The sequence below is a fragment of the Bombina bombina genome, chromosome 8, assembly GCF_027579735.1.
Source record: "Bombina bombina isolate aBomBom1 chromosome 8, aBomBom1.pri, whole genome shotgun sequence".
Lineage (NCBI taxonomy): Eukaryota > Metazoa > Chordata > Amphibia > Anura > Bombinatoridae > Bombina > Bombina bombina.
Genome location: NC_069506.1, coordinates 189,988,595 through 190,060,683, shown reverse-complemented (window position 1 = coordinate 190,060,683; position 72,089 = coordinate 189,988,595). Strand labels below are relative to the sequence as shown.

The 72,089-nt window shown below is 36.6% G+C and overlaps 2 protein-coding genes across 2 annotated transcripts; both read left to right on the top strand.

Moving 5' to 3' along the window:
* Positions 1 to 2,919: 2,919 nt before the first annotated feature.
* LOC128638095 (octapeptide-repeat protein T2-like) lies at positions 2,920 to 4,090 on the top strand (the record flags this gene model as incomplete). The annotated part of the gene is made up of 1 exon (XM_053689956.1): positions 2,920 to 4,090. A coding segment is annotated over one exon (726 nt), but the record flags the coding sequence as incomplete, so codon positions are not given.
* A 34,589-nt stretch (positions 4,091 to 38,679) lies between these two features.
* LOC128638680 (G1/S-specific cyclin-D1-like) lies at positions 38,680 to 66,959 on the top strand. Its single transcript, XM_053690793.1, has 6 exons — positions 38,680 to 38,831; positions 58,367 to 58,591; positions 60,461 to 60,676; positions 61,349 to 61,508; positions 63,071 to 63,219; positions 65,662 to 66,959. Exons 1-6 carry the CDS (start codon positions 38,715 to 38,717, stop codon positions 65,809 to 65,811), a joined length of 1,017 nt encoding a protein of 338 aa, XP_053546768.1. The 5' UTR covers positions 38,680 to 38,714; the 3' UTR covers positions 65,812 to 66,959.
* The last annotated feature ends 5,130 nt before the right edge of the window (positions 66,960 to 72,089 follow it).

Sequence of the window (72,089 nt, the reverse complement as noted above, 5' to 3'; positions counted from 1 at the left end):
AGTACCAAATGTAAAACTTTGGAATAGTCTGTCAATGTCATATACACATATGTGTTTAACTTTTACCTATGTGTTTAACTTTTACCTATGTGTTTAACTTTACCCCTAATACACTAAGAACTGTTTTTTCATAATTAACTTCCGTTTGCAAGTACCAAATGTAAGATTTTATAATATTTATCAAAAAGAGAACAAATACCGACATATGTGTTTAACCTTTAACTATGTGTTTAATCATACTATCATCCCCCAAACAATACTGACTCTTGATCAGATAAGTATGCCCCAATATGCAACCACCAAACATGAAATATCTAGAATGTCTGTCTATTTTCTGTATCATATACACATATGGGAAAAATTCTTTACCTATGTGTTTAACTTTAACTCTAAGACAATGAGAACCCCCAGTTCTCTCTTTTTGTCCCTAATTTACTTCTGTTTGTAACTATCAAATGTAAAACACTCTGTAAAAACTTTATATTCCCTGTACAATACTGACATATGTCTTTTACCTCTACCTATGTGTTTAATCAAATTGAGGACTCCAAAAAATACTAACTCTTGAACAGACTTTACTCATAATTTAAGTCGATTTCACTTGACACCATGGATGTGACCATATTACACGTATGGTTGTTCCTTTCCGGAGCAATATGTACTTTTAGTATACTAGTTGTTAAACTAAAATTAACAACGGGAAATTTCCAAAAAACTACAAGAGACAATAAGATACCTCCTTAAAAGTTTAAGGGATATAACTCAAATTCCACCTTAACTGGGATCACACACCCCTTTGAACTAACCAATAAGGATGCAGGATAGCCCTATAAAGGAATACCTGCCAGCAATGAGAACACATCTTGAAAAAGCCCCAAGTGAGGGGAGAAACCGGTTGATGACTGTGTCTCATTTCCTACAAGAAGAACTACTGCTAAGCTGAACTCCTTTAAGGCTTGTGAACTTGATACAGCCGCCGAAAGGATCGCTATTGTGTTGAAAAAGCACACAGGACAACTACCAACGCCTGGCTCACTACCCCCAAGGCCTGTGAATTTGAATACAGCCCTCTGAGGGAGCGCACCAGTCTACAAATTGAATATACTGCCAGATGATCTAGTACCTGCACTAAGCACCACAGAATAAGAGTGCCTTGAAGTTACTATCTACCATCATCTAAAGGATTGCTATTACCCCAGAGATCGTTTACATTCTGTTCCTCCCGAAATCAGCTGGACATTTTCAGAAAGGGTGATGTAAGTGAACTACTCTAGGAGTACACACCCACCTCAGGAGGAGGTACAGGACGAACAATATTCAATCTGTGCTCCACAGATTAGCGCAAGGTACCTCACTCGCCCATTAGCTTGATCCAATGCTATTAGTATGATCATCTAGTCACGAGTGTTTTTGTTCACTATAGTGCACTTTCAGGTTAATACTGTTTTAACCCTAGATTATTACTGTTTTAACCCCTGGTTTTTACGCTGGACGTCCAGTTATTAAGTCTGTTTGTATTGCTATTTGTTTTTATTTATACTGTTTGAATATCTCTGCCCTCTTTATACTTATATTTATTTGAGTATAGTTTTCTTCTATCCTCAATCATAGTATATATATATATATATAGATTTGTGGTTAATCTTTCCCCTTTCTGTATGTTTTTTCAAACTAATTTAAAGGGCCCCATTAATTACTTTTTAGTATATATGTACTGATTTTATTAACACTGATTTTATAATCTTGATTGTATTGTAATTTTACATTATTAAATATATTTTCTAAGATATATATTAGGCTATTACCATTTATTGACTTTTATAACGATTATATTTCTGCTAAGGTAGACCCTTTTAGGTTACCCGTATATTGTATTTGTGTACTACCCTGCTTTCAGCGCCAGTATTTCCGCTTACATTATTCTACTATCCTCCTCAGGGTTCTTAGAGAGAGACCCTTCTATACTTGGCATTAGGGTTGATATAAGCGCCAATTCTCACCTATCCTCCTTGATGAAGGCCATAACAGCTGAAACACGTAGATTACCCCTTGGCATTTTGTTGGCCTAAATTGGTCTATTTTGGATCTGCTGCTGTTTCAATCCAACTGCAGACAGAGATAGAGTTATCCTGAGGCCTAAAAGTGGTATTCTCCAAAAGCGGAACTCCTGACACCCACATAGTGGGGAACTACACAGATTGCCATCATCTACATAGTTCAACACCACTTACCCTCATTGGAGCTCTCTGAGGACTTTTTGGGACCACCGGAGTGAGATCCCTCAAAGATCTATACTTGTTATTTCAGCAGTCTCCCTGTTGGACACATATTAGGTGAGTGATACTCCCACAATCACAAAAACATTCACAGGCACCTGCCTTTTTTGGACGATAAAAATGAATCTTACTTTGCACACAGTGATGCTTTTTTCTAAAGCTATTGATCCTGCAAAGAAGACCGCTGTCTGAGCTTAACTGGATAATAAAATTAAGATCTTGACTTATACCTTAAAAAGACCATATTGCTCCCACGGAGCCCACACATCTAAGACACGTAGCACAGTTAAGATTTTCCTTGCTGCATTCGAGACCTACCTATGCTAGCACACAGTCTAATTGCTAGCACATAGTTCCTTCGCAACATTGCACTTTATCCTACGCTCTTGAGTAACTCAAGCTCATTTTGTTATATTGTATACAATAACCGGTTATTGATTTTAGATGCTTTATTTCAATGTATTTCTTGACTATTTATCTGTATCAATTATGACTTTGCATTGAATTTCTGTTTTTGACAACACTCATTTATTGCTGTATTATCCCCTATTAGTAAAAATATTTTAATATATCTATTTTCTCAAATTTTTCATTTTAATCTGCCACATATCTCAATAGCTTCAGATTCCTATCAGGGATTTGATTTAGCGCTCTCCTATACTATTTATTGATTCAGTCTGTGAGAGAGTCTGAACGAGAGAGGGAGAGAGTTAGAGAGGCTCAGTCTGTGAGTGAACCTGAACAGGAGAGGGAGAGAGTTAGAGAGGCTCAGTCTGTGAGAGATTCTGAACAGGAGAGGGAGAGAGTTAGAGAGGCTCAGTCTGTAAATGAGCCTGAACAGAAGAGGGAGAGAGTTAAAAAGGTTCAGTCTGTAATTGAGCCTGAAAATGAGAGGGAGAGAGTTAGAGAGGCTCAGTCTGTGAGGGATGCTGAACAGGAGAGGGAGAGAGTTAAAGAGGCTCAGTCTGTGAGAGAGGCTGAACAGGAGAGGGAGAGAGTTAAAGAGGCTCAGTCGGCGAGAGAGACTGAACAGGAGAGGGAGAGAGTTAAAGAGGCTCAGTCGGTGAGAGAGACTGAACAGGAGAGGGAGAGAGTTAGAGAGGCTCAGTCTGTAAATGAGCCTGAACAGAAGAGGGAGAGAGTTAAAAAGGTTCAGTCTGTAATTGAGCCTGAAAATGAGAGGGAGAGAGTTAGAGAGGCTCAGTCTGTGAGGGATGCTGAACAGGAGAGGGAGAGAGTTAAAGAGGCTCAGTCTGTGAGAGAGGCTGAACAGGAGAGGGAGAGAGTTAAAGAGGCTCAGTCGGTGAGAGAGACTGAACAGGAGAGGGAGAGAGTTAAAGAGGCTCAGTCTGTGAGAGAGCCTGAATAGAAGAGGAAGAGAGTTAGAGAGGCCCAGTCTGTGAGAGAGGCTGAACAGGAGAGGGAGAGAGTTAAAGAGGCTCAGTCTGTGAGAGAAGCTGAACAGGAGAGGGAGAGAGTTAAAGAGGCTCAGTCTGTGAGAGAGGCTGAACAGGAGAGGGAGAGAGTTAAAGAGGCTCAGTCGGTGAAAGAGGCTTAACAGGAGAGGGAAAGAGTTAAAGAGCCTCAGTCAGTGAGAGAGGATGAACAGGAGAGGAAGAGAGTTAGAGAGGCTCAGTCTGTGAAAGTGGCTGAACAGGAGAGGGAGAGAGTTAAAGAGGCTCAGTCTGTGAGAGATTCTGAACAGGAGAGGAGGAGAGTTAGAGAGGCTCAGTCTGTGAAAAAGGCTGAACAGGAGAGGGAGAGAGTTAAAGAGGCTCAGTCGGTGAAAGAGGCTGAACAGGAGAGGGAGAGAGTTAAAGAGGCTCAGCCTGTGAGAGTGGCTGAACAGGAGAGGGAGAGAGTTAAAGAGGCTCAGTCGGTGAGAGAGCCTAAACAGGAGAGGAAGAGAGTTAGAGAGGCTCAGTCTGTGAGAGAGTCTGAACAGGAGATGGAGACACATACCCATATTCATACATACACAAACTCACTAAAACACACACTCATATATATATATACATACATTGCAATGTTTGTATTTGGCCTTCCTTCCTGAGTTATAGGAAATCTAACACCTAGATTACGAGTTTTGCGTTAGAGGCTGTGCGGTGCTAACGAGCAGTTTATGCTCACCGCTCACTTACAGACAGCGCTGGTATTAAGGGTTTTTACAACCCAGACAAGAAGTGAGCGTTGAGCAAAATTTTGCTCCTTACCGCACTCCAATACCAGCCCTGTTACGTTAGCGGTGAGCTGGTGTAACGTGCTCGTGCACAATTTCCCCATAGGAATCAACGGGGAGAGCCGGCTGAAAAAAAGTCTAACACCTGCCAAAAAGCAGCGTAAAGCTCCTTAACGCAGACCCATTAATTCCTATGGGGAAATACACCTAACACCCTAACATGAACCCCGAGTCTAAACACCCCTAATCTTACACTTATTAACCCCTAATCTGCCCACCCCTGACATCGCCGCAACCTACATTATATTATTAACCCCTAATCTGCCACTCCGGACACCGCCGCCACCTACATTATACTTATGAACCCCTAATCTGCTGCCCCCAACATCGCCGACACCTACATTATATTTCTTAACCCCTAATCTGCTGCCCCCAATGTCGCCGCCACCTACCTACATTTATTAACCCCTAATCTGCTGCCCCCAACGTCGCCGCCACTATAATAAACATATTAACCCCTAAACCGCCGCACTCCCGTCTCACAAACATTAGTTAAATATTATTAACCCCTAATCTGCCTGCCCTAACATCGACACCACCTACTTACATTTATTAATTTAGTGGGGGTTTTTTTTGTACTTTAGCTAATTTTATTTAATTGTATTTAATTGTATTTAATGTAGGGAATTAATTTAAATATAGTGTAGTGTTAGGTGTTATTGTAACTTAGGTTAGGTTTTATTTTACAGGTACTTTTGTATTTATTTTAGCTAGGTAGTTTATTAAATAGTTAATAACTATTTAGTAACTATTCTACCTAGTTAAAATAAATACAAACTTGCCTGTAAAATAAAAATAAACCCTAAACTAGATACAATGTAACTATTAGTTATATTGTAGCTAGCTTAGGGTTTATTTTATAGGTAAGTATTTAGTTTTAAATAGTAATAATTTAGTTAATTATAGTAATTTTATTTAGATTTATTTAAATTATATTTAAGTTAGGGGGGGTTAGGGTTAGACTTAGATTTAGGGGTTAATAACTTTAGTATAGTGGCAGCGACATTGGGGGCAGCAGATTAGGGGTTAATAATATTTAACTAATGTTTGTGAGGCGGGAGTGCGGCGGTTTAGGGGTTAATATATTTATTATAGTGGCGGCGATGTCCAGTTCGGCAGATTAGGGGTTAAAAATGTTATTCTAGTGTTTGCGATGTGGGAGGGCCTCGGTTTAGGGGTTAATAGGTAGTTTATGGGTGTTAGTGTAATTTTTAGCACTTTAGTTAAGAGTTTTATGCTACTGTAGTGTAAAACTTTTAACTACTGACTTTAAAATGCGGTACCAGTCTTGACAGGAGAGGGTGTACTGCTCACTTTAAGGCAGACTCGTAATACCGGCGCTATGCAAGTCCCATTGAAAAAAGAGGATACGCAATTTACGTAAGTGGATTTGCAGTATTTCCAAGTCTGGCCAAAAAGTGAGTGGTACACCTGTACCTTGAAGACTCGTAATACCAGTGGGAGTTAAAAAGCAGCGTTGGGACCGGTCAACGCTGATTTTTAAGCCTAACGCACAACTCATAATCTAGCCGTAAGGATTTATGTATTTATTTATTTTTTATTAAAGTATGATACAATAATTTATGTAAAGAATCAAAAAAATGTTTTCCCCATTATGCAATGTATTTATTAACAAATTCAATCTTTTCAATCCAATACAATTAAATTATTTTTGCTGCTTGCTAAGAGCATCAGTTATCTCATTTACAAGGCCAAAGCAACTTCACATATCCTATTTAAAGTGATGGTAAAGTTTTGTTATTATCTATCAAATACTTTAATATGTATTTACTTATGTATTAAAATAAATATACTTTTTTTTTTAAAAAAGTGTGCAAAGATGACCAAGTTGCAGCCTTGCAAATCTGTTCCACAGAAGCTTCATTTTTGAAGGCCCAGGAAGAAGAAATAGCCCTTGTGGAATGAGCTGTGATTTTCTCAGGAGGTTGCTGTCCAGCAGTCTCATATGCCAAGCGAATAACGCTCTTCAGCCAAAGGGAAAGTGAAGTAGCCATAGCTTTCTGACCCTTGCATTTCCCAGAAAAGCAAACAAACAATGACGACAGTCCTTAGTTGCCTGCAAATAAAATGTTAGCACTCGCACAACATCCAGATTATGCAACAAGCGTTCTTTGTGAGAAGGATTAGGACACAAAGAAGATACAATGATTTCCTGATTAATATTCTTGACCGAAACAACCTTGGGCAGGAAACCAAACTTAGTACGAAGAACCACCTTATCAGAGTGAAATATAAGATAAGGGGAATCACACTGTAAAGCAGAGAGTTCTGAGACTCTCCGAGCAGATGAAATAGCAACAAAAAACAAAACTTTCCAAGATAACATCTTAATATCTAAAGAATGCATAGGCTCAAACAGGGACTTTAAGAACAAGGTTAAGACTCCATGGAGGAGTAACAGGTTTAACACAGGCCGAATTCTAACCAAGGCCTGACAAAACTATTGCATGTCTGGCACATCCACCAAGGGCTTATGTAACAAAATAGATAATGCCGAAATCTGACCCTTAAGAGTGCTTGCCGACAAACCCTTCTCCAGACCATCCTGGAGAAAGGACAAAATCCTAGGAATCCTTACTCTGCTCCAAGAGTATCATTTGGATTCACAACAATACAAGTATTTAGCCAGATCTTATGGTAAATCCTGTGAGTCACAGGCTTACAAGCCTGAATCAAGGTCTCAATGACCGACTCTGAAAGTCCACGCTTAGATAAAACTAAGCGTTTAATTAATCTCCAAGCAGTCAGCTTCAGAGAAACGAGATTTGGATGAAGGAAGGGACCCTGAAGTAGAAGGTCCTTCCTAAGAGGCAGTCTCCAATGTGGAAAGAATGACATCTCCACTAGGTCTGCATACCAAATCCTGCGAGGCCATGCCGGGGCTATGAGAATTACAGACGCCCTCTCCTGATTGATTTGAGCAATGACTCTTGGAAGGAGAGCGAAAAGAGGGAACAGGTATGCTAGACTGAAGTTCCAAGGAACTGCCAGAGCATCGATCAGAAATGCCTGCAGATCTCTTGACCTTGGGCCATATCTCGGGAAGTTTGACATTCTGACGAGAAGCCATGAGATCCAACTCCGGATGCCCCCACTTGAGAATCAAGCTGGAAAACACATTTGAATGAAGTTCCTACTCCCCGGGATGAAAAGTCTGTCTGGAACTCCGAGTTTCCCCCTGGTGGTTGATGTAGGCCACCAAGGTTATGTTGTTCAACTGGAATCTGATAAACTAAGCTAAGGCTAACTGAGGCCAGGCCAGAAGAGCACTGAAGATTGCTCTCAGCTCCAAGATGTTTTTGGGCAGGACTGACTCCTCCTGGGTCCATAAGCCCTGAGCCTTCAACGAGCCCCATACTGCTCCCCAACCTAGAAGGCTGGCATCCGTGGTCACAATCACCCAGGAGGGTCTGCGGAAGCAAGTACCCTGGGACAGATGATTCTGAAAAAGCCACCATGGAAGAGAGTCTATTGACGCCTGATCTAGATATATATGCGGAGGCAGGTCCGTATAGTCCCCGTTCCATTGTCTGAGCATACATAACTGCAGAGGTCTGAGATGGAACCGAGCTACTGATGGCTGTGGAGAGGACTGAAGGGCAAGACAAGAGTCAAAAATCTTTCTTTTTCTAACCTCCGTCAGAAAAATCTTCATTAACAGGATCCCCAAAAATACGACCCTTGTAGCTGGAACCAGAGAACTTTTTTCCCGATTCACCTTCCATCCATGGGATCGAAGAAAAGACAACAAGATCTCTGTATGAGATTATGCTTGTTGAAAAGATGACGCCTGAACCAGAATGTCGTCCAGATAAGGACAAGATCGAAGCACAGCTAAAAGAGCCCCCAGAACAATTGAAAAAATTCTGGGAGCTGTGGCAAGGCCGAATGGAAGGGCCACGAACTGGAAATGATTGTCCAAAAAAGCGAATCTCAGAAACATGTGATGGTCCCTGTGAATGGGAACATGAAGGTATGCATCCTTTAGGTCGATGGTTGTCATGAACTGACACTCTTGTACTAAGGGAATAATGGAGCGTATAGTCTCCATCTTGAAGGATAGCACTCTGAGAAACTTGTTTAAACATTTTAAATCTAGGATTGGTCAAAAAGTTGCCTCCTTTTTGGGAACTACAAACAGATTTGAGTAAAATCCGAAACCCCTTTCCTGAAAGGGAAATGGAACTATTACCCCCAGGGTGGCAAGGTCCTTGACACAATGTAAGAATGCCTTGCTTTTTATCTGGTCTACAGATAATCTGGAGAGGAGAAACCTGCCTCTGAAAGGAAAAGATTTGAAGTCTATTTTGTATTCCTGGGAGACAATGTCCACTGCCCAGGGATCCGGTACATCTCTTATCCAAGCCTGAGAAAAAAAAAAGAGTGTGCCCCCTACAAGATCCGCTCCCGGATCGGGGGCCAACCCTTCATGCTGACTTGGAATCATCTGAAGGCTTTTTAGATTGCTTTCCCTTATTCCAGGACTGGTTCGGCTTCCAGAAAGGCTTGGCTTGATCTTGCTTGGAGGAAGGGGAGGAAGACGTGCCTTTAAAGTTACAAAAGGAACGAAAATTACTATGACGTCCCTTCTGCTTATTCTTTTTATCTTGAGGAAGAAAAGAACCCTTCCCTCCAGTAATATCTGAGATAATTTCTGCCAAACCAGGTCCATACAAGGTCTTACCCTTGTAAGGAACACCCATGAGCTTAGATTTAGATGAAACATCTGCAGACCAGGACTTCAACCACAAGGCCCTGTGGGCTAGGACAGCAAAACCAGAAATTTTGGCTCCCAGTTTAATAACCTGTAAGGAAGCATCTGTAAAGAAGGAATTGGCTAACTTGAGAGCCTTAATCCTGTCCTGGATCTCATCAAGAAGGGTATCCATCTGAAGAGATTCAGACAACACATCAAACCAGTAAGCCGCAGCGCTGGTAACAGTGGCGATACATACCGCAGGTTGCCATTGTAGACCCTGATGGACATACATCTTTTTTAGTAAAGCCTCCAATTTTTTATCCATTGGATCTTTAAAAGAACAACTATCCTCTATGGGAATAGTAGTCCTCTTGGCCAAAGTGGAGCTCACTCCTTCTACCTTAGGAACCGTCTGCCACAACTCCTTAATAGAATCCGCTATAGGAAACATCTTCTTAAAAATAGGAGATGGAGAAAAGGGAATACCAGGTCTCTCCCATTCTCGAGCAATAATCTCTGCAGCACGGTCAGGAACCGGAAAAACCTCCACCATGGAGGGAACATCAAAGTATTTGTTCAATTTACTAGACTTTTTAGGATTGACTACGATAGTTGTGTCATAGTCGTCCAAAGTAGCCAAAACCTCCTTAAGTAATAAGCGAAGGTGTTCTAGCTTAAATCTGAAGTACCACTTCAGCATCAGAAGAAGGAATTACACTGTCTGAGTCTGAGATTTCCCCCTCAGATGCTACCGATATGTCTTCTTCCTCAGGCTTATGGGAAGGGACACTCTGGATAGCCAGAACTTGATCAGAAATCTTACTAACTGTTTCCGTAAATTTCCTTTTATGCCTTCCCTGCAACATGGGGAAAGCTGACAAGGCCTCAGATACTGCAAGGGATACCTGGGAAGCAATGTCTTGTAGAGAAAATCCTACAGGATTGCAAGAGGAAACACAGGGTATGTGGAGACTGAAAAAGTTGGTACGCTTGAGGAGAAAGCTGCGGCATATCTGCAACAGGAGACACCTGAACAGCATTTGCCTGGGATAATGGTGGCTCATGGTCAAATATTTTATCTCTATAATTTAAAGTTCTCTCAATGCATGAGGAACAAAAAAGGAACTGGGGTTCCACCTGAGCATCAAAACATAACTGACAAGCAGCAACTTCGCCTGGGATAATGGTTTGAAAAGCCTCTTGATCCATCTTATGTAATAAATAAGGATAAAGTGTAAAAATTATTTATTTGAAAATAAAAAATAAATGTGTACTGTGTGTTAGCGCAACAAACCAAATAGACCTCAGTCTACCTACCTAGCTTTACTAAGGTGGCTACCTGTCCTGCAGCTCATTTTCAAATACAGAGTAGTTACAGAGCCCTGACTGCCAAAAAATGGCTTACAACAGTAATCTCCATGACCAAAAGTTAAAGTATAAAAACTACTATAACACACTGAGCCACCATAAATCACCTCAAAGTCTCAATGCCCAAACTGCCTAAAAGAAACCCCAAACATGAAGGTTTAATAAAATCCCATATTAAATAAGACAGCTTTTAGTTGTAACAAGTGCAAAAAAATAAAATAAAATGGCACTTACCTGAAAGTGCTGTCCGGCAGCAGGACACCTCAGCTGGTTTGAGGGTGCAGCACCTCACATGGACCTGTGAAGAGAAAAAAACTGAGTAAACCTACTCAGGTTTTCTAGTTAGGGCAGCAGATTCTTGAGAAAACGCAGTGAGGATTGTACCTCACAAGTTCTCAAGTGCTCAAAAGCCACCACTGCCCTACTGAGGAGATTGATGTGGATTAGGCTAGACCCCAGAAAAGAACAGAGTAAGCTCACTCTGCTAAAAAATCTTGATTGAAGAAAACTTCTCATCAGACACCTAAACTTCACCTCCTACTTGCACTACAGGCAGAGAGAATGACTGGGGGGATTGTGGGTAGGGGAGTGATATTTAACAGCTTTGCTGTGGTGCTCTTTGCCTCCTCCTGCTGGCCAGGAGTGATATTCCCAACAGTAATTGATGATGATCCGTGGACTCACAGTGTCATTAGAAAGAAATTAGACCGTTAGGTGGCTGTGACTCTATGTCATCCGCCCACTGAGTCAATAGCGCATGCGCGACTTTATTTTTCATCGGCTGGAAGCATTGAGTTGTAAAGTGGGGAGAGGATGAGACCGCTCTCTAGTCAAATGCGATATCAGACCAGGAAGTGGAAGATGGGAGGAGCGAGTAATGGTAAGAGACAATTTTTATAACATTGCAATCTCTTAGTAAAGTAAAGTAAAAATGTAGCGACTAATCTATAATACGTATAGACTTGCTAGAAAGTGTAAGTAAAGTGCTTAACTTTACCATCACTTTAAGTAGCCTTACACCTTATCCAGTATACAATTCAAGTATAGGTCTTCACCCAGGTGATCGGTGATCCTTCATTCCACTGTTTCCCTCTCCACACATGCCTACCGTGACGATCAGCCCCATCTTTTAGGGTCCCCCACCAGTCAGAGAGGAGAGCAGCTACCACACGTGCCCGCTGCACTCCTGCATGTGCCGACACCGATATGACACATCGGCACGGTCTGGGCGTGGTAATAATCATATAAAAATCAAAAGGCAGAACACTTTATTGTTTTATTGTTGGATTGTGTTTGCCCACCTCCCCAGATCTCGGGAGAGTTAGAAAGGCTCAGTCTGTGAGAGAGCCTGAACAGGAGAGGGAGAGAATTGGAGAGGCTCAGTCTGTGAGAGAGCCTGAACAGGAGAGGGAGAGAGTTAAAGAGGCTCAGTCTGTGGGACTGATATTCAAAAGCTTTTTAGAATTTATATTCTAATGTAAGAGTATTTCCTTCACATCAATAACCCTGCATAGTGAGAAAAACATCTTTCAAACTAAAATTTGTGTTTCTAAATTTTTTTTGGACCCCTCCATACTGACGAGAAATTTTAGATCATCTCACTTAAAGGGACATGAAACCCCAAAAACTGTTTTCCTGATTTAGGTAGAACATACAATTTTAACCAACTTTCCAGCTTACTTCTATTTGCTACATTCTCTTGGTATCATTTGTTGAAGGAGCAGCAATGCACTACTGGTTTCTAACTGAACACATGGGTGAGCCAATGACAGTCGGTATAATTATATGCAGCCACCAATCAGCAGCTAGAACCTAGGTTCTTTGCTGCTCCTGAGCTTACCTAGATAAACCTTTCAGCAAAGAATAACAAGAGAGGGAAGCTAATTAAAACATAGAAGTAAATTGGAATGTCATAACATCACATGCTCTTTCTTTTAAGCCATTGGCTCCTTTTAAGCGGCTAGATTTTGAATATCATTCCCTGTGAGAGTAGATGAGCAAGAGATGGAAAGAGTGAGTTAAATAGGTTCAGTGTTTGGGAGACAGGAGAGGATAATTGGCAGAGTGGGCTGTGAGAGAGGCAGTACAGAAGGAAAGAGTCAGTGAATGTAGGAGCTTGTTTAAATGTGTCACTTTGGCACAGCAAAGGAGTCAAGATAACAGTCAAGGAGTTCAAGCAGTGCAAAACTGGACTGCAATATTTTGCTAACACAATTACAGTTTTAAATGCTCTAACATATATTTTTGTATGCAGATATTTTGCAGTGAAGAGATTTCTGATGCACATATAAAATATCTTTCATGTCGCTAACCAGTTAAAGGGACATAAAACCCCAAAAATGTCTTTCATGATTCAGATAGAACTTACAATTTTAAACAACTTTCCGTTGTACTTCTATTTTCAAATGTTCTTTGTTTTATTGTTATCCTTTGTTAAAAAAGCAGAAAGATCAGTAGCGTGCCAGTGTCTGCAGCACTATATGGCAGCAGTTTTGAAACAATGTTATACATTAGCAGGAGCACAAGATGGCAGCACTACTTCCTGTCATGTGGTGCTCCAGACGTGCACACTGCATGTTAATTTGGAAACATTTTTTTAAATTGCATTTGCTATGTGAATCATGAAAGATAAATTTTGTGTTTCATGTTTCTTTAAAGGGACAGTCTACACCAGAATTTTTATTGTTTTAAAAGATAGATAATCCCTTTATTACCCATTCCCCAGTTTTTCATAACCAACACAGTTATAATAATATACTTTTAACCTCTGATTATCTTGTATCTAAGCCTCTGCAAACTGCCCCTTTATTTCAGTTCTTTTGACAGACTTGCAGTTTAGCCAATCAGTGCCTGCTCCCAGATAACTTCACGTGCACGAGTACAGTGTTTTCTATATGAAATACGTGAACTAACACCCTCTAATGGTGAAAAACTGTTAAAATGCATTCTGAAGAGGTGGCCTTCAAGGTCTAAGAAATTAGCATATGAACCTCCTAGGTTAAGCTTTCAACTAAGAATACCAAGAGAACAAAGCAAAATTGGTGATAAAAGTAAATTGGAAAATTGTTTAAAATTACATGCGCTATCTGAATCATGAAAGTTTATTTTGGCCTAGACTGTCCCTTTAAGTCCCGAACCAGTTAAGACTGAGTGGCTCTGATTCTAAAAATCAGTTATCACAGTACTGACCAAAAATATCACTGAGGAAACTGGAATCTAGGCCTTAGGAACATGAAACCCAAAAAAAGTCTTTCATGATTGAGATAGAGAATACAGTTTTAAACAACTTTCAAATTTACTTCTATTTTTTCATTTGCGTTGATTTGTGTATTGTGTACTGTAATTTTTTTTCAATTTATTTTTTAAATAAAGTGATAAGTAAAAAAAATATCTGGGTGATATAGGAGTAGATACACAAATATGCATGCAGTGTTATAAGGAAAAAACAGTGGTACAACAATGTTGCATTTCATCTAGACTTGTATAAACTTCTGTATGTTATTACATACATAAGCGATCGATCAATCTAAGCTATAGTTATTAGATCTGTCAGGCTAAACTTGATACTACGTATAAATAAAGCTTTGTTTAAAGTAAACAGTTTCCCACACTTTACAAAACACATTTCATTTAAGGGAACACAGGTGTCCTATAGATTCACTGAAAACTATGAATACTATGATAATTTTTTCTTGGTAAAAAATAATTCTATTGTAGTTGAAAAACAGATTGGGTAGGAGGAGTAAATGCGGGAGGGAGAGTCAGAGAAAGAGCTGTCGAAAAAAAAGGTTTACGTCTCATCATTGTTTTTGGAACAGTAAGGAACCAAGAATCACCCCATCAGTATGCCTCCCACTTGTCAGTCATTATTTCAGGCCACTGAACTTGGCACACATACAAGTAGGGAGCAGCAGATCGCAAGAACATTGAGGCGTAGATTCCTAGTCTCATGAGGTACGCCAAAGAGCTTTGTTTTCAATTCTTCCAGTCCCTGCCTCTGATGGGCCATGGGTCTTGTCACGATCCTCAGTACACACAGACTGCGCCCTGAAAGGACAGTTTAGGCAGCTGCTGAAGTGTGAAAGCTATTCAATGTCCATGGGTGCACACGTGTCTGGGGGTGCAGAGCGCAATACAATGAGAGTCTCCCTGCAGCCACAAATTAAAGAAGTTGCTCAGTGTTTCTTTACTTATATTGACAACACAGAAAGGTTTACCTTTCTGGATTCAGGTAAAAGGGTAGTACTGTGTATTATAAAAAAAAATCCTTTTGTAAGAAAATAACAAAAGTGATATACAGGTGACTTTTAATAGCTAACTTATAGTAGATACAATTGCAAGCTTTCAGGACACTGAGGTCCCTTCATCAGACATTCTGATCATTGTAACATGCTCAAAGTTACATTTTAATGTGACTGGGTTAGTGCATGTATTACAAGTTGAAAGTAAAAAGTTAAGGCGAGAGCGAAAGTCCAATGTGTGCTAACTTCAGAACTTCAGATATCGCTACCACATTTACTTCTTCTTCTATAGATTACAGTGAAGCGCGCTGCTAAAAAAACAACACTTATCGCTTGTGCAATAACCCTACACCGCATTAGATCAATTGTGTAAAAGTGGAAGGTAATTATGAATATTTTACATTCCAATGTCCTTTACATGGAAGAGAATTTTCTTTTTCTTTTTAAATATGTATTTATATATATATATATATATATATATATATATATATATATATATATATATATATATATATGTTTTTTTGTAAAATATATCTATACCTATATGAATATGTACATATATAGATATATGCATGCAGAGAGAGAGAAACACATTGCAACAGTAATAGTGCAAGGTATATAAACTATTATTTACTGAATTAAACAATGAGATCATTTTCCTACACATTTTACCAGGATCTAAAGAAGGACAAAAATCATGTTGGAATATTCAGAAGCTGTATTAAACTGTTGTGACCTAATTGATACTTTACTTGCATCTGATTGGTTGTCAGATTAAAGGAATTTAAAACCCCAAATTTTTCTTTTCATGATTCACCTCCTAGGGCATCTATTTTAACCAACTTTCAGTTTACTTCTATTATCTATTTCACTTCCTTCTAGGCTCAGGAGCAGCAATACACTACTGGGAGCTAGCTGCTGATTGGTGGCTGCATGTACTTATATCCCTCTGTCATTTGCTCATGTGATGTATTCAGCTAGCTCCTAGTGTTGCATTGTTGCTCCTTCAACAAAGAAGAACAAGAGAACTAAGTAAATTTGATAATAGACGTAAAATGGAAAGTTGTTTAAAATTGTTTTTTATCTCTGAATCATCAAAGAAAGAAATTTAGGTTTCATGTCCCTTTAAATAGTGCATATCAGGTAAAAGTGGAATAAGAAGGTGAAATAGTTTGCAATAGATGTGATCATAGTTGCATAAATATTAAAAAGTTTAAAGAGAAACTAATAGTGCAGGTAATACCTAGATATCTATTGCTCACTTACTGAGAGGGACAACTCCCACAGGAAAAAAATAAATGTTTAAAGAGAGTCATGAAACCCAAACTTTTATTTCTATGATTCAGATAGCATATGTTTTTAAACAACTTTATAGATTACTTCTATTATATAATTGTCTTTATTCTCTTGATACCCTTTGTTGAAATCATGCCTAGATAGGCTCATGAGCAGCAATCCACTAGCTGCTGATTGGTGGCTGCACATATATGCCTCTTGCCATTGGCTCATGCATTCAGCTAGTTCCCACTAGGACATTGCTGATCCTCCTTCAACAAAGGATACAAAGAGAATGAAGCAAATTTGAAAATGAAAACTGAACTAAAATTGTAAAATCATGAAAGAAAAATGTGGGATTTCATGTTTGTTTAAGCACAGCAGTGGCCTAGGTTAATTAATGCTCACAAGGTTCCATTTAAAGGGACAGTAAACACATTGAGATTGTGACTAGCCTTGTTGACTGCAGACACAGGCTCCTCTAAATAAAGCAAATGGTGGGTGGGGTTTGACTAATGAAAAACAATTACAGAAAACAAGATGTTAATTTGTTTTAAAAAAGTTAGACTTGGCTGATATGTTATTTCATAGCAACACAGCGCTAATGTCTTGCAATTACAATTGATTTACTGTCCCTTTAAGTCAAACGTTGTGAGAGGTGTACAAATTCATGAAATCCTGTACATAAAATGAGATATATAACTATATTAGTAAATAAATATTAATATGTCAATATTTGAACATAAAATGTATCTGAATATAAATTATGTACATGGGGGGGGGGGTGACTGACATGTTTCCCAGGGGTTAATAACGTTTAGTTTATGTGATGCTACGAATACGTGAGGAAACATATTTATGTGTAAATGTTTTGTATGATAGGTTTGTTTAAAAGCAAATTAGTGATATTTATAATGTATAGATTTTGTGTCATGAGATGATCATAATTGACATGTTTGTATGTTCTATATAGGTCATATAACGTTTGTATTTGTAAAATAGTCACATGAATATTTTGTATGGGAAAGTAGTCTCACTGGATAGAAGGAAAGTTGTCTCAGAGATACAAATGAGGTTTGGCCATGCACATCCTGGCTGCGTGGTCTTATTTTTTACTAACACTGACGCCAATTATGTGGAATTCTTAAAGGGACATGAAACCCAAATTATTAATTTTTTTTTTTTTCATGATTCAGACAGAGCGTGTGATTTTAAACAACTTTCCAATTTACTTCTATTATCTAATTTGTTTTGTTCTCTTGGTATCCTTTGCTGTAAAGGATACCTAGGTTGGCTCAGGAGCTGCCGATTGGTGGCAGCACATATAAGCCTTGTGTTATTCGCCCACCCAGTAGGTTAACTAGCTCCCAGTAATGCATTGCTGTGCATTTGTTGTGGTTTTTTCTTAGTTTGTTCTGCTTTGATGACATTTTATTGATACTTGTATCACAACAGAGCTTGTTTTATGCGCTGAGTGGCAAATGAGGATAAGATCAATAATTATAATGGAAAGTTAATTAAAATCTTGTAATTCAAGATTTGACCAGGGAGAGATTCCTTTTTTTTTAAAAAAAATATTTTTGCGTTGTGATGTTGTGAAAAAAATTTTATGTGAAAAAATAGGTTCACAAATAAGCACTGTCAAATATATATATATTTAAAAAACTATTTTATTCAGATAAAACAAGGAACATATTTAAGATGTCTCTGAAATTACTTTAAACCGGTGTATTGTTTTAGAAAAAGATAGTACATAATTGGGATCCCTTTCCAGAAGAGGTAAAGACGGATATCTAGCTTATGCATAGAGTAAAAGATCAAAACTTGAAATAAGATAAAATCAATTTTATTTTTTCAAACTTAAATGTTAAAGAAAGTTGTAGATTTTGAATAGGCTTCCTGTCTACATTATAGGCACAAACACTGGAAATAACATTAATGGTGTCTGGTTAATGTTTGAAATAACGCAGGACATTTAAATAAACCAGGGTTTTACTTTAAAGGTATATGAAACCAGGGTCAGACTCAGCATAAAAAACAGCCTTGGAAACATTCCATAGAATGCACACACCCTATTTTCGCAAGAGGATTAGTGGGATACTTCCCCAACATTTTTTCAGAATTAAATTATATTAAAAATACAGATTGTTGTTATAGGTACCCTACAACCCAATTTCATCCATGACTCCCACAGTGTGAAAATGACTACTGTGACACACTCAAAACAGTGTGACTTCACTAGATAGTGTGACTTGACAAGACACTAAAAACTATTCAGAGAAAGGCTACATAAATTGTACATGGTCTAGTAAATAAAACTTACAAGGAAATACTTTGTGACTGGAAAACTCAGTGAAGGAAAGAGAGGTAATATAGTTACATCACCTGACCAGCAACACCAACCTCTTAAATTATAGCAGGCCAGACCCAGAAACCCAGAAACGAATTTTAACACATTTGTTCGTTTGTTTTGAATTTCAAATGTTTGTACAACATTCTAACATTCGTTTTAAGTAATAGTATTTCTAATGCTTTGTTTAAATGTAATATTCAATTCAAATTTTTCTAATAATTCAATTTGAATTATGCAATATTTGAATTCGAAAACTTTGTATCTATATATTTGTAATAGTATTTCTAATGCTTTCTTTAAATTTAATATTTGAATTATGCAATATTCAAAATAGAAACATTTGAATTGATATATTTGTATCTATTATGTATCTATTTACTAAATTCCCAACCACATGAACTATTGAACTCCTGAATAGTATAAAATCGAATGTTACATTCAAAATTTCAAATGTGGACATTCCATCTAATTATGAACATTCGAAATCGAAAGTGACATTCTAAAACTGTAAAAAGCATTTGATTATAGAATATTTAAGAATATTCGTTCTTCTCAACATTCAATTATGTAAATCAGATTTCTACAATAACATTTGTTCTAACATTCAAATTTGAATATAATCACATTCGTCCATCCCTAGCTGCGGCCCACCAGGAAATCTCCTGGTATTCTGATAGGCCAGTCCTGCCTTGTGATTCAGACAGAGTATTCAGTTTAAAAAAAAAAATTCAAATTTACTCCTGTTATCAAATTTTCTTTTTTTCTCATGGTATTCTTTGTTGAAGATTTACCTACTATAGGAAGGTGTCTGGAGCACTACATGACAGGAAATAGTGATACCATCTAGCGCTCTTGCAAATGGATAGCATTCTTGGAAAACTGCTTACATATAGTGCTCCAGACACGTGCATGCTCCTGAGTTTAATTCACTGCTTTTCAACAAATGATACCAAACGAACAAAGAGAGGTTAATAACAGAGGTAAATTAAAAACATGTTTTAATTGCATTCTCTATCTCAATCATGAAATAAAAAATGTTTGGTTTCATGTCCCTTTATAGTTCATCTGCTTTTGTTTGCTGAACGATTGATTTAGAAAAACAGTAGTAAATCTTAGACGTGCACATTAGTAAAGTTCAGGAGTAACTGAATGGCAAAGGTGGCGTCCGCGAGCTGCATTCAGAAATTTTCGGAGCCGTATTTTTCCTGTGAAAGTGAAACACAAGAACATTTGTGCAAAGCCAGATCTTAGTGTGTTGCACTTTTCAATAATAAATCCGACTTTGAAAATTGCCAGCTCCATTGCTACTGACTCAATGGAAACAAGTCCTTAGTTAGGAGCAAGCTAGTGATTGGGTGGCTTAGCTGGTGATGCTTCTTGTCATTGGCTCACCAGATGTTCTCAGTTAGCTCCCAGTAGTGCATTTCTGCTCTGGAGCTGACATATGAATGAAAAAAAAGCTTTAGGGCTTTCCAATTAATGTTAAAAGTGAAAGTGCAGCACTGAGCTTGACAATATACCACACAGCCATTGGTTGCATACTCAAGTGACACATTATCTGTCCCTATTTGGTCTCAGCAGAGAAGCAAACCTAGATTACAACATGGTGGCATTACTTTATACAGACAGAAACTTTACACTTAGTTTTCCAATATTTAAACAACTAGTCCAATAGTTTCACACTAGTAAGAAATTGCAGTGGACAAGTAAGAAATTAGCCGTTTTTTTACTATATTCCATGTTGAGTGGACTACTAACTTGCTAACGTTTTACCTAGTTTGTATCTTTTCTTCCCTGAGTACTGACTAGTAAACGTTAATGCTATATTTCCAGCCACAGAAGCACACACACATATATATATATATATATATATATATATATATATATATATATATACACTGTATGTATATACTGTGTATATATATATATATATGTGTGTGTGTGTGTGTATATATATATATATGTGTGTGTGTATATATATATATATATATGTGTGTGTGTGTGTGTGTATATATATGCGCACAAATTTCACCTATAATTAATAGTACATTTACTAGCAACCGTATTAAATTTGCTTGCAGGACTATGCTTCTGGGTTTCCACTGTACGAACTCTTCAGCACAAGGCTCTTAACACTGTTTACACAGACTGGGTTTAGCATAATTGTTTCTTTCTTAGGCATCATTTCATTATATATGTTTCATCTATTTGAAAAGTTTTATTTGCTCTACTTCATAAAGATTAGAGTGGCCTTTTGATTATTGTCTCATTGTCGTCTTTTTCATTAAGAAATCCTTTTCTTAAGGATTAGAATGAAAACCCACTGAACTCAGTGGATCAAGAAGCATTACACACAACAGCACACTTGTACGCTCTTCTTTTTTTCTTATTCTTCCACTATAAGAAGTCTGAAATACTTAACAAAGTTGGTCTGGCAAAGTTGACTTGAAATCCCAGTGCATATATCAATTGGCAAGAGGAGATTTGCATGTTTTAGTGGAAGAATGAAACATTAACTAGCATAACCCCTGACCCCCTCTCCCTCTTCCAGACGCATGTTCACACACATCACACGCATGACTGCTCCTGAACAGCAGCTCTGTGTTGTAAAAGGAGTTGTAATGAGGGTTAAACAATATTGCCACCTGCTGTTTTTGGACTAGGCCCATACTGTGGCACACCAGCAGAGGTGATGGGGTCACTGGTAATATGCAGCTGCCCACCGTACATTGAGAAAAAACAATCACTTCACAAGTAAAAGTCTACAGGCCGCCTACTGCAGAAAAGACAACTTTCTGATCATGATGAGAAATATGTAGGCGTCTCATCCTCATGAGGAAGAGAAAGTGCTGAAAAACACACAGATGTCCCATTGCTTTGATATTTTAAAGATCTAGAGAAAAAACTCTGCACTAGTCATTAATTTATTTGTTGGTCATATAAATGTGTGAGCATTCAGTTTGTATGTTCATATATTACATGTTTATGATTGTTTTAAATAAATGTGTTACATCATGAAGAAAGCATATAGACCCTGATAATAATTCTCACAAACAGCGTATTACCTGTAATCACACCTCTCAACATTTGGAGTTGTCAAAGAGGGTCATTATATTATTGATGTTTGTCATTTTAATTCTAACTATTCCTAAGTCAGAATGAAATGTTTGCTGGTCAGTGACAGCCCACCTGGTAGAGGCAACAGGCCAGTTTTTTATTAGGTTGAAAAACATACAGGTTTTTGATGAACAGCAATAGTTCTAGTAGCAAAATGACATCAACTGGCAGAATAGTCAGGTTTAGGCCAATATATGCCAGTTGACTAGAGGTAGCCAAACGTATATGGCAGAAAAGGGCAGAGACAGCCATCAGTCTAGGCAAAAAGTACCAGTAAGTCTTGGCTTGGAGGCTGCCATAGGTATAGAGAAAATGTAGCCATATGTATAGGGCAGATGTAGCCATATGTGTAAAGCATAAGTTGCTATGGGTTAAGACCAGAGATAGCGCTAAATGGAACATGTCAGGGAGTTGGCAAAGTAAAGATAATGTTCTAGAGGTCAAGTACAGACAAAATCGTGGGACTAGACTCATATCCAAATATGTTTTCAGGCCAGTAGTCAGTACGGACAGGCTCTAACTAAGGCCAGTGGACAAGTATATTATCAGGCCAATACTCAGGTGTATACCAGTTAGCAGACCATAGGTAAGATCTAGATACGTTTGTTTACAGAGATCAGTACATGTAGTAAAGTTATCAACTAAATTGTCACAGGTCAGATTTAAGCAAGCTTGCAGGCCATAAGTCAAATGTAGGCAGGTTATCAGGTCAATAATTAGGCGTAGACAGATCAGAGGGTCAGGCATATGCAGGCTAGGAGGCCAAAGGTTACATGTAGGTAAGATAGCAAGTCAGTAGTCAGGTATAGGCAGCTGAGCAGGCCAGAGGTCATGTGTAGCAATTAGCAGGCCAGTGTTCAGGATCAGGACAAGCCAGCCTGCAGACAGGGGATTACAAGATATGATAGCAGCAACATAACCAGTCCCTGAGGGAATGTATGATCCTGCAGCACCTAACCCAAACTATATACAGCCCGTTGGCTGTAAAGTAATATATAATCCATGTGAGTGCCTATCTCTTCTTGGACAAGGGATTATGTATTAATGAATATTGCAGTCTGTATTGTTAAACCAGTCTTTTGTTGTTTTTTTGAGATGCACAGCAAACTTCAAATTCCCCCCATACTAGGCTGCTATTTAGCTTTTAGTAAATAAGTGGATGAGAAGAGCTACAGGAATCGTTATTAACTATGCTGAACATAAAATGCAGTTAAAACACTGAATAGGGAGCTTGACTTTCTGAGCCCATCACACCCTGAACAAATTAAAATAGCAGCAATGGTTTTTTGGTTTTTTTTTTTACAAATTAAAATCTTGTTTGTTGTAATTGTTTTTCACTAACTAAACTCCACCTATCACTTGCCTTATTTGGAGGAACCAATCCAAATTTGAATCTGCAAACAACAAGGCTATGTTCATAATGTTAGTATAAACTACAATGTTTTGCAATTGTTATCAGTTAAAGCCAACAATGGAAAATATGTAGCAGGATTAGCCTTGAGAAGTCTGCAGGTGTGCATTTTAAGTTTCAGAGCTAAATTACATGAAATTGGGCAAAATAAATAATGAAATTATATAGCTAAATGTATTTACTATGCATTATTAAACATTTATATTAAACATTAAAGATGTTTACATAGCTATGGAATTTCCATTATTTTCCTGGGTGGGTAGAGATAAGGTTTGTCAGTAAGATAGATTTAATAAATAATGAGCTTTATATTTGTCTTATCCAGGCAGTTATCTTAAGATCGTATCAATCATTCAAGTATGAGGCGTATATAAAGGGACATGAAACACAATTTTTTTTATTTCATGATTTAGAAAGAGCATGCCATTTTAAACAACTTTCCAAATTTTTTATTACCTAATTTGGTTAATTCTCTTGATATCCTTTGTTGAAAAGCATATCTAGATAGGCTCAGTAGTTGCTGATTGGAGGCTGCACATAGATGCCTCGTGTGATTGGCTAACCCTTGTGCATAGCTATTTCTTCAACAAAGGATATCTAAAGAATGAAGCCAATTAGAAAATAGAAGGAAATTGGAATGTTGTTTAAAATTATATTCTTTATCCGAATCATGAATGAACAAAAATTTAGTTTCATGTTACTTTAAAGGGACAAGTCCAAGTGTATTGTAATATGTATTATACATTTTTATTTTTTTATTTTTTATTTTTTTATTTTATTTTTTAAACATTGATTTTACCATATTTACCAACAGAGCTGTGGGTTGTCTGTAGCAACCAGTGAGCAATAGTTTGATTATTTTCCTTGGGAAGAATTGTTAACAAACATGTACTAATTATTTTAGTATCAGTATAACAAATGAAACTTTTTTTCATACAAAAAAAATTTCTGTCCTTTCCTTAGGAAATAGATTTTTTTTTTTACTTTAATGTGCCTTTAACAGAAATACAAAATCAATACTGACATCTTTCTAATTGTTCATATAACATTTTTCATCTTTATACATTGTCCGATGTCCACATTATCTCAAAATTATGTACAAGGTACTTGAATTTGCGAAAGACTAAGCTGCCTTAGTATGAGGAGGGGATATGCTTAAGTGCACAATACAATGTGTAAAAATTAGACATGTGCGGTTCGTTTCGGATTTATTCGGAAATTCGGAAAATTCGGTAAATTCAGAGATTCGGATCGATTCGGATTTCCAAATTAAAATACTTCCGAATCTACCGAATGAATCCGAAATAGCTGCCGTATCTCCGAATAAATCCGAATTAGCTCGGTAAAATTCGGCATTTCCCCATAGAAAACAATGGGAGTTTCGGCTGAAAAAAAACTAACACCGCAGCCCCATTGTTTCCTATGGGGAAACACTAAGTCTGCACCTAACACCCTAACATGTACCCCGAGTCTCTAAACACCCCTAATCTGACACTTATTAACCCCTAATCTGCCACCCCCGCTATCGCTGACACCTGCATTATTTTATTAACCCCTAATCTGCCGACCGAATATCGCCGCCGCCTACATTATAGCTATTAACCCCTAATCTGCTGTCCCTAACACCGCCGACCCCTACATTATAGTTATTAACCCCTAATCTGCCCCCCCAACGTCACCGCAATCTAACTACAAGTATTAACCCCTAATCTGCCGACCCGATATCGCCGCAGCCTACATTATAGCTATTAACCCCTAATCTGGTGTCCCTAACACCGCCGACCCCTACATTATAGTTATTAACCCCTAATCTGCCCCCCCCCAACGTCGCCGCAATCTAACTACAAGTATTAACCCCTAATCTGCCGACCGCAAATCGCCGCCACTATAATAAATGTATTAACCCCTAAACCGCCGCACTCCCGCCTCGCAAACACTATAATACATTTTATTAACCCCTAATCTGCCCTCCCTAACATCGCCGCCACCTACCTATAATTATTAACCCCTAATCTCCCGCCCCCAACGTCGCCGCTACTATAATAAGGTTATTAACCCCTAAACCTAAGTCTAACCCTAACACTAACACCCCCTAACTTAAATATAATTTAAATAAAACGAAATAAGTTTACTATAGTTAAATAAATGAATCCTATTTAAAACTAAAGACTTACCTGTAAAATAAACCCTAAGATAGCTGCAATATAACTAATAGTTACATTGTAATAAACCTAACACTACCCCCCTGAAGATCTCCCTACCTTGAGTCGTGTTCACCAAGCCGGGCCGAAGTCTTCATCCGATGGGGCAGAAGAGGACATCCAGACCGGCAGAAGTCTTCATCCAAGCGGGGCAAGAAGAGGTCTTCCATCCATCAGAAAAGTACAAAAAAACAAACAAACACTAAATTACCAAAAATAATAAAATATTACAATAATTTTAAACTAATTACACCTAATCTAAGCCCCCTACTAGCTATTAATATAGCTACAATATAACTAATAGTTACATTGTAGCTATTTTAGGATTTATATTTATTTTACAGGCAACTTTGTATTTATTTTAATTAGGTACAATAGCTATTAAATAGTTAAGAACTATTTAATAACTACCTAGCTAAAATAAATACAAATTTACCTGTAAAATAAATCCTAACCGAAGTTACAATTACACCTAACACTACACTGTCATTAAATTAATTAAATAAATGAATCCTATATAAAACTAAAGACTTACCTGTAAAATAAACCCTAATATAGCTACAATATAACTAATAGTTACATTGTAGCTATTTTAGCATTTATATTTATTTTACAGGCAACTTTGTATTTATTTTAACTAGGTACAATAGCTATTAAATAGATATTTACTGTTTAATAGCTACCTAGTTAAAATAATTACAAAATTACCTGTAAAATAAATCCTAACCTAAGTTACAATTAAACCTAACACTACACTATCATTAAATAAATTAACTACAAGTACCTACAATTAAATACAATGAAATAAACTAAACTAAAGTACAAAAAAACAAACACTAAATTACAAAAAATAAAAAAAATTACAAGAATTTTAAACTAATTACACCTAATCTAAGCCCCCTAATAAAATAACAAAGCCCCCCAAAATAAAAAAATGCCCTACCCTATACTAAATTACAAAAGTAATCAGCTCTATTACCTTACCAGCCCTTAAAAGGGCCTTTTGCGGGGGCATGCCCCAAAGAAAACAGCTCTTTTGCCTGTAAAAAAAAAACACAATACCCCCCCCCCACATTACAACCCACCACCCACATACCCCTACTCTAACCCAAACCCCCCTTAAATAAACCTAACACTACCCCCCTGAAGATCTCCCTACCTTGAGTCATGTTCACCAAGCCGGGCCGAAGTCTTCATCCGATGGGGCAGAAGAGGACATCCAGACCGGCAGAAGTCTTCATCCAAGCGGGGCAAGAAGAGGTCTTCCATCCATCAGAAAAGTACAAAAAAACAAACAAACACTAAATTACCAAAAATAATAAAATATTACAATAATTTTAAACTAATTACACCTAATCTAAGCCCCCTACTAGCTATTAATATAGCTACAATATAACTAATAGTTATTCAAGTTCAATCCAATTGGCTGATCCAATCAGCCAATCAGATTGACCTCACATTCTATTGGCTGTTCCGATTAGCCAATAGAATGCGAGGTCAATCTGATTGGCTGATTGGATCAGCCAATCGGATTGAACTTGAATCTGATTGGCTGATTGAATCAGCCAATCAGATTTTTCCTACCTTAATTCCGATTGGCTGATAGAATCCTATCAGCCAATCGGAATTCAAGGGACACCATCTTGGATGACGTCACTTAAAGGTACAGTCACTTAGTCGTCGGATCAAGAAAGAAGAGGATGCTCTACGTGGGATGTCTTCAGGATGCTGCTGCTCCGCTCCGGATGGATGAACAGAGAAGATGCCGTCTGGATCAAGACTTCTGATGGATGGAAGACCTCTTCTTGCCCCGCTTGGATGAAGACTTCTGCTGGTCTGGATGTCCTCTTCTGCCCGATTGGATGAAGACTTCGGCCCGCTGGGTGAAGACACGGTAGGGAGATCTTCAGGGGGGTAGTGTTAGGTTTATTTAAGGGGGGTTTGGGTTAGAGTAGGGGTATGTGGGTGGTGGGTTGTAATGTGGGGGGGGGGTATTGTGTTTTTTTTTACAGGCAAAAGAGCTGTTTTCTATGGGGCATGCCCCCGCAAAAGGCCCTTTTAAGGGCTGGTAAGGTAATAGAGCTGATTACTTTTGTAATTTAGTATAGGGTAGGGCATTTTTTTTATTTTGGGGGGCTTTGTTATTTTATTAGGGGGCTTAGATTAGGTGTAATTAGTTTTTGTAATTTAGTGTTTGTTTTTTTGTACTTTAGTTTAGTTTATTTCATTGTATTTAATTGTAGGTACTTGTAGTTAATTTATTTAATGATAGTGTAGTGTTAGGTTTAATTGTAACTAAGGTTAGGATTTATTTTACAGGTAATTTTGTAATTATTTTAACTAGGTAGCTATTAATTAGTCAATAACTATTTAATAGCTATTGTACCTAGTTAAAATAAATACAAAGTTGCCTGTAAAATAAATATAAATGCTAAAATAGCTACAATGTAACTATTAGTTATATTGCAGCTATATTAGGGTTTATTTTACAGGTAAGTATTTAGTTTTAAATATGATTCATTTATTTAATTAATTTAATGATAGTGTAGTGTTAGGTGTAATTGTAACTTAGGTTAGGATTTATTTTACAGGTAAATTTGTATTTATTTTAGCTAGGTAGTTATTAAATAGTTATTAACTATTTAATAACTATTGTACCTAGTTAAAATAAATACAAAGTTGCCTGTAAAATAAAAATAAATCCTAAAATAGCTACAATGTAACTATTAGTTATATTGCAGCTATCTTAGGGTTTATTTTACAGGTAAGTCTTTAGTTTTAAATAGGATTCATTTATTTAACTATAGTAAACTTATTTCGTTTTATTTAAATTATATTTAAGTTAGGGGGTGTTAGTGTTAGGGTTAGACTTAGGTTTAGGGGTTAATAACCTTATTATAGTAGCGGCGACGTTGGGGGCGGGAGATTAGGGGTTAATAATTGTAGGTAGGTGGCGGCGATGTTAGGGAGGGCAGATTAGGGGTTAATAAAATGTATTATAGTGTTTGCGAGGCGGGAGTGCGGCGGTTTAGGGGTTAATACATTTATTATAGTGGCGGCGATTTGCGGTCGGCAGATTAGGGGTTAATACTTGTAGTTAGATTGCGGCGACGTTGGGGGGGCAGATTAGGGGTTAATAACTATAATGTAGGGGTCGGCGGTGTTAGGGACACCAGATTAGGGGTTAATAGCTATAATGTAGGCGGCGGCGATATCGGGTCGGCAGATTAGGGGTTAATACTTGTAGTTAGATTGCGGCGACGTTGGGGGGGCAGATTAGGGGTTAATAACTATAATGTAGGGGTCGGCGGTGTTAGGGACAGCAGATTAGGGGTTAATAGCTATAATGTAGGTTGCGGCGATATCCAATCGGCAGATTAGGGGTTAAATAATGTTATTATAGGGTTTGCGATGTGGGGGGGCCTCGGTTTAGTGGTTCATAGGTAGTTTATGGGTGTTAGTGACTTAGTGTACTAAAACATACCGAATTTCGGAACCGAATAGAACCGAATTCAGCCGAATCCGAATAAATCCGAAACAAATTTATTCGGATCCGAATAAATCCGAAACGAATTTATTCAAATTTTGCTGAATCCGATTCAATCCGAAACGAAATTCGAAAAGTCTGAATCGATCCGAACCGAAAACGAACCGAATTTTTTAGCCGTGCACATGTCTAGTAAAAATCTTACAAAACTAATAATCAAACCATTCAAAAATCATAAAAAAAATCATTACCAAAAGTTTTATTTTTTTAAAAACTTAAAATTTGTAGGTCAATCACAAAGGAATAAATCATATTAAATATGCACAACATAAATCATTTAAGTACACTGGATAAGCAAAAATCACTTCGAAATTTGTACTCACAAGTACAAAATACAACGCATAATTATTTTTTCGTATAATGGGCTGAACATGGGCGTTCCATTAGCGTATATGAAATTGTTTCTTTAATCCCAGCAGATTATCACACTATGGCCTATATTTAACAAAGTCTGGCGGACCTGATCCGCCAGTGCGGATCAGGTCCGCCAGATCTCGCTGAATACGGAGAGCAATACGCTCTCCGTATTCAGCATTGCACCAGCAGCTCACAAGAGACTTGCGGCCCAGGGGGGTGTCAATCAACCAGATCGTACTCAAACGGGTTGAATTCCGGCGATGTCTGTCCGCCTGCTCAAAACAGGCGGACAGGTTATGGAGCAGCGGTCTTTGTGACCGCTGCTTCATAACTGCTGTTTCTGGCGAGTCTGCAGGCTCGCCAGAAACACGGGCATCAAGCTCCATTTGGAGCTTGATAGATAGGCCCCTTAAAGGGTCAGTAAACCTTAAAAATAATGTTATATAATTCTGCACATAGTGCAGAATTATATAACATTATATTAGCCAAACTTTGTAAATCATAATATTTCCTTTTTATTTTGTAAAAATACCGCTGTTTTACAGACCCGCTCTCTGTACTCTGCTGAGCGGGTCTGTTGTTTTTACTGAGCGCATCAGGCCAGCTGTATAGTCACAGCCCGGCCCGACCGCGCCATTAGACACAGTGCAGCTCGCTCCTGCTGTCAGACAGAGCGGTTTAAGGTTTACTGTCCCTTTAAGATCTCTATTTTTTTTCTCGCAAACTAAAAGGTGGTGAGCTTTTCTCAAAACACTCAAAATACTTATAATGCTAATAGAAAAACACATGCATACGAAAATATAGGTGATTGTAAGAAGCAGTTTAATATGATTTATATTGGCTGGAAGATTTAATTTTTAAAGTGCGTTCCCTTCTCATTGCTAACTTTGCTCCACGGAGCAAAGTATCCCATTCCAGCGAGCTCCATTACTTTCAAAAGGAGACTCAACACTCACAGGGACTGTCCTTTTTTTTACATGGGTCGGAGAAAAAAGCGACGTCTGATCTGGCGAAGTTTAGATAATCAGGCCCTATGTATGCTAGAGTTTGTTAGACCCAGCTATATAATACACAGCCATGGCTATAACCCTTGAGTGATATTATTCACATCAAGAGGAGTTTAATGCATCATTTTATGTCTGGCAAGTGACTGCATAGATCCCATGAGTGAGACCAAGGTGACAGATACCTACCTGAATTTTGATTGGGTCACCTTCTGGTCTGGTGTTGCAGGTCGCTTTTCAGTCCCCTGACTGACTGCATTGTTATTAATAATGGCTGCTCATGTTATTAAACTGACTGACGTCTCTTTTAAAGGGACATTCTAGCCAAAACTAGAATGCACATGGGTGCATTTTAGTTTTGAATATAAGCATTTTTATAATATATATGTATTGCAGAAATGCTTCTAGTAAAAGCTACAGCTGTTTCAAGAGTGTATTTAAGTATGCTCCATGTACCAGCATTTTAAACACAGCACTTGCTGAGAGAGCCTAAGGTACATGTTATCCAGGGGCGGCTCTAGAGTTTGAGAGACCTTAGGCGAGACTTAAACATGAGGTCCCACTGATGCCAATAATGAAAAAAAATGCAAGCAATAGAAATGAACTGTATAAATTGCATATAATATGACAAGACTTAAATCCTATAAACTCAGAATTCCCAGTTTCTAGAATTTTATATATCTCATAACTAATTATTTGTTAATCAAATATCTACAAGCATAGGGTATAGATAAAATGTGTGCAGCTGCACTTGTGTGAGTATGAAATAAATCTGTCAACAAAGGTTTTAAAGAAAAATAAATGGATCCATTTGCAACATATTATGCACCTCTTTTGAGTTCAATTAGAGAGAGACACTTGTCAGGATTAAAGGGACATAATACTCATATGCTAAATCACTTGAAACTGATGCAGTATAACTGTAAAAAGCTGACAGGAAAATATCACCTGAGCATCTCTATGTAAAAAAGGAAGATATTTTACCTCACAATCTCCTCAGCTCAGCAGAGTAAGTTCTGTGTAAAAAGTTATACTCAGCTGTTGCCCAGCTGCAGGTAAAAAAAAAAAAAAAAGGTGAAGAAATGAACAGCAGTCAATCAGCATCAGCAGTGCTCAGGTCATGAACTCTTACTGTGATCTCATGAGATTTCATTGTAAACTTCCTTACACTGAATAGGGTAATAACATGAGAGTGTACGAGGCTCAACCCTTCGGCTGTCCCGGAACAGGCATACTGATATGCTGCTTAGAAGTCCTTTACAATGAGATGTGGCTACTGAGAAACTTTTGAGGTAAAATATCTTTCTTTTTTACATAGAGATGTTCAGGTGATATGTTCTAGTCAGCTTTTTACAGCTATACTGCATCACTTTCAAGTGTTTAAACATTTGGGTATTATGGCCCTTTAAAGGGACAGTCAACACCAGAATTTTTGTTGTTTAAAAAGAAAGATAATCCCTTTATTACCCATTCCCCAGTTTTGCATATCCAACACAGTTATAATAATACACGTTTTACCTCTGTAATTATCTTGTATCTAAGCCTCTGCTGACTGCCCCTTTATTTCAGTGCTTTTGACAGACATGCAGTTTAGCCAATCAGTGCTCACTCCTAGGTCACTTTACGTGCATGAGCTCAATGTTATCTATATGAAACATGTGAACTAATGCCCTCTAGTGGTCAAAATGTATTCAGATTAGAGACAGTCTTCAAGGTCTAAGAAATTAGCATATGAACCTCCTAGGTTTAGCTTTCAACTAAAAATACCAAGAGAACAAAGCAAAATTGGTGATAAAAGTAAATTGGGAAGTTGTTTAAAATTGCATGCCCTATTTAAATCATGAAAGATTTTTTTGGACTTGACTGTCCCTTTAAGCTTGCAGTGTGCACTTCTGATTCTTAGAACCGGAGAACTCAAAATTGTTTTGACCATTTTTTCACACTGGTTTAAGGACAGTGCCCAGGTGTTTGTTTGACCTTTGTAATGTAATTTCCCAACCTGCACTACAGCTGCTCTCAGCTAGGATATTAGAGGTGCTGTCTCCTGTCTTTGGGAAAGACATAACATCTGACTCGCAGATAAGCAGATTTATTACTACATGCACAAAACTGGAGGCAGCTGCAGAGCACACAGTGATCTAGATTCATTAAAGCTGTTGTGAGTGTGAGATATAAATGCAAGATTTGTCTGCTTTCATTCTGAGGCTCCTTATATAAATCATTAAATATATATTACTTTTAGCTAAAACCTATTCTTGTCCCAAGCTCCCTAGAAAAAAGCAAATGATTAGATTTTCTTCAAAATTCTGCAAATTGCCAATTGTAAAGTAAGAAGACCTAAGTTATAGAATTTGTTGTTAGATAGTTTGGGACAAGCACTATTTCAATACAAAAAAGTCCCTTAAAAGATAAATTAACCATTAAAACTTCTGTAACTTTGTTTCATGTGAAGGGGGGACACATGCAGTGCCTTGTATCTTTATGTAATATGCAAGCCCTTATATGCAAGTATTGTTAGTACAATGCATGGCTGTATAGGAAGAGCTACTTGCAGCTAAGGTTTCACACACGCACTGCCGGGCTCATTAGCATATATTTGCATAAATAATTATACAGCATATATCAAGAACTAAAACTGCGAGGACTGATTTTAAATGATCAATTGTTTATAATTTAACTTAAAGGATGTTTGACCATGATAGCATCTTTGTTTCTATATTTAATCTTAATTTTCAACTTTGACCTAAACCTTAAAAATGTCGGCCATGTTGGCAAAATACCTGCTGGGTGTCAACCCTATTTGCATCAGAATTATTAAAAGACCACTAAACAAAGTAGAATGGCATGATCATTGAATGATTAATAATAAAAAAATGTAAAAGCACTTAGTTTGAATTTCAAATGAGCAGTAGATTATTTTCTGGCAAATGTCAAAGTTAGTTACATTGTTCCTTCCTAATGCAACATGTGCCAGCCATCAGCCAATCACAAAAAGGCATATATGTACATCCTCTGAATTTTGCACATGCTCAGCAGGAGTTGATCTCTCAGAAAGTGCATATAAAAATATTGTGAAAAATAATGGAAGTGAATTGGAAAATTGTTTAAATCTGTGTGCTCTATCTGAATCATGAAAGTTTAATTTTGACTTGACTGTCTCTTTAAGGTTCATATGTCACTTAACATATCACTAGTTAGGCCTCTTCTTAAGTATTGTGTGCAGTTCTGGAGGTTATATCTCCAGAAGGATATAAATTGCAATCTGTTCAAAGGAGAGCTACTAAAATAGTCTAAAAAATAAAACTTACAAAGAAAGACTTAATTACCTAAATATGTAGCTTAGAGGAGCAAAGGGAAATATGTGATATGAAAGAAACTTTTAAGAATATTCAGGAGCTTAAAGGGACATGTAACCCAACATTTTTCTTTCATTATTCAGATAGAATATTCAATTTTAAACAACTTTCCAATGTACTTCTATTATCAAATGGGCTTTGTTTTCTTTTTATCCTTTGTTGAAATGCAATACTTGGAGCTAGCTGCTGGTTGGTGTCTGCAGATATATGCCTCTTGTGATTTAGCCACCAATCAGCAAGCTGTACCCAGGTGCTGACTGCTGAACCAAAGATGGTCCGGCTCATAAGCTTACATTCCTTTTTTTGTACAAATAAAGATAAAAAGAGAATGAAGAAAAATTGATAACAGGAGTAAATTAGAAAGTTGGTTAAAATTGCCTGCTCTATCTGAATCTAGAAAGAAAAAAAATGGTTCAGTGTCCCTTTAATGTTAGTTTAATTGTGAGTACAGCGAGCACAATAAAAGTGTGTATATTTAAAAAAAATATGTAGCAATGTGCCAAATGTGAAATGTGACTTTCTAATAAAAGGTTGCATTTGATGATAGTGATTCTTGATTGGAAGAAAATAATTTTCTCAGATATTTTTTCCTTGAACAAAAAACGATTATCTAGAAGGTCACAGATCAGATGACTGTAAAATCAACTTACAGAAAGGCTAATAACCTAAATACAAAATATGCAAAACAATAATAACTATTTCATTAATTAAATTATAGGGATTTATGTAGTAAGAATGCATACAACTGGATCTCTGCCGTTTCTTTTTCACTTTACACAGGTCTGTACAATATGTAGACTAGTGTGGAAAAAAATTGTACAACCAAAGAGATGATAAATGAAATATCTTACAGGTGTCTATATTCACAATACCATGAAATAACTATACACTTCCAGTATTACTAAGTTAATTCAACAAGTTGGACATCTACCATCCGCTTTATTAGAGAAAGATTAAATACATTTGTTTCCTAAAACAAAAAGTAATTTAAAAATACACTATTGATTTTTCCTATGGATGTGACTGTGATGAGAAAAAAAATACATTTTGTTTTTAAAGTGATAGTAAATCCTTACATTTGTGAAATGCTAGGATTTACCATTGGAACAAAAAAAGGGGACTTTCAGTCATGAAGTATAAAATACTTCATGCTGAAAGCTCCTTTATTTGTGTGAAGCGTTTGCCGCACTGAGCTCCTCAGGCAGCCCACGGCAGAATGCTATTTTCCTAAGAGGTAGCCTTTCCACCTCTTAGGCAATAGCCGTGTGGGCTATCCGGCTTCGCGTCTATTTGCTAAGAGGTGGAAACATCACCTCTCAGCAAAATAGATTTCTGCCGTGGGCTACCTGAGCAGCTCAGTGCGGTGAACACTTCAAACAAATAAAGGAACTTTCAGCATCAAGTATTTTAATCTTGACTTGACTGAAAGTCCCCTTCATTTGTTCCAATTGTAAATTCTAGTGTTTTCAGTGCTAGGATTTATCATCACTTTAACTTTATGGTACATTGCACAGTAAACTTATAGGGCTGTGGGCATTATAAATTAGTAAAAACTCTGTCTTTAGGGATGAGTTATGCACAAACATACACTTCCTGTTTAATATCAACCTATGTCACTTTAACTTAAAATTTATTTTTGGCAAAAAAATATTTTAATATGTTTCAAAGGCACTTATTCATATCCAGAAATATTTACATACAAGGACATGAAAAAGAAAACGAAACTTTCATGGTTTAGATAGAGCATGCAATTTTAAAGTGATGGTCAAGTATGACTAACTACATCTTGCGATCCTAATTGAACTACAAAAATAATGTGACTTTCATTCATCATTTCGCCATATTCATTATACTTTGTGCGATATCTTATATTATTTTCCTACCTTACTAATATCCATCCTCCTCCCGTCGATCGTCCGCCATTGTTTTTTCAACAGTCACGTGTTTTTATTCTCCAATGACAGTACAGGCCACTCGGGGAATCAGCTCTAAGTCAATACACCCTTAGTCAATTCTGCGCATGCCCTAGCTCCGGAATCGCATCCTAACCTCTGTCTCACCGCGATTTTTGCGCATGTTCAGTTTCAAGCTAGGCAAATTGGATACATTGTATTCCGGACCATATTTTTATTTTCTTATTCAATTTGCTGTACTCTTTGATTACACCATATTTATAAGCATACTGTTCTTATATCGTGCAGCATCCTTATTTAACATGCGCATGCGTGTACAGCGTAATGAAGGCTGTAATGCCAGGGCAGTGACGTGGGGAGGGGCGGGTAGATCTGTCGCCGGGAGGAAGCAAATTCAAGGAAGTTATTCATGAGGGAGGAGCAATGATTGTAACGAGTAAGCACATAAAATAAGTATATATATATATTTTGAAATAACATTAGGTACAGTTAACATATGCGATTTAGATTAAAAATACATGTGGATTCGAATTGTAATGATCAATAGTGTAAAATTGACCATCACTTTAAGAAAATTGGCAAGGCCAGCGCTATTACACCCAGAAAATCCCTTAATGACCGATACGTTGCAGTCATTAATGGGTTAAGATAGCTCAGGAACAGCACTGCACTACTGGAAGCTAACTGGTGATTGGTAGCTATGCACATATGCCTGTTGTCATTGGCTCATGTGTTCAGTTAGGTCCCAGTTGTGCATTGTTGCTCTGGATTTTACCTATGTGCTTAACCCTTTCCAGTTGTTAAACACATTGTTATATGCAAGCAATAGTGCAATAATAAAATATTCTAACACAATATAGTTTTTCATTTTGAAGTTGCGTGTACCGTTAATGGGACAGTAAAGTGAGATTCAAACATTCATAATTCAGACAGAACATGCAATTTTAAACAACTTTCCATTTTACTTCTGTTATCTAATTTGTTTTCTTGGTATCCTTTGTTGAAAAGCATACCTAAGTAGGTTCAGGAACAGCAAAGCACTACTAGACGCCAGCTGTTAATTTGGGGCCTCATATATAAACCTCATGTCACTGGCTCTTCCTATGTGTTCATTTAGTTTCCAGTAGTGCACTGCTGCTCCTTCAACAAATGATACAAAGAGAATAAAGCAAATTTTATAACAGAAGAAAACTGTAAAGTTGTTTAAAAGAATATGCACTACCTGACTCATTAAAGGGACACTAAACACTAAATAATGTCATGCACCTCCCTCTAATCATGGTTGCTGCCATTAGGGAACCTAAATGACACTGCAGGTATGTGAAGGAGAGTTACTGCGCATGTGCAAACAGGTTAGCTCTGGAATGTAGTGAAAGATCAATTTCAACATGGCGGCACCCATGACTAGAGGGAGGCGGGGAATAACCTTAATACTATGTTTATAAAATGTTTAATGTTTAATGTCTCTTTAAAGAAGAAAATTTGGTTTTTATGTCCCTTTAATTAAGGACCTGGTGATCTAAAGCTCTCCACTCCGGTAAAATTATCTTGTCAGTCCTGCAAGGTTCCTTAAACAAGAAAGTCACATTGTAGCCTGAGAGTATTTATCTCACTATCCAGAGCTATGAGTGTGAAGTGCCTCACATCACAATATAATGCTTAAATGGACACTGAACCCAAACATTTTGTTTTGTAATTCAGAAAGACCATGCAATTTTAAGCAACTTTCTAATTTACTCCTATTATCAATTTTTCTTTGTTCTCTTGCTATCTTTATTTGAAAAAGAAGGCATCTATGCTTTTTTGGGTTCAGTACTCTGGACAGCAATTTTTTATTGGTGGATGAATTTATCCACCAATCAGCAAGGACAACCCAGGTTGTTCACCAAAAATGGGCCGGCATCTAAACTTATATTCTTGCATTTTAAATAAAGATACCAAGAGAATGAAGAAAATTTGATAATAGGAGTAAATTAGAAAGTTGCTTAAAATTTCATGCTCAATCTGAATCATGAAAGACATTTTTTTGGGTACAGTGTCCCTTTAAATAAGAACCCCAACGAATTAATGTAATTTGTCTCCATGCCAGAGACCCTAAATCAGCTCAATAAGAACAAATCATCTGTTCTAGGATTTCTTGGTCAATCTACACTATTAAACTCATAAACAAACTGCGCATTATAGGAATACTCCAACAAGTTGTTTTTTAAGTGTTAATAATGCTCACTCTCTCTCATTACAGAACCTAGGCCATACGTTTCTGCAAAAACACAATAGGCGCAAAACAGTAAAAACTTGACAATGAAAAATGATGATTGTTAAGAGATGAACAATGATAGCACCTGCTGGGTTTGTTTCCTTGCCTGTCCGCTCCAGACCCCCTGTCTCTAACTATACGCCATATAAGCACAGTGCCTGGGCAGCAGCTGTCTGCAGTATGGCTACTACAAATAATAACAAAGACTCACAAACTCTCTTTACAACTCCTACAAAGTGTGTGAGGTCCCCCTATCAGCAGTAATATATGTTGCTCATTTATTTAGCTGAATATGAGCAAGGATAAAAACATGGGCCTTTTAGCTACAGCCCTCCTGGGTACCCCTTACTTCAAGTTCACTAGCCTGAAATAATATGTGAATAGAAAAGGGCAGAACAGACCCCAGCAAGGCTGAAAGTTTAGTATTCATGGCTGATGGGCTTCCCCGCCCTCCCTCTCTAGTCTTAACCCGTCTTTCCTCCTCTATAACCTTTGTACAATGAAAGTTTAAAAGGGATCTTTTACTAAACTTTGTGTATGAATAATAGTAACTAATAAGACTGGAGTGGACAATGAGAGTATTGAGCTGCAACCAACTGTGTTAGGCTACTAGGTCGTACGTCTCTTTAGCTTCAAGTGCTCCCACACATATGTTCATAGGGGAATTTGGTGAGGTCAACCGTATGTTTCCCAGGCCAAAAGTGTTTAACTGCTTTATAATAGCAAGTGTTGTATACCCTTTGGGGCTATTAGTTGTAAAGAGTTAAAACACTATCAGATTTGTTTTTAAGATGTTATCTTTCTGTTGCTTGTTTGAGAGCTAATAGATATAATGTTGTCAATTCTTTGCCAGTTACTACAATATAATATACTATAGTACTATAAAAAGCAAAATGCCTATAATTTACATACTGCCAGAAAGAAAAAAAAAAAAAAATATATATATATATAAGATTGGACACATCTTTTTCATAAAGGTTCAGTGTGATTGCTGTGGAATTTGTTTTATAGGCTCCTTTATTTTCCGGAACTAACCATGTCATCACAAGGTGAGAACCAACAAGATCCTATTGCCATTTATGTGGAAACGGTTGAAGATCCGGCAATACAAGCCAAAGCAGCACAAACAGGGACGGTTTCCTACACCGAGGATGATGCTAACCGCATATTGTTTGCACCCATATCCAGAACGACTGGTGAGACTCCTATTAACTTATATTTTGCATTGTTAAAATTGAAAAAACGTGAGATAGATTTATCGTTACATGGGAGCTATCTCTCAGACTACCACAGAAATGGGCAAATTCCAAGGGGGTTTAGGGTACACAATATTCCCACCATAGGCAGAGACAACCCTGAATTCAGAAAGAAGTGGTGCTATATTCTAAACAAATGTTCTTTTGATTTAATATTGTTGGTCATTGAAGAAGTCACTTCTATCTTAACTAAGGTTAAAATTGAAATTCAGCAGTTTGAAACAACACATAACCCAATTCTTGCTAATGATCAACAAGAAAACTGGTTATCCAAAATCAAAACTCAAATTGATAAATACAAAAATGATTTAATTACATTTAAAAATAGGAAACTGGATACCGTTAAGTTAGATTACTCCCAGGGCAAGGTATACAAATGGCTCACAGGCACTAGAGAGATACAGCCCAGGAGAAGACAGCGAGATAGGCGTGTACGCTTTGACACAGTGGATACAAGTGGAGCTGAGTCCACCGATAATGAGAGAGCCCCTAGTGCAAGGCCATATACCCCACCGGGTACAGGTGACAATTTTGACCATTACAATGCACAGTCAACACCAAGACATTTTTTAGGGGTTACAACACGCTCACAGAGAGCAGACATACGAGACCCCACATCAGGCGGGCGGGCACCAAGACACAGACCACCAAGAAGGGGGAGGCGAGGGATGCAATAATTAATTTAAGCTCTCATGTTCTGACAAATGGTGAAATACAACTTCTGAATAAGGGACTATCATTTGTTCCCAGCACAACAATCAATGAGTATGAACAGAAAGTTGATATTCACAAATTTTGCAGAACCTTAAAGCTTAAGGAGTTTTTCCAGAACACTATATCAGATAACACCAAAACCGCAATTGAACGCCAATGTCATATACCAAGCACATTTGAGCCTACCAATTATAGCGCCAGCACCAAGACCTTTATTCGTATGGTCTCTCAAGACCTAGATAAGGACAGAGAGCATTCTATATGGAAACATAATTTAACACAAATAGAAAGAGAAGCTATTAAAACACTCCAGGATGACACCTCCCTTACCATTAGACCAGCGGATAAGGGAGGGGCCATAGTCCTTTTGAACTATGATTACTACAAAAGTGATATCGTACATCAACTCTCAGATACATCTACATACATGGCTCTGAAGGGTGATCCAACAGATACATACAAAAAACAATTGGATGATTTAATTCAGATGGGTTGCGAACAGGGTTTCATCTCTGAACACATCAAAAAATATTGCATCACACCACATCCAAGGATACCCATATTATACACAATACCAAAGGTGCATAAGGATGCAAAGGCACCTCCGGGTCGTCCTATCGTGTCGGCAGTAGATTCCTTATGCCAACCGGTGTCACAGTACATTGACCTGCTGCTACAGCCGGTTGTCAGAGGAACACGATCCTTTTTGCTGGATACCAGCGAATTTATTAGACTGTTGGGGGCTGTTCACGTCCAGACTGGTGACATTTTGGTCACCATGGACGTGAACAGCCTGTACACTATCATTCCCCACGGGGAGGGATTAGAAGCAGTTAGGGCACACCTCACGAACAATCCCCTCTATGAGGGACCCCCCATTGAATACTTACTATCTCTCATTGAATTTTGTTTACACAAGAATTATTTCAGATTCGAAAACAAATTCTTTCTTCAGATAGCGGGTACGGCCATGGGGTCATCCATGGCCCCCTCCTATGCTAACATCTTCATGTCACATTTTGAGAACATATACCTATGGGGAAAATGTAATTCATCCATCATTTTCTACCGTAGGTATATTGACGATATCTTTTTGATTTGGAGAGGGGGCATGGATGACCTCCATGAGTGGTTTGAAACGATCAACAATACACAGACCACTGTTAGATTCAAAATGTTGAGTGACACAGAGTCTATTAACTTTCTTGACCTCAAAGTATATAAAACCACACAGGGACTAGGATGCACACTATTCAGTAAACCTACGGACAGGAACTCCCTATTGAGGTCAGATAGCTGTCACCCCCCAGCATTACTAAAGGGTATATTGAAATCGCAGCTTATCAGAACAGTTAGAAACAATTCGGATCCTATATTAGGAGCCACCCAGTTGTCTGAAATGGGTGCAAAATTTGAAGAGAGGGGATATAAGACCCAACAAATCAGCCAGATGATGAAGGAAGTGTCACAAATAACACAAGCACAACTATTGGCCCAAGAACCTAGACAAACCAGGGATGACAGAATTATACTGGCAACTACATTTTCTCCTAGTACCAGAAATGCTGGACTCTCTTTAAGGACACATTGGCCTATCATTTCCACTGATCCAAAATTACAATTTAGCAAACATCTTACGCCTATGGTCGGTTATAGGAGGGGCACAAATCTGCGAGACTTATTAGTCAAGACTGACTCAAAGGCAAGCTATAATCCCAGGACACATACCAACATCAGAGGATCTTATCGATGCTTAGGATGCACTACCTGTAATGGACTTATAAGTACCAGAATATTTAACCATCCCCATACCAACAAGCAGTTCCACATACGACATTCGATTACCTGTACGACCACGTTTGTCATCTACTTATTGGTATGCCCATGCTCTTGGCACTATGTCGGTAAAACGACAGGTACCCTGAGAGAAAGGATGGCCAATCATCGGCATGCCATAAGGTCGGCTCACAAATCCGGGGAATCAGAACAACCGGTAGCGAGACACTGTGCAGAGTACAGACACTCGGTGGCATCAATAAGATACACACTCATTGATCATGTACCCCCATTAGATAGAGGGGGAGACAGAGGTAAAATACTTCTGCAACGGGAGGCACAATGGATGTACCGACTGGGTACCATTTATCCAGGGGGGCTCAACACCACCCCTGACTTCAAGGCTTTGGTGTAATACAGCTATATAATGTGATACAAGCGCAGGGTACGGCACCTAGACTATTATGACTCTGTGCGCCGTATGGTCGGCGTGCCTCGTTCTAGGGGTGCTCCTAAACCATGTTGGCACACAGCACCAGGGGTAGGAGTCTTTGGTATTTCTAATACCTGCGTGGAAGTCGGATAGTGGTGCCTTGGAGTTACCAGTTTTTTCACATATAGCAGTACACATAGCCAAAACTGGACACTAGATCCTTAAGCATCCCAGGAAGAAGAAAACAACAACATGGAAAATAATTTGATGGCATAATAACCAGGAGAATATGATGCATACTAAGCATTCAATCCTAAAGGCAATATTAACCTAGAGGTCCAGGGGGCAATAGAAGACAACGAAGAACGCACAGAAATAAACACAGAGTGGATCACATTATACATAAATACAGAAGTGAATGACTCAACGTCCTTTATTCTGCATATATGAAAATCAAGGACTATTAGAGCTAAATCCATCCCGAATGGGATAGTGTTTAAATTAATGGAAAGACCGTCACATCAATTGCTTTTATTTATTATTTTTTAAGTTTATTTTTTAAGTTTAAGTTTATTCATCTTTTGTACGTTTGTGCCTAAACGCTTTGGAGTGTTTAAATAGGGAGCATATGAGGGCATTGTTAGCCACAAGATAGCAGTGGAATATACATATATGACCCACGTAGCTCTTATAACGAGAATTAATATGGTGTTAATATATAACCCCATCACTGAATAGGAACTAGGTGAGCGGTATAAATTTCAAAAATACATAAAGGGTTTTTGACAGAGGATAGGAATAATATGCATGTTAACAGCTCATACTAATGGGAAGATCGCAGATAAACGATAATCGTTAATATTTTAGTTATGTAGAATTTGAAGGCTATATATCGGAGGTACATATCTCCATATGAGATTCCTCTATGAATATTGGACATATTGACTCAATATCTTCAATATAAGGCAACACTACACACATATATACATATAGCACAATATATCAGCTGGCGTGCCTAATAATTAGATTTGTTTATCCTCTTTTATCAATATATACACCATCTTTAAACACTCACATTGTAGCCAAACATCATGCCTATTTTAACACACTTTGGTGTATTCAGAAACATAGTTACTGTTAGTCTGTCCCTGTACAGGATTACACTCCAGCATTGTTTAAGTTGTCATGGCAACAAGCGGCTGTCACATTTACTATCACTAATCAAAGTATCAGCACTATCGTTTGCACGCTAAGAGTTTGCTTTATGCGTTTAGATAATATGCCACAATGGTTTTATAATTATGGCATTCACATAGAGAAAGCCGATTATTTACGGCTATAGAATTTTGACAACCGGAAGTAGTTTGGCGCACTACTTCCGCCACTTAGCACATTTGGAACGCATTATGCGTTCCAACACCGGTAATTTTGGCGCCAGCACAGGTAGTGGTTTGAAATGATTTTGAGTGAGTATGTCACTATTTAAGAGTTTGTTTGTTTTCACTTTATTTATGCTGATGAAGGAGGCAAGACCTCCGAAAACGTTACAGAAATAAAAGTAACCTGTTTATGAAAGTCCTGAGAGTGCATTTTCTTTTGGCTGCATATCTTCTACAAATTTGCACCCAGGCATTTTTCCTTTGTGGGCGAGTTTTGGTGTTTTGGATACCTATATATATATATATATATATATATATATATACATAAACATATTTATGCAGTTCTATTTATTGCAGAGCTGATAAAAAAATATAAAAAAAGGAACAATAATTTATTTGTATTTTGTTACATCTTAAAGACTGTATTAAAAAGTCATACACACAATATTATTAGAGTTGTTATGATTATTATTATGATGATGATGATTATAGTGTTTATTTATGTATTTATTTTAATGGATGTCATTGGGCTGGAACAAGAGTCTGTTTTTTTATGTTTGTGGAGGTGTGTCCCTGTCCACCAATAGACAAGGACATACCTCCACATACCACTATAAACAACTTTACAGTTTACTTCTATTAACCAATTTGCTTCATTATTTGTTAATCCTTGACAATGATAAGAAGCATATATGTGCAGCTACCAATCAGCTGCTAGCTGCCAGTAGTGCACTGTTGCTGATCAACCTACCTAGGTATGATTTTTATCAAAAGCATATAAAGAGAATTAAACAACTTTGATAAAATAAGTAAAATGGAAAATTGTGATTAAAATCTGCATGCTCTCTTTGAATCATGAAAGTTTAATTTTTGCTTTACTATCTCTTTAACAGATGGTACTTATCTTAATTAAACGGACCTTAAAGGGACACTAAACCCAACATTTTTCTTTCATGATTCAGATAGATAATACAAATTTAAACAACAATCCAATTTACTTCTGTTATTTATTTTGCTTCCTTTTTTAGATATCCTTAGTTGAAGAAAAAGCAATGCACATGGTTGAGCCAATCACATGAGGCTTCTATGTGCAGCAACCAATCAGCAGCCTATCTAGATATGTTTTTCAGCAAAGAGTATGAAGAGAATAAAACAAATTAGATAATAGAAGTAAATTAGAAAGTTGTTTAAAATGGCATGCTCTTTCTAAATTATGAATTAAAAAATTTGGGTTTCATGTCCCTTTAAAGGGATAGGAAAACCCAAAAATGTGTTTTGTGATTCAGAAAGAACATACCATTTTAAGGTAAATGTAGGTAGGTGTCTAGAAAAAAACACGGCAGGAAATAGTGCTGCCATCTAGTGTTCTTGCAAATGCATAACATTCTGGCAAAATTGCTGCCGTATAGTGCTACAGACACGTGCACACTCCTGAGCTTATATCCCTCTTTTCAACAAAAGAATGAAGAAAATTTGATAAAATAAGTAAATTTAGAAAGTTTGTTTAAAATTGCATGATCTATCTGAATCATGACATAAAAATGTTGGGTTTCATGTCCCTTTAAGATCTTCAATTTGAGTATTTAAAAGGGTCCCAGGGTATGCTGGATACTGTAGTACACGTTTTGCAAACCAAGAGCATTTAAGGGGCACACCCTATGAAAATCCTTGTGTAATACATGTTCTTGGTCTTATTTGCTGTGGCCAATAAAGGATGGATGTAAATAAGATTCTACTTATTATCTATATGTAAAATGTTCTATGGTCAAATAAATGTATCCATGGTTAAAGTGATGGTAAATCCAAGCATTTAAATAATGCTAGGATTTACCATCACTAAAAATAAACTGTAGTTTCAGTCATCACGTATTAAAAAAAGGGTGCTAAACTCACCCTGTCTCTACCACGGCAGCTCGCTTAACTCAGAGCCTCCGGCCGCCCATAGCACAGCGATCTTCTCTCAATAAGGTGACGTTTAGAGGTGGAAACGTCACCTGATTGGTAAAGAGCTCTATGCCGTGGGCCGCAGCACAGACAGGGTGAGTTTATCACCCTTTTTTCTAATAAGTGATAAATAAGACTACAGTATATTTTCAGTTATGGCAAATCCTAGCATTTTTTAAATACTCGGATTTAACATCACTTTAAGCATGGTGGAAACACTTAACTCTGAAAAGATTAGGACACACAGAGGAATTTACAGCAAATATAGGCAAAATAAAGTATGATTGTATATTGTAATTGTGTTTTATTTTCCTTAATTAAAAAAATGATTGGAAGATTAAATGTTGAGCTAAATGTCCCTTTAATAACTTTTGAAATATTTTCCTACCTGGACTGGACAAACATGATTAACAAACTTCTTCTACAGCACTACAATCCTTTAAATCTGACCAATGACCGAGCTTCCAATCATTTATCATTCTACTAGACTGACACAATTTGGAAGTTTTGTTACGCTGCCTATAATCTATAAAAATTGCCTATAATCTATCAAAGTGAAAACAGGTAACTACTAAACTATTGACTACCCTGTGTCTGTCCTGGATCACTGCTAAATTCAATAAGATTTTTTTTTTCCAGAAAAGTGACTGGCAGACAAACAAAAAGTCTTTGCATGCCAATATATCTAGTTAAAAAGCTAAGTAATATGTAGAAGTGAAGTGTGTGTTTGGTTGTCTATGTACGTGACGTCTTCTATATTTGGACTTTTTTTCAAGACCATCATCACAGCTGATATACATTAATGGAAATGAGCATCATGCTCTGTTGCACAACGAGAAGCTGTTTAGTAGTTGTGCGCAGTGCATTGTGGTCTTGAAAAAGGTAAAAATGAGGACCGAAATGTCAACCAAATGTAAAGCTTGATATTTGTATTTATAAAGATTTGGATATCAAGAGCATGCAATTTTAAGCAACTTTCTAATTTACTCCTATTATCAAATTTTCTTTGTTCTCTTGATACCTTTATTTGAAAAAGAAGGCATCTAAGCTAAAAAGCCAGAAAAGTTTTGGTTCAGAACAATGGACAGCACTTTCTATTGGTGCTGTCCAATCAGCAAGGACAACCAATGTTGTTCACCAAAAATGGGCCGGCATCTAAGCTTACTTTCTTGCTTTTCAAATAAAGATACCAAGAGAATGAAGAAAATTTGATAATAGGAGTAAATTAGAAAGTTGCTTAAAATTGCATGCTCTATCTGATTCATGAAAGAAAACATTTGGGTTCAGTGTTCCTTTAAAACCATAATGGCCTAGATTACAAGTGGAGAGCAAAAATATTAGCGCTATTGTCAGTTAACAGCGCTTCTATTTTTACATTTATATTACAAATCTTACTTACAAAGTTACTTTTTATTGCTCAAGCAATAGTCTAGGTTGCACTAACATATGCATGTGGGATTGTGCAGGTGTACTAAATTCCTCACAAAATAGACCTCTATAGGGGCGCAGTAAAATTCATGTTTGATATCGCTCAAGCGAAAAGTCCATGGTGCGCAAGAAGTATTCTTCAGGTAGTTCTGTGATATACTATTAATAATAATTATTTATTTCAGGTCTCAACAAGTTCTACATTTTGCAGCAATCTTTTGGACTTACCACTTGTAATATAAGCACAAGGAGCATGTTAATTGAGTTTCCTACTCTATTCAGATTCAGATAGAGCATACCATTTTAAACAACTTTCCAATTGACTTCTATTAGCTAATTTGCTTCATTCTTTTGCTATCCTTTAATGAAAAGCATACCTAGGTAGCTTCAGACAGCAACAATGCACTACCGGGAGCTAGCTGCTGATTGGTGGATGCCCATATATGCCTCATCATTGGCTCATCAGATGCGATCAGCAAGCTCACTGTAGTATATTGCTGCTCCTTCAACAAAATATACCAAGAGAAGGAAGCAAATTTGGTAATAGAAGTTAATTGGAAAGTTGTTTATAATGAATTCTCTATCTGAATCATGAAAGAAAAATCTGGGGTTTCATGAACCTTTAAGATTAAATTTTTGAATTGTCCACTTGTAATTCCAGTTTGTGTGTTCTTAGCTCTAGATAATGCTCTCTACGTTATTGATTGCGCTCCACTTGTAATCTACCCGTGTAAATTGTAATAACTTGTTAGTACGGCAACACTGGAGTATAGTGCACGTGAAAACAGGGGTCCTGCCTGGCTCCCCCAATTTCAATAGTAGAAACGAGTATGTCCACAGCACTGTATTATTCAAATTTCTTTATTTTCTGAGCATGAGTAAGAGTGGCAACACTCGAAACGTCGCTAATTTATGTCTGTAATTGACAGAGAATAAAGAAATTTGAATAATACAGTGCTGTAGACATACTCGTTTCTACCCGTGTCAATTGTAATAGCAGAAAGAATAGGGGGCCTATTTTCAGATGAGCTTGATGTCTTTCAGAGATTTTTTCCAAAAGTGACTATCAATAAGAAAACCTATTTAGAAATATTTGTTGTGTTTGAATTAGAAAACAAAGCAGGCTTGTCCTTGTATGCATGTATCTTTGTACAGATCTGGTACACAGCATTTTACAGTTTTGTCTACAAGTGCAAGGAGTGCAAATACATTTTTATCACTGATAGACCATTTTGTGGGCTTTTTTAACAGTTCACAATTATACTCACTATTATGATGTTAAAGGGACAGTCTACTCCAAAATAAACTCTCATGATTCAGATAGAGAATGTAATTTTAAACAATTTTCCAATTTACTTTTATCACCAATTTTGCTTTGTTCTGTTGGTATTCTTAGTTGAAAGCTAAACCTAGGAGGTTCATATGCTAATTTCTAAGCCCTCGAAGGCCGCCTCTTCTCTCAGAGCATTTTGACAGTTTTTCACCACTAGAGGGTGTTAGTTCATGTGTGTCATATAGATATCACTGTACTCACGCATGTGGAGTTCCAGTGAGCCAGCTCTGATTGGCTAAAATGGATGTCTGTCAAAAGAACTGAAATAAGGGGGCAGTTTGCAGAGGCTTAGATACAAGATAATTACGGAGGTAAAAAGTATATTAATATAACTGTGTTGGTTATGCAAAACTAGGGAATGGGTAATAAAGGGATTATCTATCTTTTTAAACCATAAAAATTCTGGTGTAGATTGTCCCTTTAAAAAGGGACATAGAACAAGTTGGTATAGAGACAAAATATAATAATATGTACTTTAATTACTTTACCTGCAAATGTATACTGCAGTGCCTCACCATTAACCCTTTATTTTTAGTTTCTGAATTGTACAGCTCTAACTCCCCCCCACGCATTTCCTTCTATGGCTGTATCTATATCTATTGTTGTTTTTGGTAGAATACAAAAGTGCACAGGGATTATGTGCTGGAGCATGCCTAGAAGCTGTGAACTCAGTAGATGCCTGTGTCGAAACACTGATAAGGATGGGCGGAGCTGACTGCTCCAGACAGCATGGCTTTGTAACTAATTTTGCTTATTTTTCAAAATTATTTTTAAATACTTGCAAGCAATTTTTAAACATTTTTTTATGCAAACTATTTTTTTTACTTAATTAGCCCTTTTAGGATATGCACAGATCTCAACATGTTTTATGGCGCTTTAAAGGGACATTAAAACCCTTGATATTGTATTATAAGTGTTTAATGATGTATAGTGAATAATCTTTGCAATATTTTATCATTGTTTATTTTGCCCCCTTTGCTATAATTTAACTAAACTGAGATCTCCAATTCTTATTAGAAGTGAGAGTGAAGATTCCAGACTGAACATTGCTATATTCTACATAATCACTGGTTGCAGACTCTTGTGACTCATTTCTACCTGTCCCTTATTGGCCTCCGCAGAGAATGAAACCTGGGCTTCAACATTTTTTAGAAATGACATCTTTATATTAATTTCAGTCTAATCTTTGCTTTTAATATATCATTCATTTAGTGTTTAATGTCCCTTTAAAAGTTTAGTCAAAATTGAAAAGCACATTTCAACTTTGAATAGAAAACCTTTTTTTAAATACACTTGCATTATCATAACTGCTGCTTGTAAAAAGCTGTAATTGTTTTAGTGATTGCTTTTTACCCTGTGCATGCGTATTCAGACACTGCACTTCCTTAGGCATCAAGTAGTTATGCATATTGTATCATGCAAATTGGCAAGAAAGTCCTTTTATAATATTTTACTCACTAACGGAATGAAGAAAAATCTCCAAGCTGCCTTTAATTAAAAAGCAACTGTAAATTGATCCTTTACAACCAGTTCACACAACCTAAGTTGGCTTTGTTGGAAAAAAACAGCTGACTTGTTAGTAGGAGTATTGTGGTTTAGCTATCTACAAAGCACCATCTTGTCAAAAAGCCTCAGGTCTCAAGACATTTAACAAACACATATATCAATCATTGTTATGGCAGTTTGGACAAGGAGAGCTAGATAAAATTAATAAATAGACACCACTGCAATAATTGTTGACTAGCACTGCTGATGGGCTCAGTAGTAGTTTCCACTGGAGGCCATCAGTTCTCTGCTGCTCCTGGGTGATGCTTTACCTATGTGTTTACATGTGTTAAATACATAGATGTGCAGAATTGACAGTGATTAAATTACATGGTCTAACAAATTAGAGCATATTTTTTCCCATTATAATGGCCCTTTAAATTACATTAATAGTGTATTAAATATATAGTATAATATTATATTTTAAAATGTAATAAAGTAATGTTAAATCCTAAATTAAAGTAATTTGAAAATAAATATTTGTATTGTGGTTCTATAAGTTGTTCTTGAATCCTGTATTTTGTCCTATTTTACTCATAGTTTCATTTTATGGATTTTTGTGAAAAGACTAGAATTTAAAGAATGGAATTTGTAGAGAATGGTTAATTTGCTGCTACAAAGGTTAAACTATTGCTGACAAATACACTGACATCTCTCTCCACAGAAAAATCCCTGTACCACATGCTACCCCCCTCTGCTAATATCTGCTGTCCCTCTCCTTCCCTTATGGCCAATTATGCAACAATTTAGGAGTATGACCCTTCCTATTGCACTATGTAATCCTCAGAGCAGATACAGGGGAGAAAGGCTAGGGGCTTGTCCAACTTCACTAAATATTTTAACAGCAGCTTAGAGACAATGAGTCTGGAGGGGGACCATAAACAAAAGCAAATAGGGACAATTACATGATAAATACATGGCAACACCCTTTCTCTTTTTCTAGCTGTCACAAGCAGCACATCAAACTGGCCTTGCTCATTTTTCTACTCATTTTTCTCATTCCTAGCACCGTCAAAACAAAACAATGCTTCTGGTGCCAAAATAAAGGAATAAAACACAGTGAATGGCTGGTGCTGATGGAACCAGCTGGTGCCCTGTTTGTCAACACTGGGAACTCCAGGAAAAAAACAGCATTCCCAGGAAGTGTAGCAGAAGTCATCTCTTATTTGAATAGTAAAGGAATTTTATTTTTGTGCATGCAACAGATGTCATATGTGCGAGTTATAAGGGTTTGCTTATGTGTAAGTGACATAGGTTTCTATATTTTGTGGATAATTGTCTTATTTGACCAAATATACAATTCCCAAAAATTAAATATATCCTAGATATGTATAAATTCATATATATATATATATATATATATATATATATATATATATATATATATATATATATATATATATATATATATATATATATATATGTGTGTGTGTGTGTGTGTGTGAATAATCTGGTTCTCTCTTGTCATTTCAATCTCCCATACACTGAACAATGTTTCTATTGTGAGGGATGACTGCCCAGAATTCAACAAAGGGTATTTGCAGGTACTTTTAAAAACATGTTACAGTATATTCTATTAAACAAAACTATAACAAATGCACACTCATATTAATAATTAATTAGGTATGTGCAAAATTCATCATTCAGATATTCGTTTGTCAAACGAATTCCAAATATGGCTGCGGGTAGAAGGAATTAAGTTAAACTCACTTGGATCTGAGTTTGCACAGATCTCTGTATGTTACACTTTAACACTAATATATCTGGTGCAGAAAATAGCCAATTACTGCTACCCGCAGCCATATTTGGACTTTGTTTGCCAAACGAATATCTGAATGGCAAATTTTGCACATACCTAATAATTAATCAACCCAAGTATTTGCTTAGAGCCTAGTTACAATATAAATCCCATAAAATATACCATTGCATGGTTTGCCAGTGTACTAATGGCCAAATCTCATTTGACTTTTTTTGCCAAGTGAAGTGATAATTTATAATATTATTAACCACAACTCAAAAACATTACAGGCATCAACAGAGATACAATATGTAATGTAAACCCCTATATGTGTAAAATTTTAAGATCAGCAGAGACGGAAAAATATATAGAACGGGCGAAGGCATATTGGGGAAAGATAGTAAGTTTGATAGACCCTATAGATCAACTAGAGAACAGTTTAAAGACTGCGCTAGCTATCTCCCCTTCAACTTATCTAAGAGAAACACAGTTTAAGATTATCAATAGAGACTACCTCACTCCACGGCGGGTAGCTAAGTGGAATTGTAATGTTAAAATTTTTTGTATCAAGTGCCATTTAAACGATCCAGATCTGGGTCACCTTCTGTGGGAATGCCCGAAAGTAAACCAATTTTGGCATAAGGTAGCCTATCTTCTTTCCCAAATGATAAATATTGAAGTGAGACTTTCAATAAATTCTATAATATTATTGAACCCCTGTATTTCATGGGGGAATAAAAAGAGATTCATTCTAACTGCGATACTTAACCTCAGAAAACTTATTTTTGACAACTGGTGTAAACCACGAGCTCCATCAATCAAAGAAGCAAAAAATCTTCTCTCTGATAGTGCAATAATAGCAGCCCATGACTATAGGCTTGAAAGGAAGAAAGATAACTCATATTTAAAAACTTGGAAAGACTTTATTCTAGATCAGGGTAGAGACTTTACTGCTAACATAGAAGGTATCATTAATACTCAAATATAGTGAATATGCCCCGAATTGGAGGTTCAAATGGACAGGATTGGATGGGGCGGTGAGAAGGGAGGAGACTATGTTAACTTTGCTTTTTTTTTTTTTTTTTTCTCTCTCTTGGACTCTCCTTATGAAAGATGCATGATTAATGCAATATTACACTATATAAAATAATGGACGATTAGGCGGCCTAGTTGGGCACAACAGACTCATCACCCCCCCCCCCACACACTTTTAGATTTGATAACATATATGTAAACTCTTGACAAATGCATTTGGATATATGTGAATTTCCTACTTGTAATGTTTATTTTGCCACTGCACTTTGTAACTTTTCAAAATTATAATAAAAATTAAAAAAAAAAAAAGAAAAAAAAAAAAAAAAAAACCCCTATATGTGTATCTAGAGTGTTGTATGTGGGAGATGCAGGAGTGGCATGGGCTGAAGATGACCAACTAGCCATCTCTCTGGCATTTATGCCCATATATTTTCAAAGACTGAAATCCCTAATCCAGTGACGTATTTAGGTTTGGTGCTACCCTAGACCCAGTGGAATCTGCTGAGCCTCCCCTAACTTCCCATCTCCACCTATTTTAGCTAATATTTAAATCATATATGTCTCTCACGAGAATATAGTGCTTTTAATTGTTCACTAATTAATGCAGACATAGAGAAAACATAGACACAGGCCTAGTTAGCGTAGGTTAAAATAGACCCTTGTGTCAGTCTCTTCACTCTAGTGAATGAGCTCTGTAGAATGATAACGTAAGTAGAGAAACTGGAGAAATCACTCAACTTGTAGTAAACATAGTGGTTTGCACCAATGTTCAAAAACTAAATGCACATTGACGGGGTTTTTTCTTTGTTGCATGTAAGATCTGCCATTTTAGTCTGTATTACAGTTTTTATTGTGTTCCTGTAATGAAAACTAAACAGTTTTTGTACTTATGTTTCTGTGGCATTTCAAACTCCACAAAAAAGAACTGCAGGAATCTTCCTGATAAACCAGTGGGCATCTATTCCATAGACACAGCTGTATACAAAATTGCCCTTCCTGTTTCAGCTTTCCCTTAAAAAATTTCAAACAAAAGATCATGTTAATGAGTCATTACTAGATGATACAAGCACCTTTGGCTTGTGTTTAAATTGCTGGTGCACGGTGCATACTTAAGTACACTCTTGAAACAGCTATTGCTTTTACTAGACGCATTTTTTGCTTATACAAGTATATTGCAAATTGCTTCTGTTGAAAACTGAAATGCATCCATGTACATTCTAGTTTTGTCTGAAATGTACCTTTTAAAGGGACAGTCAACTCAATTTTTCTTATTGTTTTAAAAGATAGATATTCCCTTTATTACCCATTCCCTGGTTTTGCACAGAAAACATGGTTATATTAATAAACTTTTTACCTCTGTGATTGCCTTGTTTCTAAGAATCTTCTGACTACCCCCTGATCACATGACTTTATCTATTAACTTGCATTTAAGCCAATTAGTGCTGTGTTGTTAGAATCAACGGGCGCCAGCACAATGTTATCTATATGGCTCACATGAACTAGCTTCCCCTAATGTGAAAAGCAAATACAAAAGCATGTGATCATAGGGCTGTCTTTAGAGACTTAGAAACAGACAGACATTTAGATATTTAAAGGTTATAAAGTATATTAATAGAACCATGTTGGTTGTGCAAATCTGGATAATGGGTAGTAAAGGCATTATCTATCTTTTTAAACAATATCTATTTTTGTGTTGACTGTCCCTTTAACCATGATAAAGAGCGTTTTTCCACAGTTAAAATACTCTTTCATGACTCAGAGCATGCAAATTAAGAAAAATAGCAGCAGTATTTGCAACAATGTATAACATTGCTACAAATATTGTTGCAAACACTATTGGCTCAGGAGTACTAAAGACCTCTGCACATTCCTGAGCTCTTATTAGCCTATCTACTTTTACTCTTCAACAAAGGATAAAAGAAGGTTAAATTTGATAACAGAAGAAAGTTGAAACATTTTTTATTTGCACGCTCGATCTGAATGATGAAAGATTTTTTTTACTATTACCGTCCTTTTAAAGGGACACTGAACCCAAATTTTTTCTTTCGTGATTCAGATAGAGCATGAAATTTTAAGCAACTTTCTCATTTACTCCTATTATCAATTTGTTTTCATTCTCTTGGTATCTTTATTTGAAATGCAAGAATGTAAGTTTAGATGCTGGCCCATTTTTGGTGAACAACCTGGGCTGCCCTTGCTGATTGGTGGATAAATTCATCCACCAATAAAAAAAATTCAGTCCAGAGTTCTGAACAAAAAAAGCTTAGATGCCTTCTTTTTCAAATAAAGATAGCAAGAGAACGAAGAAAAATTGCTAATAGGAGTAAATTACAAGTTGCTTAAAATTGCATGCTCTATCTGAATCATGAAAGAAAAAAATTGGGTTCAGTGTCCCTTTAATGTACCTTATTTTCCAAGATTTAAAATATTTAAAGTAATGTTTATAACAGTTATATTTTTATAGTAATGAAAAAAACCTATAAAATGTTGTTTAAATAATGCTAAATAAATTAATAATTCAGTTCTGATAGTGTTTGACAAATTAAACAGTTAACTGTTTTATAATAGTAAATATACAACAGATTAGTAATTATATTTTTTACCATTGTGAGTTCTTCTATAAGAAATAGAAACATTCTACAAAAAATGTGTCAAATGCCCCAGGTAGAGACAACTAGAAACGCTGCATTTGTGAACTAACAATCTTCTGACATATTAGTTGTTTGTTATGTACCTCTCATTAGTTTTCATGGCATGTGCAGGCCTTTCTCTGTGCACTTTGTCAGACAAGCACCATCAGCCAGGAAGGCACAATGCAAGGCACACGCTCGCTGTCAGCCGCACACAGCCGCACACACTCATTGTCAGTCGAGCATTCTGCCAGGCACACAGTGAGATAGATTGTATGGCTAACACTAATACTTAAAGGGACATGAAACCCAAAAATGTTCTTTCACAATTCAGATAGAGAATAACATTTTAAACAACTTTCCAATTTACTTCTATCATTTAATTTGCTTTCTTCTCTTGTTATCCTTTGCTGTAAGGTTTATCTAGGCAAGCTCAGAAGCAACAGAAAACCTAGGTTCTAGCTGTTGATTGGTGGCTGCATATATATATCGATTGTGATTGGCTCACCAATGTGTTCAGTTAGAAACCATTAGTGCATTACTGCACATTCAACAAATGATACCAAGAGAATGAAACAAATTAGATAATAGAAGTAAATTTGAAAGTTGTTTAAAATTGAATTCTCTATCTGAATCATGAAAGAAAAAATTTGGGTTTCATGTCCCTTTAAGGATAGTCTTTATTAATATAAAATGTTTACTTATGCATAGTAAAACAGCTTTGTATTATACTGTGATTATTTATTTTGCCCCCTTTTCCTGTAATTTACGTATGAAAATTGTGGGTTTTCCCATTTTAAAGGGACGGTGTTCTGTAAAATTGTTTTCCCCTCAATGTGTTTCCAATGTATTGTTATAATAGCAGCAGGGTATAAAATGCATGTGTGAAAAATATTTAGGTTTATTTTTGTATATCAAATAGCTGTTTTCTTCTTTGACATCACAACCCATTAAAAAAATCAGATCTCCTTATTTTATCACTTTCTTTAAACACAAATGCTTCTTTATATTATCTCTGCCCATCTGTATACCACCCAATACTCAGAGAGAATAACTGAAAATTATACTTTTAATACTTATCTCTTCTACCTCCTACTGGGAGTGTAATTTTGTCTGCTGGCTATATCTGCATAGCTTTTTTACAATCAATACTTAAGTACGAAAATTTTCAGTATAGGCTGGGATACTACAGACTAAAGAAGATATTTCAAGTTCCAAAATAAAGGTAAAGGAACTATTTGCAAATAACTTAAACACCCCAGCCGGTAAAATATATAATTGAGAACTTATTATAGGGTACAAAATGTTACAGTCCACTGTCCCTTTAAGAACTTGAAATGCACATGGCAAGATTCTGACTGCTACATATCTCCGCCTAATTGTTTTTAGCAGAGATGGTAAGAATACAAACTGCACAATTGATATTTTGCTAACAAAATGAATGTGGCTACTTTGTCTACTCCAGTAGCAAGTCAAGTCATTAAAAAAGGCAGAGGGTGGAGTTTGACTAGTAGTAAAAACTATTGTATCAAAGTGTTAATGCATTGCAAATATGTTCACACTCATTTAATATTTTAATTTATTGTAAGTCTGCAGGAAAAAAAATCTCCATTACGAGGTGTTTCCAATTTATATATTTAGGGCTATTACTATTTTATTTCTGCAGTGTTGTGTAAATGTAACGTTATCACATTTACACATAAGTGCACACTGCACAATATGAAATAAGAAAACTTCCAGACACTAAAAAATAAACGTTTATTATAATTAAATAACATTAAAGGGACACTGAACCCACATTTTTTCTTTTGTGATTCAGATAGAGCATGACATTTTAAGAAATTTTCTAATTCACTCCTATTATCAAATTTACTTCATTCTATTGGTATCTTTATTTGAAATGCAAGAATGTAAGTTTAGATGCCGGCCCATTTTTTATGAACAACATGGGTTGTCTTTGCTGATTGGTGGATACATTCATCCACCAATAAAAAACTGCTGTCCAGAGTACTGAACCAAAAAAAAAAAAAGCTTAAATGCCTTCTTTTTCAAATAAAGATAGCAAGAGAACGAAGAAAATTTGATAATAGGAGTAAATTAGAAAGTTGCTTAAAATTGCATGCTCTATCTGAATCGCAAAAGAAACATTTTTGGTTCAGTGTCCCTTTAATTCCATAACATTTCAATATTAAACCTTCATTTTTCAGGCAGAGCATGCCATTTTAAGCAACTTTCCCGTTTTCTTCTATCATACAATTGCATTGTTCTCTTGTATTTATGTATTAGATTGTTTTAAACAGTGTTGCAAGCACTGCTGCCAGATGGCTAAAGACACGTGCACGCTCCTGAGCTCACCTAGAATTACACTATAAGAAAGTAAAATTGATAGCAGAAGTAAATTCGAAAGTTGTTTTAATATTTCATGATTATGCAATCAATTTAAGTTTAATTTTGACCTTACTCCCCCTTTATTAAATAATTTCACAATAATAAGGACACTCTAGTGTAAAAGCAGACGGTTCTATTTCTTTAGAGTATTTGTCTTCCTTTTCTTAGAAGGACACCATCCCATACATAACATTTCCTGAACAATTTCTTTAATGAATGAAAATCTCTCAGACTCCTATTATATTTTATGGAGCTGATTCATCAGTAATAAACTGCATAATAAATATGCTTCTTATGATAACGTATAAGTTGGAGAGAATTGAGTTATGGGAGATTTCCTCCATCCTAGAGTTAAAACAGTGATGCTACTAATGGATATTAATATGTGAATTAAAGAAATTCAGGATCAAATTATTTTTTAAGAGACTAGAATATTTTACCAGGTATTAAAACGTATATATACATAATTAAATTAGTAGGAGCAGATGAAAGCTCCTATGTACAAGTGAAGGAGGTCATTTAACTACTTAATACAATAAGACTCTGCTTGTTATTGCATGAGCTGAATATGTGTTATATCTCTTTAAGAGGCATTTTGTATCCATCTCTGCAGTGCCTAGAGAGCAGTGACAAATAACAGTATAAAATGTTTCCAGAGAATTCACAAGTGTGATTTTTAAGCTGTCAGTTATGCACTTCCTACTGAGCTAATTTAAAAGTACCCAAGCTCCTTAGAATTTAATAGAAATAATGAGGTTATAAAGTTTGAATATTTATTTTCAGCCTGATAATATGTTTTCTAATAATATTGTTTGCAGATCACTCTCTGTTACTTCTTTTAGAAGAAATGTTTGTGTATCTATCAGTCATAGCTACATAGAAGTTGAGTTGCATTTTTGTGCATTGATTTATACAGAAAACAAATAGATAACTTACTTTAATGTTTGTCTGCGATTAAACATCCAGCACACTGTTCATTCAGCGTGAGACCAACGTGATTGGCTGTAGTAGCCCAGATAGAAGGGGCAGAGGGCGTGGTCTGGGCATGTTTCCAGCTCAGAGGGTATATGAGGCTAAGGCTGAGTTTAAAGGGACAAACCGAGAAAAAAGGGACCTCTCTCCCTCATTGCAGCCCTTGCACACCAAAGCAAACACAGAGATGGAGGGCAGACTACTGTGCTGTGAAGCTGAATCAGAACTCAGAGCCCAGGATGACCCAGTGCTGCTGCAGAGCAGGGTGCTGTGGAAGCTGCTGGCAGCCGAAGAAAGGTATATCCCCTCTGCATCATACTTCCAGTGTGTACAGAAGGAGGTGCACCCGCACATGAGGAAGATGCTGACTAACTGGATGCTAGAGGTAAGCATCACTGATGACTGTGCAAAGCAAATCTGAAACTGATATAGATAGACAGACATATAGATATTGATAGATAGATAGATAGATAGATAGATAGATAGATAGATAGATGATAAAACTTCTGACTAATAAATAGATAATAGATTAGATAGAGAGATAAAGAGGGAGAAAGAGAGATAGAGAGGGAGACAGACAGATAGATACATACATAGATAATATATATATATTTAGATATAGATGATATAACTTCTGAGTAATACATAGATAATAGATTAGATGGATAGATAGCAGATACATACGTACATAGATAGATAACTAGATGATAGATAGATAGATAGATAGATAGATGATAGACAGGTAGATACATACATGCATACATATATATTTATATATATATATATATATATATATATATATATATATAAACAAATAGATGATAGAACTTTTGACTAATAAATAGATAATAGATTAGATAGATAGATAGATGAATGATACAGTATTATATGGTCAACACCTAATTAAAGATACAGTAGCATGTGCAGTCCTTGCATATATTTAGTAGCTTATTCTTATTTCATGCATGTCATCATTATTCCTATGAAATAACATTTATTTATATGTAATGATTGTTGGTAGATGATTATAAACAATATTATAATATTATCTAAATTAAAATAAAATGTATTTTAAAAATATTTGTGTATAAGATATATTTGTAGTTTGTACATATTTGAAATTCCTGTGGCTGTATTCCTTCCTCTATATCAATTTAGGTTGTAAACTTATACCTTTTATCTAACTTACCTAATTCTATTTAGGGATCTCAATTACTTCTGTGGACGAGACATTTTTATAGCAGATAAAAATTAAATACATTTAAATTGTATGATGCTTTCACATTTTGTCTATTTAGAGACTTAATTAGTTATCCCTGGTGCTCATTAACATTCTGGATTCTTTTCTTTTCTGCTATTTATGTATTTATTTGCTGCTAATTGATTTATTTAGTTGAGTTTTGGTATTCTTTCTCTAAAAGCTAATTAATTGGTGGTGTACACGTGGTTGAGATAATAGTGCTATGATGTGATCAGGTTATTGCTACTTTTTTTTTATGTAGAGAAGGTTTTTGCCCTATATAAATATTTTTAAAACGTGTCTACCAGAGAGTTCTGTATAGCACTGCAATGTTGGTCCATATCCTCGGTAGATGCTGATTGGTGGCTGCACATAGATGCCTCATGTTATTGGCTCACCCATGTGCATTGCTGTTTCATCAACTAAAGTATAAAGCAAATTAGATAATAGAAGTAAATTGGAATGCTGTTTAAAATTGTATTCTCTATATGAATCATGATAGAACATTTTTGGGTTTCATGTCCCTTTAAGTATTGGTTATAGAAAAGCTATTTAAGCATAGCCAGCAGAAGAAATTACAGTGAGAAGTGGGAGACAAGTACTAAATTGTTCATTTTCAATTGGCCTCACTAAGTATTGTATGCAGACAGAGACAAGATAAGGAAGCATATAAGTGATAAGATAAGGATATCTCATCCCCTTGCATTTAAATGGGTTTTGGCTTTAAAGAGCACAACCAGCTATTTAATTTACAAAAATAAACCTGAATGAACAATTCCCAGGCATTTTATACTTTGCAGCTGGTATTAGAAGTTGCTGGAAACACAATAAAGGGACAGTGTACACCAATTTTCATATAACTGCATGCAATGGACACTACTATAGAGAAGAATATGCACAAATACTTATCTGTTTATGAACCTTTTAAGTGAATATTAAATGTATAAAACACTTCATATACTTAAGTGTAATATGTCAGCATTACTCTGATTAACATGTTCTTTTCATTGCCAGGTCTGTGAAGATCAGAAGTGCGGGGAACAGGTTTTCACGCTGGCTGTAAACTGCCTGGATAGGTTCCTATCTCTGACGCAAGTAGAGAAGAGGCATCTCCAGCTTTTGGGCGCAACGTGCCTTCTCCTGGTATCCAAACTAAAGGAAACAAATCCCATCACCATTGAAAACCTATGCATGTACTCTGACTACTCTTTCACAGAGAGGGAACTGAGGGTGAGTGTACAGCACAGGCAGCTATAATAAATAATGTGTTTAGAACATAGAGGGGCTAATCACAATCCTTTAGAAAAGGATTGGATTTTTCTACAACATTTATCATTAAAGTAATTTTTTCTTTGTTCTCTTGCTATCTTTATTTAAAAAGCAGGAATGTAAAGCTTATTATTTTATTATTATTATTATTATTATACTTTATTTATGAAGCGCCATCATATTCCACAGCGCTGTCCATGGATACAGTTCATTTAAATAAAACAATGATATAAAACTTCTAAGACACAGGACAAAATTTACAAACACATACAGGAGGAATTGAGGGCCCTATTACAGTGGGAGACAGCCCATTTTAGGTTCAGCACGCTGGATAGTGCTTGGTTATTGGTGACTACATTCAGCCAACCAATAAGCAAGCGTAAACCTGAACCAAAAATGGGCCGACTCCTAAGCTTTATATTTCTGATTTTTTAAATAAAGATAGCAAGAGAACGAATAAAAATTTATAATATGAGTACATTAGAAAGTTGTTTAAAATTGCATGCTCTATCTGAATCATTAAAGAAACATTTTGTTTTTAGTATCCCTTTAATATGACTGTTTGCTATTGTGCATAGCCAGTACACCCCCCCCCCCCCCAATTGTTAGTGCTGATTTTATCTTATTTTGCAGTCTATGGAACTTTTGGTCTTGAACAAGCTAAAGTGGGACATAGAGGCAGTGACACCTCAGGACTTCCTCTCACACTTACTAGAGCTGCTGAATATTCCTGTAGAGAAGATGACTTTGATTAGGAAGCACGCAGAAACTTTTATTGCACTCTGCACCACCGGTGAGTTACTTGTGTGGGGAGATTTTAGATAATTATTCTAATATTTTCTGGGTTATATAGTGTATGAATAATAATAATAAAAATCATGTCTAGCCATTTCTATTCTATCTTTTTACTGCCAGAGAGGTCTTGACCACACTGCAAAGCAATACCTTGCAGCTCTCTGTAGTAGCCAAATTATTAAGGACCTATTTCATATGAAAGAGCAGATATTAAATGGGACACAAAAGTCATTAAAGCTGATTAAAATAAAAGTGAAACTAATACTGTAGTATTAGCTATGCACTTACTGCTAATATTCACTGGCTGATAGTTACAATAAACATTTGCTGCCAAGTGCCAACTAACAGGAAGTATTTATTAGGAAATGAACAGGGACATTGAACACTTAATTAATGCTAGATAGAATAATGCATTCAAAGAAAAGATTAGTCTGAGAATAACATGTATATGTAGTTTCATTAGCTGTTTAAATATTGACAAAATGAGTATAAAGTTTTAGTATCTATAAAACAATGGGAGCTGCCATGTTGTAACTTAGGTTACTTTCTCTGCTGTGGCCAATTAGGAACAGTTATAAATAGGTCACTAGAGTGTGGAATAAAACAGTGTCCTGCACTTCTATTTCTAAAAGGAACTGAAATGCTCACATATTTCAGAATTGTATGACAGGAAAAGAGAGACAAAATAAATAATGAAAGTATATTGTAGAGGTTTTTTTATATGTATGATTTATCATTTTATATTACCATCTCAAAGTGTTTAATGCCCATTTAAAAATCTAGTAGCTAATGAACAGTAGCATAATGTACACATTTGAAAAATGTTAATTCATTTCAATTTAAATAGCTTTTACTTTACATTGTTCTGGAAAATAATCATACATTTCTGGCAAAACAAAAAACATACATTTTGCTCTTTCTATGGCTGACAGATTTTTTTTCAATGTCCCATTAAAGGGACAGTTTACTCAAACATTTTCTCCCCTTTAATTTGTTCCCAATGATCCACTTTACCTGCTGGAGTGTATTAAATTGTTTACAAGTAGCTCCTTTACCCTTATATTGGCATTTGAAATTGTTAATTTAGCATGTGGTATCCCCACCTATTCTGAAAGTTAGTGGCCGCGCGTACCAGCTATAGATAAGCTTTGTAAACACAGCTAGCAGAAGAAATTACACTCCCAGTGTGATAAAGCAGAGATAAGGTAATAAAATGTTGATTTTCCATTGTTCTCTCAAAGTACTGGTGATTGTTTTAAGGGCAGATATAAGATAAAGAAGCAGGTATATGTGCACAATGTGATACAGTAATGAGATCTGATTATACTTACAAGCTCAACCCATTTTATTAGGTTGTGGCTTCAAAACACAAAATCAGAGCTTTAATATACACAAATAAGCCTTAAAAAGCTAATTTTCATACATTTTTTACTCTGCAGTTGGTAAAAAAAGCAATTGTAAACACATTGAGGGAAAAACTATTTTACAGTATACTGTCCCTTTAAGCAAATCTATACAGCTCTATAATGTTATTAAATTCTGTATCTTCTCAATTTTTAGATTGTACTTTTATTGCACTTCCACCATCACTGGTGGCGGCTGCCAGTGTATCTGCTGCTGTGGGTGGACTACGACTTGAGAAGTTGGGGAAGGCATACTCTAGTATGGTGATCACAAAACACCTTGCTCATGCTATCCAGTGTGACCCTGTAAGTATAACGTTTGCTTGCTCTGAATTCTGTATCTTTGTGGTAAACATTGTATTTAAAGGGACACTGAACCCAAAAATGTTCTTTCGTGATTCAGATAGAGCATGCAATTTTTTGCAACTTTCTAATTTACTCCTATTATCAATGTTTCTTCGTTCTCTTGCTATCTTTATATAAAAAAGAAGGCATCTAAGCTTTTTTCTTGGTTTAGAACTCTGGACAGCAGTTTTTGATTGGTGGATTAATTTATCCACCAATCAATCAGCAAGGACAACCTAGGTTGTTCACCAAAATTGGCCGGCATCTAAACTTACATTTTTGCATTTCAAATAAAGATTCCAAGAGAATGAAGAAAAATTGATAATAGGAGTAAATTAGAAAGTTGCTTAAAATTTCATGCTCTATCTGAATCACAAAAGAAAAAATTTGGGTTCAGTGTCCCTTTAACAAAGAAGGTTTAACTACTTGCCTGCTAAAAAAGGCTAAAATATGTTGCTTTGCAATGTGCTTCAGACCTCTATGGCAGTCAAGGTGTTAACTGTTGACTAACTCGGAACTGAACATCATTTGGGAAATAAATCATTTTTATTTACTTGAGACTCAATTGGTAAGACAAAATTTCTTGGACAATATTTATATTGAGCTAACCAAAAATAACACTACAGACTATGTTATATTTCTGGCACATAAGACACATCTGCATAAGTGCATATAAGTTGCAGCACACTTTTTAAATAATAGAATTATCTTCCTTTGTGTCTTCCCTAAGGGGTCTCTGACAGTTTAATAGTTAGTAGCAATTTCATATGTTAATATATCCTGCAACACAACTCAATCTGTAAGAAATGTTAACTCACTATAAGTAGAAACCCTAAAGAAAGTTGGAAATCTGTCTCTCTCCTCTTTTCCCCATGGACAATTAAAACAACTTATTTTAATGGCATTTGCAGTTACTGCATATTCATTTTTGTATTACATTGCACAGAAGCCTCGCGGAATGCAGAAGATACATTTTTGGTAATAAAAATAAATACATAGAAAATAAAATGTCTTATATGGCAAACATGTGGTATACAGCAGAGTTGACCAATAATAATGTTAAAGGGACATTCTGGTCAAGACTGAAATGGGCATAGATGAATTACATCTTTGGAAAGAAACATATTAACAATATACAGATAGTGTTATAATTTCTTTCTGCATGTGTACATGAAGCATAGCTAGATATTCTCAGTACACCAACATTTTAAATACTGCAGCTGCTCAGAGAGTCAGTGGGGCATGTATAATGTCAGCAATGGTGCAGCAATGAGTCATTACTAGATGATACAAGCACCTTTGGCTTGTGTTTAAATTGCTGGTGCACGGTGCATACTTAAGTACACTCTTGAAACAGCTATTGCTTTTACTAGACGCATTTTTTGCTTATACAAGTATATTGCAAATTGCTTCTGTTGAAAACTGAAATGCATCCATGTACATTCTAGTTTTGTCTGAAATGTACCTTTTAAAGGGACAGTCAACTCAATTTTTCTTATTGTTTTAAAAGTTAGATAATCCCTTTATTACCCATTCCCTGGTTTTGCACAGAAAAGATGGTTATATTAATACACTTTTTACCTCTGTGATTGCCTTGTTTCTAAGAATTTTCTGACTGCCCCCTGATCGCATGACTTTATCTATTGACTTGAATTTAAGCCAATTATTGCTATGTTGTTAGAATCAACGGGCGTCAGCACAATGTTATCTATATGGCTCACATGAACTAGCTTCCCCTGATGTGAAAAGCAAATACAAAAGCAAGTGATCATATGGCTGTCTTTAGAGACTTAGAAACAGACAGACAATTAGATGTTTAAAGGTTATAAAGTATATAAATAGAACCATGTTGGTTGTGCAAAGCTGAATAATGGGTAGTAAAGGCATTATCTATCTTTTTAAACAATATCCATTTTTGTGTTGACTGTCCCTTTAAAGTCTTGGAGATAACTGACCCTTTAAATGTTGTCCCCAGCACTCAAGGACCAACATTATACTAAACTAGTTTACAGGTTTGACACAATAAATGCATTGTATTTGCATGTATATAACACTAGATTTACTGTATATATCTATATGCTTCTCGCCTCTGCTGATTCCTATATGTCGGCTGATTCCTATATGTCATTCTGACCATACCTGGGACACTAGTGATGAACATGAAAGAGATTTATGATATAGATGTTATACATGGAGCATGATAAATCTATATCTGTCCTCTGAATTAGGTTGTCTTGAAGATAACATATGTAGCACATTTGTTAATTGGGCAAATTTTCCTTTGAGGACCCGTTTTTTATCCACAAGGTTTATAACTTATAAACTTCCCTGAATCTTAAAAATGTTATTTTCATCTGATCAGTCTTGTGTTTTTATAAATGTTCTTTTTTGGTCTTTTTTCAGTTATTTCTTAAGACGTGTCAAGAACAGATAGAAATATCACTTCATTCAACTCTTCACAATGCTCAAAGAAATCAGGTGTCGGACTCCAAGATGGTAGAGGAGATTGAACGATCCAGCACCCCAACTGATGTGCTAGATATTGATTTGTAATTCTCTAGTATCGCTCACCTTCCCAGAGAGAATATTTTACTTGATCACTGATGATGCCGATTCTCTATTCATACAAAAAAAAGACTTGGTGGTTTTATTTAAGTCTGAATTGCTGGTCAGTGTAGCACAATGCTTGTTGTTCAGAATATCATATCTTGGTATCACAACATCCCAAACATGGCGAAGGAATAAAGCACTTTTTATGTTGCACTCCTACAAACAGTTACAAAAGGTGCTTTGGAACAAAGCAGAGCAGTAGCCTATTGTGAATACTTGTTAGCAAAAAGGCATTTCCTCCTATGGGCTGTACGCTGGGCAGATAAAAACCAAGAGATACACTGAAGATTCACTTTGTTTGTTTATTTATTTTATGGTTAATTATTATTATTTATTTATTTTATTTGATCATTGTCTATTAATTTAACAAGCAACATAATGTTATTTTATTTAATTCTCACCTAATAATTTAATTTTTTTTGTTCACTGCACTGCCCCTTACCCTTCTACGATTGCAAAAAAATATTAAAAAGGAATCTTGCAAAGTTTGAATACGTTACACAATAGCATGTTTATACTTCAGATCATTTTGTGTCATACGGTATTACTATTTATTCTATGGTCATAATATTTTTTGTTCTGTTGATTCTTTATTTATTTTTGTTTTGCTAAAACTGCTTTTTCTTTTGGCTTTGATGCTTTAAAATGAGTGCATCACGTAGCTGCCATTTTAAATTAAAAAATAAAATGCAGCATACTTTGGATTCAGCAAAATGATGGCTGGGGAGAAAATGATTTGTTAGCACATGTCAGTACATATAACATGTGACCATTTCTTTGTAATATGTTACATAAAATGCTTTCAGCAGGGTCTAAAAAATAAATAATGTATTTTATATGTTAATCTGAGATACATTCTAATTAGAATGTTGTATGGATTCCTCAAAAAATGAAAATTGTGGACTTATTGTGTAACTTATTTCCATAGATTCCACTGTAGGATGCGGGTTGTATCAGTTTATCCTTTTCATTATATTATTTTCTGTTAAGTTCTGTATACATTTTATTTTTGCACTGGTTGCATCTTTTCATGATTTATTTTTTAAATTGTTCTGTTGTGAAATGATAAAATGCAGTGTTATTCTCTTTCTTTAAATGAAACAAAATATTTGCACTTTAATTGTAAAAAAAAATGTCTTAGTGTTTATATTGTCAATAATTGTGTGTTTGAAAACATTTTTATAAATAAAGTTTTTTCAAAAATCATTGAGTTTTTTTTTATATTGTCTTGCGGGTTTACAAATTGTTTTGCCATATTAAAGGGATGTTAAACAGTAAATACTAGGCATAATTATGTATTCAAAGCAAAGATTAGCCTTAGAATAATTTCTAAATTATTTTTTTTTGTACAATTATATTAGTGGTTTAAACATTGAAAATATAAGTGTAAAGGTTTTTTTTCTATAAAGTAATCTCTGTTTGTGAAAACAAGGCTGTGTGGAAACACTTTTAGATTATCCTATGTTCCACACCGTCTCCATTGCCTATTTTATATCTGACACTAATTGACCTCAGCAGGAAAGACGGATAAGGAAAAACAAGATAAAACATATCAGAGCCGCCTGTTACTGAGAAACTCAGGGGAATTTAGAAAGCCAACAATTTTCAGAGTAAAATTACAAGAAAAGAGGACAAAATAAATAATTAAAGTATATTGCAAAGTTGTTTTTTTTAACTACACATAATTAAACGTTTCATATTATAATATCATAAAGTTTAATATCCCTTTAACCAGCTTGGCAGTTAGCAATACATTAGGATAGATGATATTTGATATGGTAAATAAGCTGTGTATGTAGAAAAAAATATTTTACTATTTAGCCCCCATTTTGGTTGGTATACAATTTCCATTGTTACAATTTAACCCAATGGGGCTTATCTATCAAGCTCTGAATGGAGCTTGTGGGCCTGTGTTTCTGGCGAGTCTTCAGGCTCGCCAGAAACAGCAGTTATGAAGCAGCGGTCACAAAGACCGGTGCTCCATAACCCTGTCTGCCTGCTCTGATGAGGCGGACTGGAATCGCCGGAATTCAATCCGATCAACTAAGATCGGGTTGATTGACACCCCCTGCTGGCGGCCGATTGGCCGCAAATCTGCAAGGGGCGGCGTTGCACCGGCAGCTCACCAGAACTGCTGGTGCAATGCTGAAAAATAAGAAACTAGAGTAGCATTAGAGAGGGGGACTAGAAGTAGTTCGGTCTTGGACATGTTTATTTTTAGGTGGTGAGAGGCCATCCAGGAGAAAATGCCAGATAAGCAGTCGATGATGTGAGAATTGACAGAAGGAGAGAGTGCAGGGGTGAATAGGTAGATCTGGGTATCATCAGCATAGAGGTGATAGTTGAAGCCATAGCTGTTACTAAGTTTACCCAGTGAAGAAGTGTAAATAGAGAAGAGTAGAGGACCCAGGACAGAGCCTTGAGGTACTCCAACAGACAGAGGCAATAGAGAGGAGGAGTTACCAGCAAAAGAGATGGAGAAGGTTCTGTTAGAGAGATAAGAGTGAATACAGGAGAGGGCAGTGTCACAGAGCCCAAGAGAGCTTAGAGTCCATAGGAGAATGGGATGGTCAACAGTGTCAAAGGCAGCATAGAGGTCAAGTAAGATGAGTATAGAGTAGTAGCCTTTGTTTTTAGCAGAAAGGAGATCGTTAGCAACCTTGGTGAGGGCAGTCTCAGTTGAGTGTTGGGGATGGAAGCCAGATTGCAGGGGGTCGAGCAATGAGTTGGAGGACAGAAATTGGGTTAGGCGATCGAAAACTAGTTTTTCAAGGATTTTTGAAGCTAGCAGAAGCAGTGATATGGGGCGGTAGTTTGCAGGAGAGTTGGGGTCAAGGTAGGGTTTTTTGAGGATGGGGTGACCTTTGCATGTCTGAAGGAGGCAGGGAATGAGCTAGTAGAAAGGGATAGGTTGAATATGTGAGTAAGAGTTGGAGTGAGGGTGGGAGACAGAGAAGGTATTAGATGTGAAGGAATAGGGTCAAGTGTGCAGGTAGTGAAGTGTGAGGAAGACAATAGGGAACCCATTTCACTCTCAGTGGTTGGGAGGAGGGTGCAGAGAGTGGCAGAGGGGGTGACTGGGAGCGAGGTTGGGAGATTGCAGGCTTGTGTTGGTATGTTTCTTCGGATAGTAAGTGTTTTATTGAAAAAGTAGTCAGCCAGGTCTTGAGCACTGAATGCAGATGAGGGGGGTGGTGCAGGTGGGTAGAGGAGATAGTTTAAAATGGAAAAAGAGTCTTTTAGGATTTGAGGAGTGAGTGGATATAAGAGACGAGAAGTAGGTTTGCATAGCTAAGTGAAGGGCAGAGGTGTAAGAGTAAAGAATTAACTTCAAAGCGGGATTTCCTCCAGGCACGTGCTGGAAGTGCCAGGGCTGGAGCTGATGACGTGGGGCTTTGCAAAGTTGGGGAGGAGCGAGAGGGTCAAGTGCAGAGGAGAGAGTATTGTTATAGTGGGTTGTAGCAAGGTCAGGGCAGGATATCGTGGAAGTGTAGGGGAGGTGTATTTGAATAAGGTTGGAGAGTTGGGAAGGGTTAATTGACAACAGTGTGCAGATTTCTACAGGTGTGGGGGAGAGGGGGAGAAGTATATTAAGATTAAAGGTGAGCAGATTGTGGTCAGAGATGGGAAATGGGCGACCGGCAACATCAGAGAGAGCAGAGATAGGAGAATATCAGATCAATAGAGTGTCCATTGCGGTGGGTAGGGAATAGGGTGCATTGTAAGATGCCGAAGGTGTTAGTGAGTAAGAGAAGTTTAGAGGCAGCAGGGGCAGGTTGTCAATGGGGATGCTGAAGTCACCCAGAATTAGAGTAGGTGCATTTGTAGAGAGAAAGTAAGGAAGCCAGGCAGAAAAGTTGGCAAGGAATTGGGAGGTTGGTCCAGGGGGCGATAGATAACTGCCACTCTGAGAGAGAAGGGGGAGAACAGGCAAATGCAGAGGACTTTAAAGGAAGAAAAGGAGAGAGATGGAAATGGAGATAGGTACTGATAGGAGCAGGAGGGGGAGAGTACGATTCCAACACTGCCACCATGTCTCTCACCTGGCCTAGGTGTGTGGCTAAAGTGAAGACCACCATATGTGAGAGCAGCAATGGAAGCAGTGTCAGAGGAAGATAGCCAGGTTTCAGTTATTGCTAAAATGTTGAAAGCGTTGGAAACAAACAGGTTGTGAACAGATGTAAGTTTGTTACAGAGAGAGCGAGCATTCCAGAGGGCACAAGAAAAGAGAGGGGATAAGCACTGTGTGTTAATGGATATGCGATTGTTAGTATTGCGTGACCTAGAGTTTTTGCAGTGGGAGACTGAGTGAGAGTGTAAAAGTGTGGTGATTGCTGCAGGGCCAAGGTTAGGAGAGACGTCACCAGCAGAAAGCAGTAGTAGCAGTGAGAGTGACAGAAGGTGAGAGTGAGACTTGTAGGAGCGTGTATGATTAAACCCAGGAGAGTAAGATGGGGGAAGTGTTTCTAAGGAGTCAGAGTAGTTCATGAGAGGACAGCATAGGGGATGAGAGAAGAGAGGGTGAGATATGGATAGTGTGGGTGTTGTTGTTATTTTTATAGGGACATGCAGTGAGTTTTAGGAGAAGGGCAGACAGAAAGAGAATAAAAGACATGGAGAGCATTGTGCAGGTGTAGAGTTAGTAAAAGAAAATGTTTGGGTTTCATATCCCTTTAAAAGGGACATATAATTGCAAAAAGAAACTGTTCTAATGTGTTTGAGCATTTTATTACTGTACTATTGCTTGCATTTAACTTTAGGGTGAAATGGACATTAACGTGATGGTTAACTTAAGCTAATCAAATGCCATATATAAAACCTTTGCCAATAATTTTTTTTATATGTGTACCTTTTTTTTTAATCTATCTGTGAAAAGGGTTAAATCCATGCCTATAGTCATGCTTCTATTACAATGTTATGTCGGCCGACTGGGATGAACTCTTTTTTTTTTTTGTTATGACAATTCCAACGACCATCCAATCAGTGTGTGTGTGTCATATGACATTTGAAGTCCAGCCCTTAGGAAACCTATGTAGAGAAAGAGTGGGACTGCTCTCTATATCCCAGAAGTAGGATTATTAATCTTTTATTATAATATATATATATATATATATATATATATATATATAGGTATGGAAAAAGCAAGATAGCGTCAGCACTTCTTCATATAAAATTTCGCTTTATTGAGGTTTCAGACAAAGATAAAAACAGCAACGTTTCGAGTCAACACAGACCCTTAGTCATGCATGACTAAGGGTCTGTGTTGACTCGAAACGTCGCTGTTTTTATCTTTGTCTGAAACCTCAATAAAGCGAAATTTTATATGAAGAAGTGCTGACGCTATCTTGCTTTTTCCATATCTATAAATGTGGGCTGGCAGACCCCACTCAGTGATCGTGCACTGCTGTAATCTGAAAAAAGGTTGCTGAAAAAATGCTGAAAAAATAGCATTAAGAAAGGTGCTGGACTTACCTGTTAAAGTTGTATATATATATATATATATATATATATATATATATATATATATATATATACATACACTGTATATATACACATACATACACTTTTTTTTAAAAAATATTTTGCGGTTTTGCTTCTATACTAATATATTTTTCATTGCAATATTCTTAAAGTCTGAACCTTTTCATCACTTTAAACACTAAATACATTTTATAAGCATAGTATTGAGGTTATTTCCTGCATTCCCCTAGTAATGGGTACCGCCATGTTGAAATCTTTCACTACGCATTCCCCTAGTAATGGGTACCACCATGTTGAAATCTTTCACTACGCTCTAGTCCTGTGACAGTCTGCTGAGTCTCCTGTATCCTGCTGTACCAGTGGCAGCTTACTTGTAACCTGCTGTACCTGCTGCACTCACCTGGTATCCCATGACACCCTCACCAACAGTACACACTGAATATCCTGTTCCTGCTAAATCTTGTCTATCCTGCTGTACCAGAGGCAGGTACTGCATCCCGCTGTAAATGCTGCACTCACCTAATATCCCGTGATAGCCTTCTGAGTCTTCTGCATCCAGTTGCACCTGCTGTACTCACCTGGTATCCCATGACAGCCTCACGAACAGTGCATGATGAATATCCTGTGCCTGCTGAATCTTGTTTATCCTGCTGTACCAGAGGCAGGTACTGCATCCCGCTGTACCTGCTGCACTCACCTAATATCCCGTGATAGCCTTCTGAGTCTTCTGCATCCAGTTG

Excerpts from the sequence above, each read along its gene's own strand:
- LOC128638680 (XM_053690793.1), top strand. The coding sequence starts at position 38,715 with ATGTGGAAACGGTTGAAGATCCGGCAATACAAGCCAAAGCAGCACAAA. Across the intron at positions 38,832-58,366 it reads ACCCATATCCAGAACGACTG|CCCTTGCACACCAAAGCAAA; the intron begins GTGAGACTCCTA and ends CCCTCATTGCAG. Across the intron at positions 63,220-65,661 it reads ATGCTATCCAGTGTGACCCT|TTATTTCTTAAGACGTGTCA; the intron begins GTAAGTATAACG and ends GTCTTTTTTCAG.